The sequence below is a fragment of the Streptopelia decaocto genome (assembly GCF_964273445.1).
Source record: "Streptopelia decaocto genome assembly, chromosome: 2".
In the NCBI taxonomy this organism is placed as follows: Eukaryota; Metazoa; Chordata; class Aves; order Columbiformes; family Columbidae; genus Streptopelia; species Streptopelia decaocto.
The window spans coordinates 90,916,127-90,988,215 of NC_138655.1; the positions used below are offsets into that span (position 1 = coordinate 90,916,127).

The 72,089-nt window shown below is 41.3% G+C and overlaps 1 protein-coding gene across 3 annotated transcripts; it reads left to right on the plus strand.

The window, feature by feature from the left end:
* Window positions 1-6,965: 6,965 nt before the first annotated feature.
* Window positions 6,966-46,178, plus strand: DSP (desmoplakin; the record flags this gene model as incomplete). 3 transcript variants are annotated; one of them, XM_082045768.1, is made up of 24 exons in its annotated part: window positions 6,966-7,153; window positions 15,468-15,570; window positions 17,263-17,411; window positions 17,772-17,946; window positions 20,532-20,660; window positions 22,405-22,455; window positions 23,005-23,166; window positions 24,085-24,189; window positions 25,413-25,508; window positions 25,755-25,880; window positions 26,844-26,996; window positions 28,936-29,090; window positions 29,482-29,608; window positions 30,120-30,346; window positions 30,869-31,049; window positions 31,856-32,022; window positions 32,308-32,446; window positions 33,816-34,009; window positions 34,852-35,014; window positions 36,035-36,118; window positions 36,982-37,089; window positions 37,706-37,804; window positions 38,633-40,924; window positions 42,475-46,178. In XM_082045768.1, 24 exons carry the CDS (start codon window positions 6,966-6,968, stop codon window positions 45,667-45,669), a joined length of 8,568 nt encoding a protein of 2,855 aa, XP_081901894.1. In that variant the 3' UTR covers window positions 45,670-46,178. The 3 variants fall into 3 exon arrangements, with proteins under 3 accessions (XP_081901894.1, XP_081901895.1, XP_081901893.1); XM_082045769.1 differs by having other exon boundaries at window positions 30,120-30,328; XM_082045767.1 differs by having other exon boundaries at window positions 30,120-30,324; window positions 30,832-31,049.
* Between the last annotated feature and the right edge of the window lie 25,911 nt (window positions 46,179-72,089).

The window sequence follows — 72,089 nt, forward strand, 5'->3', positions numbered from 1 at the left end:
GAATGCAAAGTAGCCTCTTTAGCATCTCATATCTTATTAGGGCTCTAGTCCTCTGGTCTCTTTGTCAGACTTCCATAATTACACAGAGCAGAGATTGAGAAGGCGGAAAACTAAATGCAATTGATTCTGCTATTTGAACTACAAGGTTTGTGTAGGTGTTTGGGGGAAGGAAGCAAAGCAAACCAGCTCTTGAATGCTGAGCAGCAACACTAGAGAAATAGTTGAGGACTAAGGAGGAGGAGAACATTCCATTGAAAGTCTGAGTGAAACTTAGGCAGCACTGGAATTTGGTCTAGACAGGAGAACTCTTCCACATTTACATCGTAACATCTTGAAAGCTGCGGTAGTCACAGATGTTTCATGATCCCCAGTGGCTGCCTCGTAATATTTTGGTCCCACTGGTGACAACTACTCAAGATTTAAGTGAGTTATAGTGATGATTGTGCTTTTGTAACAGAGGAGAATACAGTTGTGATAAAAGAGCTCCCATTTCTGTTCAACATGAACAGAAATGGAGGGAGAAGAAAGGCTAAATTCAACTTCTCACTTTTGAATTTGCCTTTGGAGAGCTATGGAATGTATGTGAGAGGGGAGGCTGCCTTTTTTTGTTTTTTTCTTTCCCCCATACTTGTACTGTAAAATTCCCCATTAAATGATGGGAATAAAAAAGACTCTTAGCTAATTTTCTTAAGTTAAGTTTTACACATTTGGAAAGGCGCTTTTTTTTTTTTTTTTTTTTTTTTTTTCCAGCAGAAAGCAATACTTAATGCTGTCTTTATCAAGTAGCCTGATGTCCCTTTGGTGTGGGCAGCTCTTGCTGGCTGGGCATACGAGCAAGCACAGCTGGAGCACACAATGTGGTGATAACATCTGGAGTTTGTAAAGAGGGTATCTTGGTAAGGAGGTTTCCAGTTCTACCAGGAGATAAATTGCCCTCCATAGCCTTGGGGTTTTGGAGAAAAAATATTCCTTTTAGGATGTCACCTCCCCTCCTCAGCTGTCAGAAGCAGAACATCTGGCACAGTAAAGAACTGCATATTTATCTTCCCTGGTTGTTATCAAAATAGTTGTGGTATAACCCAGAAATTGAACATGAAACGACAGGTCTGCTTGCAAAAACTAATGCAAAGTGAGTTAACTGGTATTCCTTTCTATATATTAGATTCAACTTTGTCCTTCACACCCTGGAGCCACTATAGACTGTAAAAGTTCGGCATCAGGGAGACGTACATGAAGATCTGTTTTAAAAGTCTTACTCTTCTCCATTAAGTTGGTAAAGATATTGGGACCTTTGTAACTGCTCTCATCTGGTATTCCCTCTTACAAGTTACGAAGTATTTTTAATTATGGTGGTAACATTTTAATAAGGCTATCAGTGCCCCGGGGCCAATGCTATAACCCAGTTATTTGACATGTTGGGTTGACGAGCACCTGTTACAAAGTGCAACCTTGTTAATGGAAGATTCATACTAATGAGGAGGAACCCTGGGTGTCTACAGGGCTACTGCAGCAGCTCTCATTTGACCCTTCACTTCCATTTCCAAGAACGAGGGCACAAGCAGAGGAAAGAGATGGCTGTCAAGAAAATAATTGTGCTCCTTATCCCCTTGGGCTCGCAGATACCTGGGTGTAAATTAGAGCAGCCCCAGTGTGGAGCAAGTGTAAAGATCCCTTGAGAACTTCCACTGTTCCATTTATTGTCTTGTACCACACGTGGCCAAGCTGCACTGTGGTATTAGATACCAATTATCAAGCTATCTGAATAATGTGAGGGAGATGCACCTTGCCAGAAGTTTATGTTTTATTAAAATAATTCATCCTCACAAATGAATGTATTTTGCATGCATGTTGTGGTTGAAAAGATTTTTGCCCCACTACTAGAGAATAACTAGTCAAAAATAGCCTTGTAGTGGTCTCAGCACTACTAAGTATCTTTCTGTACGTTAACTTCTCAAGCTCTGGCAAATGTCACCAGGTGTTGATGAAACAGAATTGTGAAGCTGCTTTTGAAGGAATAGGAATAGTGTGACATTAAGTAATTGACCTTGTACAGTCATTGTTGGGGCGCTCTGCTTGCAGCAACACAAAGAGCTGTGTAGAAATATTGTGTACATGCTCTGCCGGTCATTGTGGCACCATGGTGGGAAAAGGTTGTCACATTTTGGCCTCCTCCACCTGAAGCAAAACAGCCAGGCATCCAGCAACTTTTTGTCTGAGTAGTCAGTCGGGTTTGACAAGGCTGACACATCCTTCACCACACCCTCTACTTTTGCATGGTATAGAAGGAATTGTGCAGTCCTAAGATGCATTACCTACCGCTGAATTCAAAGACATTTTTTTTAACCCTACCAGAAACTGGTAGCATAATATTGTAGGGACTGTCTAGAAGGAGGACACTGAGTGTTCAGGGACCTGGGAATGACCGCTCTTGGCAGGCAGTCCCAGGCTTGACTAGTCACAGGCTCACACTGAGCGCCTTGTGTCAGTCACTCCCTGCCCTCCACATCCCCTCCAAATAGTGGCTGAGGCATATCTACATTTTAAAATGGATTGTGCTGCAGGGCACAGTAAATCTGCCCACAATTCAGCACAAGTTAAGTGCATTTATCTTCCCCATGACAGGGATATCTTTGGGTAAAATGTCTGAACCCTCTTGGTTTGTTATTAATGGCATTTGAGACCACCTCTGCAGTCACTATAGATGTGTGGCAGCAGCTGGTGAGCCTCTCTTCCTGTGCAGGGAAGAGCTCAGGCTGCGGACTCGAGAGTGTTAACTGTGAATTTTCTGGGGAGAGTTCAGCCTGAGTGAAGTGAGGAAGTGGAAATTCCCAGGGCTGACCTTCATGTTGTAATAAACACAGACTTTGTGAATGCTGCCACTCAGCCCAAGCTGTGGCTTCCCAGGCAGCCCTTGCACAGACAGGAGTGGTGGTGTACGGCAGTCGCCTTACAAAGACATGTAGCCAGATCAGTGGCTTGCACGTGTAAACTTGTCCTTACTGCCCAAAACTGTAGAAGTTAGGAACACAGGAGTCAGATGCTGTTTTACCTGCATGATTCGATACTTGTTTGGAATGCCAGACCTGGATTTTTGCAGGCTACAATAATGGAAATCAGTTACCAAGTCATATTCAGATTTGTGCTTTGAATGTCAGATATCCCTAGTTATCAATGTGTTTCAGCTATTTTAAATTTACTTGGTTCCTCTCCACCCAAGGAGGGCATTAAAAAGAGGACATCATTAAATAAGCTCAGAAGATGGCATGCGAAATGGGACGGAACAGCAGCTACTGTTAAAAGTTGCTAAAGACAAGCCGTTGAGGAGAATTTCAGTGTGCCCTTGGGAATTCAGATGTTAAGATAAAATAAAGATGTCTTCCTGGTATAGAGGGGGACAAAACAGATTATGTTCACCTCAGGTAGTGTCCTGAATAATTAAAGATCAACTATCCAGCAGCCTAAGCCTAAACTAGAGCTTTGGGGTACCCCATTTGGGGTTGGGAAGGAGCCTTTTATGAAACCTAAAGAGACAGACTATGCCTAGCCCTAGTATTATGTATAAAGGAGCTTCCCTCTGTTTGCTGAAGCAGTGTTCAGCTATAGTCCCTTTGTCTCCTTTGGAACTGTTTTCTCTCAATATCCTCATGGTGTTGGCAGCTCCAAAGGAGGTGAGTTAGGATACAGGGCTGCAGGACAGCCCTTGGTTCTAGCTTGCTTTAAGGCACTCAGAGGGAATATTACATCTCCTTAAGACTAACTTGCTTAAAGAGGGCCTCCTAAACCCCAGTTTTTATGCATCCATGTCTTAAGAGGCAGAACTCCACCTTCTGCTAAGGGAGATGAGCAAGAAACTCCGAATTACTGCATTTTATTCTTTCCTGCATGGTGTTTTCCTCAGGAGGAAAATGAGATCCTGCAGCTTGCAGAGTTTACTGGACATTTGCTCTCAAAAACCCTTTGAAATCAAAGAAAGTCAAGGAGCTTAGGATGTAGCCTTAGGTACCTCAGGACCAGGCCTTTCCAGAAGTAGTGGAGGAAGGTTTAAGCAAGGATGACCAGTTATGACACTGACATTTTCCTGTAGTGGGTAGAATTTTAATCAATACCCATGAGACTTAATTCTGCTTCAAGATAATCAAGTCCACCTAGGGTAAACACCCAAGTAAAATTGATGGTTTGAGCAAGTAAAAATATTTGTATTTACTTCTTCTATTTGTCTATGTATGAAAACAGTTCAGATAGAAACACTGAGCTGTTTTGAATATTGGTTCAGTCTTGTCCTCTGCTCCCCATTTCAGTGGGGCTAAATGTGCAAGCAGGACCAGCAGAATCCACTTGCTATTGAAGTACATTTTTCTGCATGTCCAGGTAACAGTGACTCATCCAGGCCTCTGGGTGTATCACACACATGCTGTCTCCATCACAGATAATGCAGTGTCTCACTCAGCTGGCACACCAGTCCACGCTGAGAGGTGGGGCTGATTTGAGGTGGTGCTAAAACTCAGCAAGAACCTCAAATCAGTGTAATACTTTTGGATTTCTAAATACGCACACATATAAATGGACAGCTCTCAAAGGGACTCACTGAAAAAAATGCTTTGTGTTCATGTGTTTAAATACAAGGGCCTGGTTTGATGCATCACCACTCAAAAAAATCTGACTTTTAGGTATGCTGGTGGTACTAATGCAGTGATCTGTATTTATGTTTCAAAAAGTTTGGACTGAAGTATAAAGGCACAAAGTTCAAATTTCCCTCATTCTGCTTTTTCCTCCTATTCTACATCTGTTTTCTACCTTTTTACTTCCTTCTTTACTTTTACTTACTTTTACTTCCTTCCTTCTTTGTTTTTCTTACTTATCCTGACTGCTTTTGTATTCTGCTCCCTAATGACTTTGGAATGTAATGTCAAATCATCAAATCGTGCAGAGGTAATCTGTATTCAAAAAAGCACCCCAAATCCACATATATGTATGTATGTATGTAAGTATGTGTGCATGTATACGTATACATAAATGCACTGATATATAATGATTCACATTATATATAATATGGCATATATATTACAATATGGAAGTCACTGTATGACTTCATAGATAATAGGCAACTTGTATTCTGCCTCTTTGTAGCGCTCCGTACAGCTCCGAGCGGTGCCGTCAGGATGCCTTTCGAGATCAAGCAACCCCACATTTGCTTGGAGGAGCTTTTATGCCTCTGGTACGCTGTGCCCACCATCACCTCCAGCAGCAAGCCAGGTTCTAGCATAACCTGTACTGTGGTGCTCCCACAAACACCCAGCAGTTTCAGTGGCATGGAGGAGAATTGCTCTTATTTCGTTTTCTCTTGAATAGTTCAGAAAAATCTTGTCCTTTGGTATGTTTGTGTAGTTGTTACTGTCCTGTGGCCTGTCACTTGGATTTAAAATACCAGGAAAATGATCAGTGCAGGGACAACAGAAACGGGCCCAAGAGTCTATGCATGGTGTGGGCTGCTGGTGATTTCCCACAAGCTTAAAAAGCTTACAGAACATGCGCTGTCACGGAGCATCAGATGACTGACATGGCTGGCTCCCATACTGCACTTTAGGATGAAAGCCTCAGGATTATTTCAGAAAAGCTTGGCAGGGTTATTCATGAGTGACTGTTGCTTCTTAAGATCTGGCCATTTTCCCTTTGTCTTCTACCATCATGGACAACTGGCCAGACCAGCTGAGGCACTGCCACTGAGCGTAGCTAAGAAATTGTTCCCAATTGACCACTGAGACTGACCCAGTGGTCAATGGCTGATAATGGAGGCACTGCTGGGCAATCAATGACAAACACCTTTGCCAACACCCTGCATGTATATATTAAAATGTTTTTTAACTCTAGGATCTGGCTTATTTTTTTTTTACTTTTAGGAGTAACGCTTACTCCTGAAGTCAAGAAAAACTAAGCAAAAATGTCAGTTTAAACACCCGTTTCTGGATATCATCTTTTGCACACACACAGGTGCCATCAGGGCATGACACAATTCAAACAATTCATGTGCTGGTGCACAAGTTTTGGGGCTGTTTCAGAAGCAAACTGGGTTTGGAGTATTGACAGCCTTCCCAAATGTGGGATCTGATGTATTTCCCAGTTGATGGAAAAACATTGATGCCACTTTCCTAACAAGCACACTGGCCCTGTGATGTGCAGGGGGAGAGGTCCAGTGAACAGGACCCATCCTTGAAGTAATGGCACTGATTTAGCTGGCACTGCCTTTTTCGGCTGCTGGTTGCTTTCTGGAGCTGTACCAGGGTATCAGGCGTCCTGGGCTGCCCTGGCCCGGGCACCCCACGCCCAGGGGCTCTGCGACAGCGACGGGGAAAGCGCTGGCGGGTAGAGCCGATATGGCTCACGACTAAGTTTTTAATGGGCAACTTAGGAGTGCAGTACGGTCATCAAGGGAGGTGGAAACACCGGTGAGAAGCTCCGAGACGTCTTGCGGTGCCCGGGCGGCCACCGGGGAGCGACACCACCGTCACCGCGGGGCGGGGGCCGGGGCCGCGGAGAAACCCGAGGCGGCCGCCGAGGAGGAGCGGAGGGAGCAGGCGAGGCGGCAGCGGCGGCTCCACGCCCAGGGGCGCCGCTTAAAACCGCCGCCGAAAGGTGTGGCCTTGCTTTTCCTCTGCCGGCGGGGAGGGGACGGGACCTTCACTCTTGCCGCCGCCGCAGCCTCCGCCGCCCGCCCGCCCGCCACCGCGCAGCGCTCCGCGGCGCCGCTGCCCTCCCCACACCTGCGGGGCAGCGCAAGATCCCCGGCGCTCGGCCCTTCCCCGGCCCTCGGCGGGCTGCTAGGGAGAGGCGGCAGCATCGCGGCGGGCCTTCCCGGGGTAGGGGTGAATGAGTTTCCCCCCGTCGGGTCTGGGTCAGTCTCCTCGTCGCTTCCCCCGTCGTCCCCTCTCTTCCCCCCGGGCGGCGGCCCCCGGCGCTCCCCCGCCGCCATGAGCATCAACGGCGGCTCCCACCCGCGGATCAACACCCTGGGCCGGTTGGCGCGGGCCGACTCGGGCACCGACCTGCGCTACGAGATGAGCTCCCATGTGGTGGGGGGCGGCGGCGGCACCCACACCCACAAGACCTACTACTACCAGAAGACCTACGGGGGGGACTACGCCTCCGATGGATACGGGTAGGTGCGGGTCGGGCCGGGGAAGGAGCGACTCCCGTCGGTCCCGCTCCCTCGGACCCGCCTCGGGAGAGCTGCCGGCATCCTGCTCGCTGGTTAATTTCCTAGGTGTGCCAGCTTGCAAGCCTATTTTTGTTTGTTTGTTTGGTTGGTTTTTTTAACTTTCGGTGAGGACTCTGTGAAGAGAGTAACAGGATAAAAAAGCAGAATGGTCACCTCGCTGTCTCCCCTTTGCAATCTGGGGTGCAGATGTGTCTGTGCTGGCTGTACTGAGCCAACAGTTCTCTGCGGATAAAACCCTGCGTTGCTCTGTGATACAAAACAAGCTGTACTGAGGTGAAGTGCTTTATACATCGTACACCCTTGCTGTCCTCACCAGCACTTGCATTACTCATGCTATAGCACAATTTTAACTAGTGGGAATTGTTCTCATATTCATTTTCGAGTTTGTTTCTAACTTGTGTAAGGCCATGATCTTTTACGTAGGGATCCCTGGCTGGGGAGCAAATATATGGTCTGCTTTCCCCCCACTCTGCCTTCTTTCTGCTTGCTGTGTTGCTGTGAGCACAAGAGGAGGTCTTGCAGATGGGGTACAGGCTGTGGGTCCGGATTTGGAGAATGCGTGGTGTCATGGAGGCAGCTATACCAGCAATCTATGCAGATCAGTTCCAGCAAAATCAGTGCAGTGGTCATGAAGGCTTCTCCATTAATCCCCTTGGCTTGGAGTTCGTGGGACTGAAATGCAGGCAGCAGTTACGGTCACTGAAGGAAAACAGCACTGGTGTATGATAAGGTGCTTATACAATACACTGCTGGAGATTACTCATTTGTACATGTGGAACGGCTCTATTAAGTCTGTTTGTCTAAGTATTGATGCCACTGATTTAGGAATTGATTCAGAAGTGCTGTTGTGTAATTTGTGTTTAGGTATGTGAGACCTGTTGCTAGAGGACCACTGAATGAAAGTCAAAACTTGCATTTTACCTATTTTTTTGTTTATGACTTTGCCCAGTTCTTAGTTTTAGTTCTTCATTTTACTTTCGGTTTGGTGCGTGCACAGGTAAGTTAGTTAATGATGAATTGCAGTTGTAATGTGTTACTTACTGTTACAGTGGTATGAGGATACCTTTTATTGCTATATCATTAGAACAATTCAATACTTTATGGGGGAGAGTGCACAAATGGGGACTCCAAAATGCCGTAATTGTGTTGCATTTGTGAGGATCTCTTTTTGCTCAGTGGCACTCCACTGCAAATACCTTTACTGTTTACAAGAGGCAGACAAGAAAAATTAAGGGCAGAACATGCTACTTCCAGGCTCTTATCTTTTTTTTCCCAGGGTTAGTCTGATGCAACTATGTTTGATTCACTAAAGTCACTCCCCTATTATTCCTGACTTTCACTGGAGGAGAAATACCTTCCTTTAATTTAGCACTCTTTGGGTTTTGTTACATATTTTAAACCAGTCTGTAGTTTGTTAGGCTCTTCTTTCTGTAATATTCAGTGGTGGCGTAGCAAGAATGGAAAGGACAGACGTGATCAAGAGGTTAACAACCTCATATCAACATCCTTTCACTTATTGTCTATAACGTGATATTCGTATGTCATTTTTCGGAAGGCATATCTGGCAAGGAGGTTGCAATGAAACTTCTTGTTCACTTTATTGTGAAGTTTCTACATGGAACTAAAGACCTCTGTTAGTGAGATCAAAATACATGTATATGTGTATATATAGAACATATTTTTTTGTATATGAAAACATCTGAGCATACAAAATACTGTACGTAATTATTTGCGAAACAATATATGTGTGTTATATTTTTTTAATTAGTTCTGATTTGAATTAAGGTGTCCACAAAATGCAAAATGAGGGTTTTGTTGTCAGTTAATTAAAAAAAGCACTAATGCCTGATTTTGCAGATGCACCGCTAGCAGAAAATACACTAAATCCTCTGCATGTTGTGCTTGCAGGATCAGGACCATCATCTGTGGAAGTGGTTTTAATAATTAAATTCAGCCTGACCTCTTCAGTGCCAAAGTTTAGTGGCAGTTACTGAACTTACAGAACCAAGGCTTCTTTTTCTAAGGGGGAAGGTTACTGCACCTGAATTCTAAATGCAGTAGCATTTGACATAGGGTCTAGTCTTGTAAGTTTTGGGGCGTATTCTGCCGAACAAGTCTGTGCTGAGTATTACATTACTCACAGAGCAATATAAGACGCTCCCTACCCTTAGGGCTCAGCAAGGTGCTTTTACAACATTCCCGGTTTCTTCTGGCTTGGGAACTCAGGATGAGCTTGGCCCTGAGTACAGAGACTCAGCTTGACAGTGAGTCACACACTCCTAAGCTGCCAATTCATCAGTCAAATATTTGTCAATGTCTTTGCTATGGAGAGATAAAATCTGATATGCTGTGAGAAAAGGAAAAAAAAAATGGCAAATTGTGCAGTTTTGTCATTGCTGAGATTAGGGAAAAAAATAGCCTGGGGTTCATGGTTACTGTGTGATAGGAAAATAAATTAATTTACACAATTCTGCTTAAAAATGAATGGGACTTCTGTGCTTTAAGTTAGAAAAGGAATTAGAGATTCACATCCTGTGCTCTGACATTACTTTCATGGACTGACAAACAAAGTAAACTTGGAGAAAACAGATTCAGAGCCGTGTTTTTGCCCTTCCCAGCAGTCTCTCAGGATCTGCAGGGTCCTGGCTAAGCGGAGCGGTGGTGGGGCTTTGGCTTTTCTGCCACAGCCTTGCACCAAGGGAAGAACTGCCCTGGTGACAAGCAGAACCCTGGGCAGACAGCGGGAGGAATGTGTCAGAATTGCCAAATGCCTGCCACACCGGCAGAGCCTGCACTGTTGTGCTCGAGCTGGCCGAGACATGAGTCTCAGCAGCAGCTGGTGATGCTGCCACGCCATGAGAAGAAAGCCAGGTTGTACCCATCCCAACTCAACTTTCTGTAGGTACGTGTGTGAGATTTCAAGCTAGGTACCTTTGCAGATGTGAAAGCCTGTCAAGCGAGGGGTTTGCTGGTGTTTCGAGTAGTAGGGGCGTAATTCTGTGGTCCAGGCAGAACCTAGTATTTGGCACCTCCCTCTCACACAGCCAGAGGTGGGAGAGGCAGCAAGTCTGCATCCCGCTGCAGCAAGCAACTATGGCCTTTAGAAACAGTGCTGTTGCTCGTGATGATTAATGCCAGTGGGGAAAAAGTGCAAGGATTTTCTGCATATACATATGATGGGGTCCTTTGTGAAACCCTGCTTTCTCTAAAGGTGCTTGGCCTCAGGTGTCTTAAGATTTCAGCACCAACTCTTAAATTTTTGCACGTTTCTAATGGTATTTAGAGCCTGATTGTGTAAGACGCAGACATCTTTTGAAGTTTCCTGTCATTGTGCCTTAGTGTATGTGCATACTCAGCAGATGGGACTAGTTTGGCAAGGCCAGGGTGTGCCAAAACTGATCCTAGTAAAACCAGAGATGTACAGGGAGAACCCAGTTATGAAATTCTTGATAATTTCTGACACTTCCATTCACCTTCTTCGAGGGGGGTGGGGAAAGCTGGTTTATAGTATTTTAATTTCTGGTTATATTCTTATGGATACTGTGATTCGTCACCTTTTGCCAGCATACACCCGTGCGTTTTCAGGGGCGCGCACACACCCAACTGGCAGATGGGCTGGGGTTTAGTCCTGTGGGGTGTGCAGGCTGTGTGCTCGGAATGGAGATTCCAGGTCAGGTTTTTCTTCTGACTCGCCTACCCTGGGCATACCAGGTAATCCCTTGATGAATCTATTGCTTGTTCAAACAAGTTTGTGTGGATAGGGAGGAAGAAAAAAAAGGTTAAGTGCTATTGTTTTGCTCTCATTGTTGAGTTAAGGGAGTCGCTTGATACTTTCGATCTGCAGACCTTTTTTAAAAGCTTCCTTTATTTTTTGAATGAAAACAAGCACTTCAGATTTTTAAAAGGCAAAATGTTCGTTGGAGCAGTCAGAAAATTTAACAAAGATTATTCTAATTTGGTTTAAATCAGATCTTCTGGGCCAAGAGTGTCTCATTCGTGTTTCCAAAGCTTTAAGGAGCTGTGGAGCTGCTGGATGTGCTTCTGCCTGTCTCCTTGCCCCTGCTGGGGCTCTTGTGAGGATCGTTGGTACTGCTTAACAGTTAAATGCAATCCTAGTTCAGAAATTGAGTGTTCAGCAGTAATGTAAGGGCTGAGTTTAGCTCAGGCGGGGTGTATTGCACCATCCTACACAAAGCCCAGTGGCAGCAGGGGCCGGGCTGTCCTCTGGTTTCTCTGGGAGACTAAGGGAGTGATGTGTTCTGCCTTGACATGCAGCAAGCAGGGTGGCTCCTGTACAGAATGACGACAGTGTGAAGATGCTGTGCCTTTCCTAGGGCTCCTCTGGCTGGAGAGAGATACAGGGCTACATTTTAAGATCCCAGATGAAAGTGATTCTTCTGGGATTCTTCTGTGTTCTGAAGTATTCTCATAATTTTTAAAAAAGATGCTACCCACCATTGTTTTCCTTTGTTCCTTTAATGGCTAATGATTATTAAAACTAAGTCATTTTAATAAAAAACTCGGTTCAGTAGTATCTTTTTGAAATTCGTGAGTTGCCCTCAAAATAAGTGTTGGTCTAAAATTTTTAGTTGTAGGGAGAATTGGGTGGTTAAGGTCTGAAGCAGTTCAGGCTGTTTCACTCAGCAGTGTTTACAAAACCAAAGCACTACAGCAAATAGATTCTTGCAAATGTGTGTGTTCGTTAGTAGGATTCCCTGCACTCTTATGTTACAAGCCCTGTTAAAAGATCGAACTCCATTTCTTTTCTGCTGGAATGGTTGAAAATATGTGCTGTTTTTATGCTCTGCAGTAAAATAAGTGCAAAACTTGTCCCTATTTTCACTGTTTGGCATTCCTACAGTGTTTGGCACAGCAGGTTCCTATTCACAGGTTTGAGCTTTAGATGCTGCCAGAGGTTAAAAATCAAACAAAATTGTCATCATAGCAGCAGTAGTTGTAACAGCTATCAAACATTACTTTAAACTAGTGCAGTTTCATGTAAACAAAGTCAGATTAAGCAAGAGAGACATTAAGTGGATTGCTACAGATGATATTTTTGTCAATCTGTATCCTGTGAGGATTGTTGGGGTCCTACATCTTTCTGAGGGACATAAATGTATTTTTATATATGACCTAGGTTACATAGTTGTACTTCGAAAATTCAGCTGTGTTCTTGCCTCCATGTAGTATGTTCAGGGCTCAGGGTTTGCCTCAGTTTCTTTACTCCAGTATTTTTTTTTTTCCTTATGCCATTGTGTTGGATATGGTTTTCTTTTGGCTGGCTGTTTCCTTCTGCCTCAAGGTTGGATGTCTGCTTACTCTGCATTGGGGTTTCTGCTTTGATCTGTTCATTCCCATTGAAGGACTGTTGGTTCCAGTAAGAGAAATATTTCACTGAGGGCCTTTGAAACTGCTTACGAAATACTCTCCTGTTACATGGGTGAAAAGTACTGAAGATATGTCCGTTTGAGATTGGGCTAGTGCCATCTGATGTATAAACCAATATATGTTGAGGTATTGTCTTGCTAAGTATTTTCTAAACTCAGAGATTGGTTTATGCCTTTCTTGAGTATGTTTGTACAGCTAAATCCTCTTTGGATGTGAAGTCATTGAGTGCTGTTGACTTGGTGGAGCTATGCCATCAAACATCAGCTCCTGTACTGGTACCTGCTGTCCCTGGGGATGCCCCATGACCCAGTGTAGCTCCGTTTGGTCGCCTGATGGATTTGAAAGCCATGAGCTCACCCAGTGTTATCAGATGCCTTTAACAAGCCACTACGTTTTCACCCATCATCCTAGTATTGGTCTCAGTATTTTGACTAGAAAAATAGTTAGTTGTTTATTAAGAAAATGGACATCCATGGCCAGAGCCATGATTAAATATTGTGTGCTTCTCTGGTTTCAGTTTATATTGCTCCAGCTTCAGCCATTATTTTGATTATGTCTCTATCTACTAGATTGGAGAGCCTTAAACATGTGCTGCTTTCTTCTTGTGAAGGTCTCTGTGAACTGTAAACAACCTACTTGTAGATCTCTGTTTGAAGATCTAAATAGGGTGCACTTAAGCCTCCTACTTCAAGGCATCTGCTCCTTCCTTTGAAACAGTTTTGTGCATCTGTATTAAACCATCTTCAGTTTTCCTTTTTTTTTTGTTATTTGGACAGTAATTCTGGATGTGGTATTCTAACATCATTGGGATGAACACAAAATACCTGCAATTATTTTTTTCCCTGTCTTTTAAATTGTTTTTTATTTATTTGAAAAAAAGCTTTTCGTCACAATTTCTTAGCATGTTAACTATAACAGCTCTTGTTTAGACCTTCTCTCAGTGTGAAGTAATGCCTTTGAGATCAGTGAAGTTACACTGAGGCCAGTGGAGATATGCTGATTTGTTACAGTAGAAGTCTGGTCCCCATCTATAGTTCTTTTGGCTTTAATGGATATCCAGCATTTATAGCTGTCAGGAGATGACTGAAAAAGTGATTGAAGAAAAAAATACACTTCTGATGTTCTGAAAAGAGAAAATTGCTTGGAAGGTTCCTTTCTCTTCTTTATTATGTTTCATTCATGAGAATAATTGTGGGTATATTTAAATGTAAGTTTTAGATGCAGTCAGATACTTCTAGATCCAAACACAACAGTGATGCCTAAGGAGAAGGAATGATTTAGAAAAGGAAGCTGATGGGAAGCCTGGCACAAAATCAGACCCATATGTTATTTTTCACAATTGCTTTCTTTAAGCTCTTTCCAAGATATACAGGGATGCATAGCACAGCAGGGTGCAGCGTTTGTGCAGCCCAGGGATCACAGTGCCAGCCAGAAGTTGCACACGTACAGCTGGTTTTAAGTCACACGGTGATTCTCCAGTCCTGTCTCTCTGTCTTTGAGGGTCTGCTCTCTCGTATTGAGGGAAGCTGGTGATGAGTTGCTCAAAGTTTTTCCACTTGTTCAAGAGGAGCTGATAGGAGAATAGCAGGCTGCCGAAGCACCAACTGCATGCACTGCAGAAGAGCTCTTAAAAATACACCATTGACCATTTCTCACCATTGACCATTTCTCTTAGTGATTTTCCCAAGGACATCTCTGCCAAGCTTTTTACGTTGTCACAATTCCTTTTGTGAAGGATGGTTAGAGTCTGTTGAAGTCAGTGGAAAGGTTTCCATCGAATCCGTATGACTTGCTGCCTCTGAGCTGCACAGATTTGCACCAATTGTCTTTTTGATGTTAGTATTGTATGAAAGGTTTGGGCCTCAGTGATTTGTAATGGAAAAGGTTACCTACTGTGAGCACAGGAGTTAGAAAAGCAAGCTTTGAAGCATCTCTCTTTCTTATTGTCTCTTAGTTGTCGTTTATTTTAGTTTTACTGGCAAGTGCTTCAATTTGGGAGCTGCCTGGGCTTGCTTGGGAGCTCTGATTCTATCAGAGGAATGGTTCCTTGCTTGAAGCACCTCACCCGCATTTGACTAGCAGTGACTTGCTTTGGTGGCTCAATCCCAAATGCTGGAAAATCAGCCTTCTCGTGGTATGGATGCAGTAGGCTATGTCCAAGACAATAATAGCAAGTCCTTTTTCTATCTTGGCTTTTTCCCCTAATAGTGTTTTTGGTCCTGGAATTTTACTTGGAACCCCCAAAATACCACTTTATTTATTTGTAGGAAAGCATGTCCTCTAACTCCATGCCCTACATCTATTTTTGTGCGCAATGCAGTTCCTTCTTAAGACACTGCACTAGCTTAATGAATTTCTACTGATAAAAAGGCGCTTTGTACACTTGTATGGACTTGTGTGCTCATACGCTTGTGTAGCTTTCCTTTTATGCTCTGACATTCGATGGCTGGTGTGGTAGCGTATTGGAACATCATACAAAGGCTATGTTCTAAAGATTGTGAGTAATTCATTATCACTGTAGTACTGCCAAAGTTTTACCTATCAGAGCTGCAAACTCCTGTACTGGAAGAAAAACTTTCTCCTTATGGCCTGCCACTTTCCACCTTCTGCTCTATCCTGTGGCAAAGCCAGTTCCATGCTTGCTGTTACAGATTATAAAGTGATTCTACCATTGTGGAATTGTCATTAAAACTTCACAGTGCAGTTATGCAGGAACGCCAGATAAAGTATGTGTGTCTCTGTGAAGCTAAATGAAATGGGCTATTCCATGTAACTTCCCTTAGCCGTTCTGAATTTGTGTTTCTTGTGTCTCCTCAAAATGTGTGATCACTCTGTACTTACTTCATCTTCTTCTTCTCCACAACAGTCAGAATGGAACTTGTACAGTGTCCAGACGCCAAAACACCATCCAGGAGCTGTTGCAAAACTGTTCGGATTGCCTGATGCGCGCTGAGCTCATAGTACAACCCGTGAGTGCTTCTTGTTCTTCTTATCAAAAGTGATTACGAATATTACAGGGAATTAATAATGTGTTGTATCTGGACTCACAGGCTCTGCTTCTTCATCTCTTCTCCCCTTTCAGCTGTTTGTGTGAGGCAACTGGGAGTGCAATAGCACACCTCCTTCCTAGGTCTCTCTCTTCCTCCTGCAGTCAGTGTTCAGTAAAACTGAGTGAAATGCATGCAGTTAAGAAAAGGGGGACTTCTTCATTAAAAAGAAAAAAAAAATCCACCTTTCAAACAGATTATGCTGCATTTTATTTTTCAGTTTTGGATCAATGTAAATGTAAACAGCTGTTCATAATGTTATGACCGCTTATACACTCTTAGTATGTCCTATAGAATATTGTCATAATTTTCTGGGCCATAATGAACCAGAACTGCTGTAGGAAAGACCTTCATTATTTTTCCACATGATTCCTAAAGAAGTATATGAAACCAGATTAAAGTCTTCTTGACTGTTTCATCTCAAATGCATACAGGTGATCTTTGCTGTATGCTACACTGATATAAACCCATAGTGCCTGGGGGTAGGTTACTCACTGGTGTGGGATTCAGGCCTGGAAAAATGTGGCATGTCCTCTGTTCCTGTTGAAGTTAGAGGAGGTGCAGGGTGGTGAGTGCATCCTGCTGTTGAGGCCTCTGAGATGCAAAACCCATTCACAGTTCTGGCAGTAGATGTGATTTAATGCACACTTTTGGACCCTCTGTGGACAGAAAGATCTTTCAGGAATGAACTCTGTGGTTAGCAGTTCATTTCCTTTTCGGAGACACAGTATGTTTGAGCATGTTTGTATAAAAATCAATGCCAGGGTAAATACTGCCTCTTGTTAAGGATTAATATTATTCCAGTGAACTTAAAAGAAAGTGATGTTGAGTTCCAGCTTGGTGCCACAGCATGCATTACTTTGGGTTTTTTTCCTTTTCTTTCCGAGGGACAAAGTAATGAGGTCCATCAACATTTTATTTGCAAAGTCAAATCACAGTTGGGTTGTGTTTTTTTCAGCATGTCAGTGTGGGATGAGATAAAAAAGCTGTGTCTTCCTGCTTGAAGCACCATGACCACGCTGGTCCACTGCACTTAGAAGGTGCATGGAGAATTTGCCTAGACTCTGGGTGATAAGGTGGGACGCAAATATGGTGGGGCATGGAGCTAGTCCTGGGCAGACAGGGTGCCGTCTGTGTTTTTGCAGGGAGTGGAAGTCTTAGAACCTTAGGGAAACTTCTGAAAAATGAGGAGCAATATCCACCAGCTCCTACTTTGACAGTGTTTTTCTTCTTGTCCTCTAAACACGAAAGCATAAAGTCTTAAAAACTTAGCGTGCTGTGTGAAGCCTTGGATCTGCTGAAGTAAACATCAGTCAGGATATGCTGTTCTTTATGGGAAGGTTTGGTTGGTATTATGTTTTAATAATTTTATTTCATATTTTATTTGTAATAAGGACCTTCCAATGTCTGTGGATCCTCTGTCAACTGACTGTCTGCCAGTTAAAACTGTCAGTCAGAAATCTAGCAGTTGAAACCTGTCATGCTTCTTAAAACTGATCAGTCCTCATAACATCTCTTTTAAAACAGCCAAGCTGACACTTATGTGATGAATATTTAATTTAGTCTTCCATCTCTTTCTTTTTTGTGTGTTTTTTTTTGTTTTGTTTGTTTTAGGAACTGAAATATGGGGATGGAGTCCAGATTAGAGGGAACAGAGATCTGGAAGACTGTTTTGCACAGGCAAATGACCAAATGGATATGCTGGATGGGCTGATCAGAGAGATGAGGCAGATGGGCCAACCCTGTGAGATGTATCAGAAAAGGTATTGCCAGGGAAGAGTTGGGAGAGGGAATGTGGCTGATAGAAGTTTGTGTTGTCTCAAGTGCTCACCTTCCCTGGTGTTGTAGGATGTGACAGAAGCGAATAAGGGGAAACTAAATAAACCATGATTCTATAGATTTGGGGCAGGCTAACATGGAGAAGGGCCTTGCAGTAATATATTTCTTACAGAATTTCACACCTTGCTTGTCTCTATGAAATCTTAGTATATTTTTTTCCACAGCCTTTGCTTTCAGTACTGTGTTTTGAATAATTGGTGGTCCAGTAGGAGAGATGAATTGCATTGTTTCCATGTTTTCTGCGTGTTTTCCTCGTGGATGCTAAGTGGTTCCTTCCCTTTCAGGCTGCTTCAACTTCAAGAGCAAATGCGTGCCCTGTACAAAGCCATCAGTGTTCCCCGTGCCAGGAGGGCCAGCTCCAAAGGTGGTGGTTGCTACTCCTCTCAGAGTGGCTCAGGCTGGGATGAGTACACGAAACGTGTCACAACTGAATGTTTAGGCTGGATGAGGCAACAGAAGGTAAATCCAGAGACAATGCTAAGATATTTATAAAAGTAGTGAAGTTTCGGTGCCAGTAGAAGATAAAAAGTACATATGAATACTTGTTGTATGTTACTCCAAATTACTATTTTTTTTTTTCCTCTTTTCAGTATTGTACATATAGTGACTTTCCACTGAAATATGAACATGCATTTGGGGTCTTCTTTTGCAGAGGAATAATTGTGGAAGTTAGTTTTGAAAGCTAAATGTGACATGGCTGCTAAAATAACAAAAAGCATTGCCATGTTTGCGTTAGAGATTATTAGGCTTGATATTTCCTTCCTTTAACAGATTTCCTTTATGATTCATATTTGTTTTAACCCTTTACGCAGGACCAGCTTCACGGATTTAAGCATTATCCAGTATTTTACAGTTGTTCTCCCCTTCTAATCTGTCCTTATCACAGTGGGAGCCAGAGGGTAGAGCTGACTGCCACAGGAGTAGGCTTTCAGAAGTCACTGCCTGAAGTTGCCATCTGTTGCATTTGCAGAGTAAATTTGCTTGTGCACAGCTGTCAATGGTGTAACCTGGAACAGAAAACACACATTGAGAACACATAGTCTGTTTTTTTTTTTTTGTGCTGCTGAAGTGAAAGCTGCGTGTTTATGGTTGGACAACCCTTTCTGAGAGATGCGTAGGGAGGGTGGAACAAGGTGGCTGAAGTTATACTCTGCAGACTCCTTGTAAACTGAAATTGCAGTATTTTTCTCTCTATTAGGTTGTTGCTTAGTGATCCTGTCATTGTTATCTGCATGTGGTGTTTGCCAGGTGGCTGCTATGCAAACCAGATGAGGAGGGGAAAGCTCTGTATGGTTCCCATACTTTTCTGTGAGTGCTAGTCATGGTCTAGCCTTCCAGTGCCCTCCCAGAGCATGGCGTGTTTTAGAGGCAGAAGGGGAAGTGGAGATGCGCTCATTGAGTGGTAATGTTTACAAGCACTGTGCCCAGACAGCAACAGCAGATATGATTGCACTACACACTGTGGGAGAGCAGGCTGATCATCAGACCTGCCACGATTTGAGGAGTGATGTTGGACAGACACTAGGCACGCTACCAGCGATGAAAAACTGAACATGCTGCCCCTTCCAAAGGCGCCACGTGACACCCTGCTGAGACACCCCTTGCTAAGCACAGGGAGCATAAGCAGGCGCTGTATAGCTGTGTCCCTACACAAAACCTCCTGTGAAAGTATAAGGCGCTCTCTGTCTCCCTTCTTCAGTCCCTAAGGCAAAGCCAAGGTGGGGCCAGTAAGCACTTAGCTCCCCGTTGGGCTATTGGGGTTTTTTAGGGAGAATTTGTTTTGAACCTTCCATTGTGCCTTGCTCTGTCCCATTACCTGCTCATAGTGGGGGCAGGATAATGTTTCCCCTGGCAACATGGTGAGACATGGGAAAAAGGTCTGGGCAGCTGTGCTTTTCTGTGAGATGGTTTGCTGACAGGAGAATCAGGTGGTAGGAGGGTTGGTCAAATTTCCAGTGCAGAATGAGGGAAAGCGCAGTGAAATCCAGACAGCCTTTGTTCGCGTACTGGCTGCCAGCCGGGACTGCTTCTGTTGCTACAAACTCTTTAGACTGTTTAAATATAATGAGAAGGGTCAAAGTCCTGTAACTTTCAGATGGCTGAATGCAAAATGGTTTTGCTTCTTGGATCATATTCAACACTGCCTTTGAACCCCTACGCTTGAATGTGGTTCGGGCTTTATTGTCTTCTGTTGACTCATAGAGATTTGGCTCCAGGCTGGTAATTACCAAATTCGGTCCCAACCCAAGATTAAGATTCCTGTTTCTTTACTGTGCACATGCGCAGACAGGCATTCAGACAGAGATGGAGTGTGTTTTTACAGTACAAAAGACAATTTGGAGTTTGAGGAGCTGAATTGTGAATGCAGTGGCTTTTAATATTTGAAAATAATGAAACAAAGAACTGCAGTCAGATAGTTTTTGAGTTAGTAATTATGCAGGTGTATTACTGTTTTTCAAAGGCTGTTCCTAGTGATTTTCACTTGGCATCCTACAATAAATGTTGCCAAAATGCAAGACAAACAACACTTCCTATAATAATTTTAGTTTATCTTCCGTTTTTTCATTTAGTTGGACTGCATTTTACTGAAGTTATTGGAGTTTCATGAGTGTAATTAAATTGGAAATGTGGTGTACTGGGCTACAGAACTTGACTCTGGGTATTTTCACATGAATTGCATGAATAGCATTGTTTGATAAAGTCATAATTTGTTTTTGGAGCGATAAGAATGTAACTGTACTGTAGAACATAAAGAACAGTTTGGTCCGAAGAACACAGATTAAAATACACTACTGAATGTGCTTCATCTAGTCTAATTCTAAGCAACTTAAATATTTTCCCTACTTTTTCTTCTACTTTGGTAAACTGTTACACAGTTTAAGTGATTACAGTTTTAAGAAATTGTCAACCCTTATTCTGAACTTCCCTTTGTTCAGTCTTACTTTCTACTGCATAGTCATGTTTCCTTCAGTCCGATTCCTTTATGCTCTCGTTTAGATAACAATGTTGGAAATGAAAGTACAATTACTGTCTCTTTCTGCCAGGCTGAAATGGAGCTAGTGAAATGGGGGTTTGATGCAGCATCCATCGAGCAACAAATTAGTGACCATAGGAGAACTCACAATGCCATTGGAGACTATCGCTGGCACCTGGACAAAGTCAAAACAGATCTGGTAATTACTGTCTTCCTTTACACATTGCTTAGTCTAGATTTATATAATTGGCTCGTGGGTGTTCCACTACAAAAAGGAATGCTGAATAGCTCAGCTTCTCTTCAGAAAGCACTGGTGTCATGATAGGATCCACTTTCAACCCTAATATTTATTGTTTCATGATTACTTTGTGATACACTTCATTCCCCAGCATTTTAAAATTAAAATCTAGTAGCTATTTAACATCTTGTTGTTGTGTACCAAGGCTGGCAAATAAATATTGCAACGTTTTTTTTTTGTGAGAAGAATGGCTAAGAATTGATTTTTCTCAGTTTCTGCCTAGGCATATTAAAACAAGAAAGTGAAAGGAGGTGCTTAGAGACAGGCTTGAGTAATGAGGGAATTTCTGTGAGAAATGCCCAAATTCTGGGCTAAGCTTAGAGCTTTTCTTAGGTGTGGTGTTGCATTTCCACCCCCCCCTGCCGCTTTTGAGGCTTCTGTTCCCCTCTGGATCTTGTGATTGTAATAAAAGTGTCACTGAAAACGCAATGGTTAACTTCCTCTCCTATCAGCCCAGCTAGGTATAGGAGAGAGGAGGCTGACTTAATTCCTATTCTTCTTTTCTTTTGATTGTTCATATAGACAGGAAGAAAGAGCTGGATCTGAGGAAAAGGCACTCCATTCTGGAGCTCCTATCTCTCAGCCAGGCGGAAGAGTGAAAGGAGTGTTACTCCCTTTTCCCTTCTGCTCCCAATAGGAAAGGAGATAGTGTGGGCCTATGAAATACGAGTTCCAAGGTTATGAGATTCCTACTGATAGAAATAGGCATCATGGAGCCTCCTGTTCACATCATAATTTATGATACTTCACAATCTCTGAAGCTAGCTGTAGGATTACCTGGTTCCCCACAGCTGTGCAGGAGTTTGATACAGAAAGAAATCCAGTTTTGGGAGCTCTTTTGGTATTACGGGGGTTATGTGCAACCTTGCTTATGTACTAAGTATCCCTGAGGGAAGTAAGTTTGTCCAAGCCTTGGTTTTATACTTCTTGTGGTCCTCCAGTGGTGCAGACAAGCTGCTCACCTATGTCTCTTACAGACATTTGCAGGTTACCACCTGTAGTTATAATGTTATCACAGAATCACAGAATGTTAGGGATTGGAAGGGACCTTGAAGGATCACTTAGTCCAATCCCCCCACTGGAGCAGGAACACCTAGATGAGGTTACACAGGAATGTGTCCAGGCGGGTTTTGAATGTCTCCAGAGAAGGAGACTCCACAACCTCCCTGGGCAGCCTGTTCCAGGGCTCTGTCACCCTCACCATGAAGAAGTTTCTTCTCAAATTTAAATGGAACCTCCTGTGTTCCAGTTTATACCCATTTCCCCTTGTCCTATCACTGGTTGTCATTGAGAAGAGCCTGGCTCCATCCTCGTGACACCTTTTACATATTTATAAACATTAATGAGGCCACCCCTCAGTCTCCTCCAAGCTAAAGAGACCCAGCTCCCTCAGCCTTTCCTCATAAGGGAGATGCTCCACTCCTTTAATCATCTTCATTGCCCTGTGCTGGACTCTCTCCAGCAGTTCCCTGTCCTTCTTGAACTGAGGGGCCCAGAACTGGACACAATATTCAAGATGCGGTCTCAGCAGAGCAGAGAGGGAGGAGAACCACTCTCGACCCTGTGATACTGACACTGTAAAGAAAATATCAGCAAATAGGCAACTTGTAAAAGGCTCACAAAATATTTACTTTCTCTGTTTCAGCGAGAGAAGGCTGCAGTTCATCAGCTGGAGGAAGAATATGAAGGACTGCTGGTGAGCATGAGATGTGTTCATTTTTGCTACCTTCTATGATGGATGCTCTTTTTGCTTTATTAACACCAATATGACAGTCAAGGGACACTTCAGGTTTCAACGGAGTGACAGATGCATATTTAAATAATTGTATTCAGTAGCAAACTGGCAGTGCTTCGTAGTTTCTATAAGGTTCAGTTTGCATCATGAATTTGAGATTAATTCATTACCTGGTATAGTGAATTACCCTTACAAGGAAGTTTCTAGTTCGCACCTGGAGAAAGGAGTTGGTCACTTAGCAGGGTAAGAGTAGAACTCTACCTCCATAATGGGAGTAAATGTAGCAGTCAGATGTGAGATTAGAACCAAATTCTGTGTAGGTCTGTGCATCTTCCCTGCTTGTCTGCAGCACTTGTGTTTGAAATCACTTTCAGAAGCTGCTGACTTCAGGTTCCCATTGTTTCATAAATCCAGACATGTTGCCCACTCTCTATGCTCTTGGCTTCCTCTTCTCCACCCAGCACGGGCATTTCTGTGTTTATGGCTTCTCATTTCTGGAATTCCTTGCAGAAATACTCCTTTGAGAGAATGGATCAGCTCCGTCAATTCCAGAACCTCATCCAAGCCACCAGCAGAGAGATCATGTGGATCAATGACTGTGAGGAAGAAGAGCTTCTCTATGACTGGAGTGACAGGAACACTGACATTGCCAGGAAGCAGGAGGCCTTCTCTGTAAGACAGCTCAACCTCCTCATGCTTCTCTTTTGGGATAGGGAGGGCGGAAGAGCCTGGCTCGGGGGGACTGATTACAGGATGGGCATTTCTTCACTCTTAAGAAGTTCCTGGGGACTTCTATCAACATTTTTGGATTAAGTACTGTGTGACAACCTTTGGCATCAAGACTGGACATCTATGGGAAGATGGTGCTCTCATTCAACCAGTTGTTTCTTTTGATCTTGGAAGCTGACCTTGTCAGTACAGTCCACTGTAGTCAAGTATAGTTTGTGCACACAGTCATTATGTTGGCATGCTAAACTAAGGGACTTGAATCAAGCAGTTTAATTCTCTCTGTTAGGACTATGTAGGGGTTATGAGGTCCCTGTATTTGGCCCTGATTGTCTGTCATCAGAAAGCAGAGCTATACCAGAAGGAGCTGCTCTCTTTCTTTGATGGTTTTGCCAGCAATGCGTTGAACGCACAGTCAGAGGTAGTTTGTGCTGCTCCTTGTCCTTTGTGAGTACACCAGGAAATTGAGCATGTGCGTTTCTTTGACCAATATCGGTGCTGATCACCGAATTGAAAAAGGACTGAAAGCTCACACTGTTTAGGAGGTACTTTTATTTATTTATTTAAGTTCGGTTGTCCTGGATGTTGTAAGATGCTGTCCTTTTTGCTTCCATCATTCCTAGGAAAGACAGAACTTCGGGTGCTTTGCTCTGTGAAGTGGCAAGCCTAGAGACTACGTCTGAGATGATTGTACTTTTTTAATTTTACTGCCTTCATAATTAACTTCAATACACTGAATAGAATTACTACATAGTGTTATCAGGGATAATTTTACATTATCACAACTATCTGGAAATTTTAAGTAAATCATCCTATGCATCTTAAGTTTGGGGGCTTGTTTAATGCTGTGCTTTGGTTGTTTAGAAACGCATGAGTGAACTGGAGCTTAAAGAAAAAGAACTCAACAAGCTAAAGCAAGAAAGTGACCAGCTAGTGCTCAACCAGCACCCTGCTTCAGACAAAATCGAGGTGAGTTAGACTTTGCGTGATTTCTCTTGCTCCTTTAGTTGCTACATGGGAAAAATTCTCAGTGAAAGTCTGCAAATGAAATACTGCATTTGGACCTGGGAAGGGTTTGCAAGCCAAAAAATGTCCATTTTTATCCCACTTTATCAGCTGCTCTCATAAATGTTACTACCTTCCTCTACAAACCTGGCCACAATGGCTGCAGGCTTCTTAAGAGCTATGGGGAGAGCTCTCATTGCTATCAAATTTGATGATAGATGCATGTAAAAATTAATCTGAGGCTTAGGGAGTTGTCTGAGTATGTCGAAATTGCTGTATCTCATTTGCGTTGACTACAGTGCAGTGGTATTTATGGTAGGAAGGCATTTGTTGTCGTTGTTCTTCTGCTATCTTAGTTGGCATGTTTTGAAGAAAGCCACACCCTTTGAGGGTTTATATTTAATCCAGGTGCAAATACTTTCTGCAGCTGAAATTCATAGTGTGTTTCTACAGGTTAGCCAAGACATTTTTGCTTTCACATTGTGGCGTACACTTACCTTTAAATTACAAAGGCTGCCACAATTTAGAAAACCTAATTTCATTAAGAAATGCTGTAGCTGTTATAGTTTTAAGAGTGCATAAGAACCTGAAACCGAAATAAGCTAATGGGAAAAAAAAGAGTCCTTTCTGCTTTTCAGAAAGACTGTTATTGTGTTGTGTAGAATCAGCATGCATATTTCTTCTGTGGTCAGTTTCTGCCTTAAAGGAAAGATCCTTGTAAGCTCCAGTACAAGTTGTATGTAATTTTCTAAAGAATATACATGAGGACTACTTAGGAAGTTTGAATTTAAAAATAGCCATAATAAAAAGTCATGTTTGACAGTGTTTCTTGGGAGGAGGAGAACATAACGATTTGCAATTGAAATATTTTATTTGCACTACTGTTTGTGCATTTCACCCTTTTTTGTTCATGCACTTCAGGCTTTATGCTGATCAAACAAAATTCAAGTCATGAACAAATTTCTCTCTGTATCCCACAAGCAGGTATTTAACTCATTTTCAGTTAGGCAGATGCTTAGAAGTTGGGGAACTATTTGCATGAGTTACATTATTCTGATGTGCATGAATTTGTTTTAGCAGGTTTTTCATTTGCATTTATGTGGAGCATAAATAGTTTTGCTTGAGTCTAGGTATGGGACAGAGATAAGTATGGTGGTTCGAGTTCTGTATGTTACTATTTTTGTTAGGCCTACATGGATACATTACAAACTCAGTGGAGCTGGATTCTTCAGATCACGAAATGCATTGATGTTCATCTGAAAGAGAATGCAGCTTACTTTCAGGTGAGTAGTGACGTGGAGAACTCACACTACTTTTGTTATAAATGTGAATCCCATCACAGATATTTTTTTCTGTGCCAAAATCTTTCTAAATCCGTGCACAATTATGCATAACACACTGTTACCGTGTTGTAAATGCTACCATTCTGCCAGATGTGAACTGGGATTTCTCATTAAAGAAATCCATTTATTTTTAGCAGACATTTTTAAGAGCTGTGTACAACTGAAATCACAACTTTTCTCCTGTAGTTCTTTGAAGAGGCCCAATCCACGGAGAGCTACCTGAAAAACTTACAAGACTCCATCAGAAAGAAGTTCATCTGTGATAAGAGCATGTCACTGCCAACTTTGCTGGAGCAGATCAAAGAGCTGGAGGTACTGCCACAGCCATCTGACAGGCTGCGTTCTGCTTTCCTTGGAAGTCAGTTGCCCTCTTCAAATACCAAAAGTAAACCCAGGTGTATTGTGATGTTCAAATACAGAACTGTATGAACTTGAAACCGTGAGGGTATATTCCTGCCCATTTCTTAGGAGAGCCTACAGATGGATCAGTGTTGTTTTAACCTGTGTAATACTGTTTGGGAACTCTGATTTCTTTTTAAATTTGGAATGAGCCCAACAAATTACAAAGTTCCTGACATGATAACACATTATAAAAAGGGAAGATTTTCATTCATAAGTGGCAGAATAGATTTTGCCTTGAAGGATAAGTACATTTAATAAATGATTCATCATGTCATTATATCACTGTAGTCTCTTTGAAAGGACTTAACTCAGCTTTTTAGCTAACTAGTTACTCATCATGAATTAGGTACTACAATTCCAAAGTGAATATAGTGCAGAAAAAATGCCCGGTGATGTGAAAGGGCAATTGATGAAGTCAGGTTCAAGAGTGTAGCTATTACTTTTTTTTGTTAGAATTCATGTTGTAATAGATTCTATTTATTATTGTGTTTCTTACAAGCCACTTTAGCCACATTGCAGATCTGTATGAAAAGCCTGCTCTGCGAGTTTTGTAAAATTTTCAGCTTGCCAGAGCTGCAAAGATACTTAGTTTGGTGCTTCTGTTTTTTGGTGTTTTTTTTTTTTTTTTTTTTTTTTTGTGTGTGTGTGTGTGTGGTTTTTTTTTGGTTTTTTGTTTTTGTTTTTTTTTTTTAACTGCAGTTTTACATTATAGTCCATTTACATTATAGTGCATTTACATTATAGTCCAAAGATTCATCCCACTGGAGCTAAGGGAAGTTTGCCTATCGCAAGCTCCCACTCTTAAGAAAGCAGTGGGAAGTAGAAGTGGTTTCTTCTTAGAATTAATTTTTAACATGCAATTGATTGTTGCAGAATGAACGAGAGAGAATTCTTGAATACAAGAGACAAGTGCAGAGTTTGGTGAATAAATCCAAGAAGATTGTACAGCTGAAGCCACGCAACCCAGACTACCGAAGTAACAAGCCCATTATCCTGAAGGCTTTGTGTGACTACAAACAGGATCTGGTATTGTATTCCTTTTTGGCTAAGAATGAACATCATGTAAACTAGGACATGGCAAATAATTCAGTAAACAAACTGCTGAGATGATAGGTGTAACCCCTTTGTCTGCTTTTGGTCAACATTTAAATTTCTTGGACAAAAAAGTCCTGACTTTCTTGCGATTATGAATAAAGCTAGGTTCTAGTTGGCTAATAAGTCTAGTCAAAATTGTTAGTCCATTAGACAGTATTACTACTCATAGTTCAAATTAGCATGGGAAAGTCTCTTTGATAATAGGGTTAAAGTTCTACAGATGCTTCACTGCATCTACACCTTTTTTTGTGTGTGTGATTACTCATTTTTTCAGTGTCCCTCTGTGTCCTTAGGTCAACACTTCATCTAACAAAAAGTGAGAAGTATACAGTGCGTCATTGGTATCCCCAGTTTTTTGCTGGATAGAGTATGACATTGATGATGATGTTTCTTCTTCCTCATCAGTACTGGGGCTGCTTGGGTTTATTTCTGTATTTTTTCTTAACAGTAGGCTTAGAAGTGTTTTTAGCCTGTGTGCTCTTCTTCTTCAATGGTTCCAAACTACCCAGTTTTTCTGTTCTGTTATCTGTAACACTTGTTTTACCTGATTCACTAGGTTGCACTCCTATTGTGACCAGTAATTGACCACTGTGATTTGTGTTTATGATCTGAGGTTTCTGCTATCCACTCTGTCTGCACTTTTCCATACCACATTTTATTCCAGAGTCACAGAAGTTCAGCCCACACAGAGTAACTGTTTCTTGTTACTATAAGCAAAACTAAACAAATTTAGGCAATGGTTAGCTGACTGCTTGGCAATTGCTCTTACTTTAAGCAAGCTAAATTCTGCTCAGATGAAGCAGACAATTCTGGAGCCACTTCATGCAAAGCCCATGGCCTTTTACTAGTTAAGGCAAAAATCCTACTTGCTGGCTGTAGAGGTGTGATGCAGGTAGAGTCCTGTCAAGATAAATGACAGGAGCCTCCCACTCTTGGATGTGAGTGGGTTGTAACCTGCACTGTGGCTGCTCATTGTTAGGATTTCTGGCAGATGGGGCTGCTGGATCTAGCTCTGCCACACTCACTCCCAGTCCCATCACTGAGCATCCTTATGCCTCCAGCTCACTGGCTTACAGCCATGTGTGATTGCACAGTTTACTGTGGTCATGTGTCCACATTGAGTCTTTGATGTTTGTCATGATAAGCCTCAAGTCTGATGATCAGCCAGACTGGCTCAGAGTGTTCTGTGGCTCTCACTTGTTTTTCCTGTGTTTTCTTCACATGGAAACCATATTCAGGCAGAAGGGGTTGATCTGTACTGGTCTTCCCCCAGTATGAAGCCAAGATGCACATCCAGACCTGGCAGCTGGGGAGCACTCCCACTTCTGTGATCTAGCCACTGTTCCTCAGGCAAGGCGCTTGGCCTGGTGCCTTTGGGTTAGGGGTCAAGAGCAAAACACATCTGCTCACCTCACTTGTGAGGAAAAGTTGAGAGAACTGGGTTTGTTCAGGCTTGAGAAAAGAAGGCTTAGGGAAGACCTTATCACCATGTTCCCATATTTAAAGAGTGGCTGCAAAGATGGAGACTCCCTTTTTACAAGCAGTCACAGGGAAAATATGAGTGGTAATAGGTACAAGTTACACCTGGGGAGATTCCGATTGGACACGAGGGAAAGTTTTCACAATGAGAACAATCAGCCATTGGAATAATCTCCCTAGGGAAGTGGTGGATTCCCCAACATAGGACACTTAAGATTCAGGTGGACAGGGTGCTGGGCTATCTTGTCTAGACTGTGGTTTTGCCAAGAAAGGTTGGACCAGGTGATCCTTGAGGTCCCTTCTAGCCTGGTATTCTGTGATTCCTTGTGTGTCTCTCCTACAAACTCCATCTTACTTAACTAAAGAAAAAAATGTTTTGCATTCCTTACAGAAAACGGTGCGCAAAGGAGATGAATGTATCCTGAAGGACAATAATGAGCGCAGCAAGTGGCTGGTGACCGGCCCTGGAGGAGTGGATATGCTGGTGCCATCTGTTAGTCTTATCATTCCACCCCCCAATCCATTAGCCGTGGATCTTGCTACCAAGTGAGTTGCTGCCTGGGTTTGGACACCTACCACTGGGAGCAGATAGAGTTTGCTCAAAATAGCAATGAGCCACAAAATCTGGTCTGTGCCTTGATTGGACTGTCCACTCACCCTGTAAGGATGGGGCATTAGAGACTAGACACTTGACTTGAGGAAATTCACTTCAGTGAAGCTTCCTAGGATTTAGGTTGGGATCTAAAAATATTTGAAACTTAACTTTTACAAGGTTTTTCTCATCTCTAATAATGGAAGTCATAGAAAAATAGACTTTCAAGATGTAGAGAACAAGTCTTAACACAGTCCACATCTGGTGGAGGTTTCTTGGGATGTTCTGTAGCTATATTACAAGGACAGACATGTTTTGACCATGGAATTTCTTTTCTCATTTCAGAATTGAGCAGTACTATGAAGCTATTTTAGCTTTGTGGAACCAGCTGTATATCAACATGAAGAGCCTGGTATCTTGGCATTATTGCATGATTGACATTGAGAAAATCAGAGCGATGACTATTGCCAAGGTAAGACTCCAGCTGGCCTTACCTGTAGACCAGGGACATCCATGACCTGGCCTCTGCTGTCCCAAACAGTGCTTTCTGTGTCTTGTGCAGATTCATGTTCTGCAAAACTATGGGCCTTCCTTTTGCTGGGTTGCACAGTTAGTTATAGAAGAAAGTTGTTGTCTTATTAAAGGAGAAGCAAAGCGCTTTCCCATTCAAACATGTGGGTAAACAGGAAGATTAGCTAAGGGGATTTATTACATACTTGCTGTACTTGTTCCCACTATGCAAAGTTATGGATAGACAGACTAATCTTAAGTTATTAAATTATTATACCAAGAATACTTTAACTCAAAGGGCACTATTAGCACCATACCTTTAGAGGCAGCCCAGGTAGGTTTTATTCTAAACCACAATTCCTTTTTTTTTTTTTTTTTTAATATAGGTGTATTAGCTTGTTCCTTAATAATTAACTAGTCATAAAGCTTCCAAATTGCTCCTTTTTTCAAAATTATTTTCTTCCCCATTTCAGCTGAAAACAATGCGTAAGGAAGATTACCAGAAAATAATAACTGACCTAGAGATCCATTATCAAGAATTCCTCAGAAACAGCCAAGGCTCAGAGATGTTTGGCGATGAAGACAAACGAAAGATCCAGACTCAGTTCACTGATGCTCAGAAGCACTACCAAACCTTGATTATACAACTGCCCAATCAACCACGGCAGCCACAAACAGGTTTGTCATCCTCCTGCTTTTTGTAGAGATTGAACTGCTTTGGTTTCTTTGTTCAGAGGGTGGATGGTGATGCATTCTTTTTCTGTGAAAATATTCTTGTAAACATATGAATGGAAACATGTTCAAGAATTGGACTGCTGTCTCCCAGCATAACAAAACTGGCCATGCACAGGGAAGAGTATGTTTTATTCTTCCTTCCTTTGGTGTGAATCTGGAAATAGTCCTCCAAAGTTCATGGAACTTGCTGTGGAAAAAGGAGGAATTTAGTTCATCTGTCTTCATTTATTAGGAAGCAAAATCTCACTGCTGCCTTTCAGGAAGTAAGTTTGTGGTTTTATGAAGGAGTGATTTCATTTCTTGAAACAGTTGCGTAAGGGCCCAGATCCTCAACCTGTTCTCAGTTCTACAGATCAACTCAGTGCTTTGTTCACTTGGGCAGTACATTGATTTTCTGTATGTCAGTGCCCAGTTCTCTGGCAGTTGACATTTACTCAATTCATTTTACAGTGGTCCCAACTGAGTGCTGTCCTGTGAATTCCTCAAGCACCATTATTGTTAACGAGAGAAACCGAGAACATGAGAAGCAGGAGGCCTGGCTGCTGATGGAGCTTCAGAAACTGCGGCGTCAGATTGAAGCTTCTGAGATTCGGATGGTTCAAAAAACTCCTCTTGGAGTGGATCAAGGGGCTGTGCATGACTTTTCAGTCAGAATAAAGGATTTAGAGGTAACTGTGAATGTTTTTCTTTGAGCATCTCAAGCTCAGCATGACTCTGTGCCACAGAGCATACTGCATTTGTGTTTCTGGTCAGCTGGGAAGGACACACATCCTGTGCAGAAAATTCTCAGTTGGAAGCTAATAATGATTATTTGGATTGGAGTTTAGCTCCTAAGTAGAAAAAGTTGACTCTTGGATTTTAGAAGTCAAATTCTGTCAAGCAAAGAATACAGAAAGCCTGATGTCAAGTGGACCTGAGCTCGTGTTAAGCCTCATCCAGGTTAATGCACTATTAAAATCCTTTTGCACAGACCTCTTTTACCATCTGCCTCTGAACTGCTGTCTGTGGGATGCAGAGTGATTACATGAGGCTTACAGACCTGCTCCCGCTCTCATTTCTTAAGATCTGAAGGGAGACTGGAGGGAGGAGATTAGTAAGAAAAGAGAACAGGTTCAGCATATGAGAAATTCCCCTGAGGCAATGATGAAGTTGCAAAGGTCTTAGGAGCAGAAGGACCTTGGCAAGTCTACTAAGTGCAGTAGGCAGCTGGCAGTAAAGTGCTCTGCTTTTGGCAAAGCTGAGTTTTGGAGTGGATGAAGTGCTCAAAAAGAAGTATTACCTGTTGTGGACTGTGTGCAGAAAAGAAACTGCCCAGTGTTACTTACATTGAAGAAAGCAAGCTCAGGCACCACTTCAGTCCTCAATCAAGCTGGTTAGATAAAAGCAGACTGGATAAGGAGACCAATTGCATATGTGCTGTAGGATGATCATTCAGCCATCAAAAATGTGTAAATTGGGCATTCTCTTTCCTTAGGGTGTGCAGAATGACTCTCAAATAATGGCTGAAACCCTCAATAAGCATAAGGACTTGCTGCCTAACTTCAGAGGCTCTGAGAAGTATGTGTACTTGCAGTCAGAGATAAGTGCCCTATTTCAAAAACTGGAAAATATTAATGGTGTTTCTGCTGGCTACTTAGACAGGTAAGAAAATTGAGGTTATAGCAATAAATCATGCACTTTCTTCCATAATTCTTAGTCCAGAAACATTATTTTCTGCAAATGATGTACGTGTGGATAGGAACAGACACTTATGTGAATTTCTTCTCTTTTCCGAAATACTTAAAAAAAAAGAAGTGAAAATAATGGGTATCACTGAAATTTCTTCTTTATTGTCTATTCTCTTTAACTAATGATCTGCGATTAATTAGAGATAGAAACTTTCCTGCCTCAGTCCATAACGGATTTGTTTTGTATTTTTTATTTTAGCTTGAATGCACTGAGGTGTCTGCTCCAGATTATTCTACAAACAGAAGATGTGATCAGAGTTTTTGAAGTCAGACTGTCTGAAGAGGAGACTGTTCCTTTGGATCTTGATAAAGTGGAGGCTTATCGGGCTTGTCTGAAGGTGAGAGGCCAAGACCCAAGGACACAGCAAGGCAAAATTCATAGCTGCCAGCACTGGTCTATTGAGCTGGGTGAAACCCTTCCGAAACCACAGGAGACTGAAATGCTGATCTTGTTGTATTTTATGACGTAGACATACAGTGCTTTTGCAAATTATTGGAAGGAATGTACATGTTACTACTTCCTCCATCCCCTGGTTGTTGCTGCCTCCACAGCAAAGCCAGTGATGTAGAATGTCTCCATGATGCATTGCGGTACAAAATTATCTGTATTTACTTGTATAACTTATGAAATGGGATTTGAAGGCAATACCTCCTTTCTTGCAAAAAGGCTTGTTAGTTGCCCTTGTTGTCATCTAGTTGTAACAAGTAAATTTGAGTATTACTGTGTGTCCCAGTTTTCACATAGAGTCCATTTCAAATCTTACAGTGTGAGCTATCCATCCTGTACAAGGGGAGCAGGCAAAGAAGAACTGCTATGCTGAGCACAAAGTTGGCTTGCAGAACAAGTCTTTATCAGGTGTTGAGCTGGTCCTTTTGAGCACTGAATGCCTTTGGGAGAATAGGGACTCTTTCATTCTTTCCTGTTCTCAGTCATAGTAGGGAAAACGTATGCAGAAGTGGAACACCACCAGGTTACCTTTTTATCATGTTAAATGAGAGCTGCAGTTCGGTTGCTGGGAATTGCTCTTAGCTGGTGTAAATCTGAGCTACGCACACACAAAAAAAGCTTGAGTGTATGATCAAAGGATCCAGTCATCCCCGTGCAAAGCAGACCACCCCCTGCACTGTGTATGCCATTTGGTGATACCCCACAGTATGCAAGCATGTGCATACAAACAAGTGTGTGTGTAAAGAAACATCTCCATGGAAGATGTTTATAAAAATGTAAACAGGAAAAAAAAAAAAAAGCTGTGCAAATGTTTTAGATAACATTTAAAAACTGGATCTGTCAATCTTGAGGCTTCATTCCACAGCTGTTGCAAGTGCAGGAGTCTCTTATACTTCAGTGAAATTTTCTAGTCAATTGTTTCAGGAACAAGCAAGGCAGGCTCTTCCCTGTTTTTTTGGTAACTGCTCTACATAGTTTTGAGAAATTAAAATGTTACCTAAGAATATGAGAGCAGAGGGCTTCGGTTTAGCAAATTGTTTAAGAGTGAGTCTAAGTTTTAACACATTCTTGTCAAACTCTGTTTACCAAAGTAGGTGTTTCACTTTAACTATATTAAGTCCAGCTGACATCAGTGCACGTACCTTACTGAATTAGAATAAAAATCTTTAGATACCAACACACTGTGCACACTGTTGATGGTTAAATTTGAGTACTCTCTGAAGAACAAAATATATGACAGCATTTTGTTTTTTCTCCAGAAAATGAAAGCAGACCTAAACATGAAAAAGTCACTACTGAATGCCCTGGAAAATGAGCTGCAGAAAACACTTCAGATTCACTCACAGTCTTGCCAGTCATATACCCTGTATGACATGGACCTTGGAAAATTCAGTGACAAAGTTACCCAGCTAATAGACCGCTGGCAGAGAGCTGAAAAGCAGATAGATAACAGGTTTGCTCGTATTTCCTAACAGCTTCTTCCTTATTGCTATTGCTAAGACCATCCTAACAGTGAGTCTGAAAGAACTGATGTGCATGAATCATTACTTTCAGAGGACAAATGATGACTTTAGGGCAGTAAGAGTAGAACAACTGTGAGTAGGTTGAACACGCTTTAAAAGGTATTGTGTAAGACCAAGCAGGAAAATGTAGTTAGTCCTGTAAATGTATAACCTAAGTGCTAAGGAGTTGTTCTAATTTTTTTTAATTCTTGCTAAAGTTCTTGTATTAAGTACTTCCAGTCAGGATTTCCCCCCTCAAACAAAGCAACCATGCTGAATACCCTGTACCTGAGGGTTAAAAAAGTAACACTGACAATTAAGTAAAAAAATCACAATTATTTTTCTAATTCTTCATTGAACTGAAGGCATGTTCTGATTGCTTGTGGGTTTTTTTGGAGTGTTTGTTTATTTCGTTTTTACTTCAAGTCAAACTTTAGTCCCATTAATAAAAATTTACTGGTTGCTGCTTGTTTTGGTGTAAATTTAAAACGAGAACTGAAGTCAGTGAACTTGGTTCTTACCACTGCAGAGTTTTATCCATCCCTTGCTTAGTTGACAGGAAGTGCCAGCCTCTGTATATTGCGGACTTACTCAGAAGTGAGGCACTAAAAACACATGTTGGGTGACTAATAACCAGTACAATTCTCATATATTTGAAATTTTTGTTCAGAATCTCCTTTTAGAGCTTCCCATAGTTTTACCTAGTTTATTACTGTCTTATTTCTGAAAAATATTTAAAGAGTGAGAAAGAGAATGCACTTTCAATTTTGACAGTTTTCCCTCTGTTTTCTAGATCATGGGATTTAGAAAGGCAAATCAAACAGCTGAAAACTTACAGAGATCTCTACCAGGCTCTGTGCAAATGGATCGGTGATGCCAAGCGCAGGCAAGATTCTATTGAGTCCATGAAGCTGTGTGATTGCAACACAATCATGAGATATCTACATGATCAGAAGGTATGCAGCACCTGAATGAGTTGTCTTCGGTTATCTGGATTTTAAATTGTTTTGCTGTTCAGAAAATATCTGTATCAATGCAGTCATAGAATCATAGAATGCTAGGGATTGGAAGGGACCTCAAAAGATCATCTAGTCCAATCCCCCTGCCGGAGCAGGAACACCCAGATGAGGCTACACAGGAATGTGTCCAGGCGGGTTTTGAATGTCTCCAGAGAAGGAGACTCCACAACCTCCCTGGGCAGCCTGTTCCAGTGTTCTGGCACCCTCACTGAGAAGAAGTTTCTTCTCAAGTTTAAGTGGAACCTCTTATGTTCCAGTTTAAACCCATTACCCCTTGTCCTACCATTGTTTGTCACCGAGAAGAGCCTGGCTCCATCCTCATGACACTCACCCTTTGTATATTTGTAAACATTAATAAGGTCACCCCTCAGTCTCCTCTTCTACAAACTAAAGAGACCCAGCTCCCTCAGTCTTTCCTCATAAGGGAGGTGCTCCACTGCAATACAGTGGCCTGTTTTGAATTATGAAGTACACAAGCTACCAAAAACCACCAGATGTCTAAAACGCAGGAGAGAGGAAATATTATTATCCTCATTTTCTGTCAGCACTGCTACAGATTATGAGCAAGACCAGTTTTGACTCCTACACAATCACTGACACTTTTACACATCAGCTTTGAATTAAATCAAGGGACTGTATGGTGGTGTAACTCATGTGGCAAATAGTAGCACAAAAATAAAAAGCGAGGAAATACATCTAAGCTAAAGTCAATGAACTCTCCCTCCCCAGCTCTGAGGCTTGCTCAGTTGCTAGGTGTTCTTTCTGAGAATAACCTTCTCATGCACAGAGAGCTTGCCATTATGAAAACTGCACGGCTACAGGTCATTTCAGGTCTCAGCCTGTGGGATGGCAGTGGTCTCATCCTGCAGGTGCCTTCTGCTGGAGGCAGCATGTACAGGAGGAAATACTGGGAAATCCCGAGGGACTGCTTCACAGCTCACTTTTTTTTCTTGACAGAACTTGCACAGTGAAATCTGTGGGAAGCGAGACAAAGTTGAGGAGCTTCTCAAGCATGCAGATCAGTGCTCAGCTGCAATTAAGGTACTTGGATTTCAGCATTTTTATGGGGTGTGGTTTTTCATGGTCAGGCGCATCCCATTGTGTCTACTCTGCTGGCAGGTGAAATGTCAGCTCCCTGATGTGTGTGTGTGTGCAGAAATTCCTGGGCTGAAGCACTTGTGTGTACAAAATATAATAAAAGCAATTTGAGTACTTGCTACCTGAAGACCACAGGATGATGCAGGAGATACCAGTGAGAGCTTCTATTCAGGAGAATCAAAGCCTTCTTCTGGCCAGGCCAAACGTTCCAGTTCACATGTTAAAAAAATAAGGGAGTAGAGAACAGATTGTTAGCTTAAGAATTAGGTCTAAATAGGATCTGGTCTGGGAGGCAAGACAAATGCTGATTAGCAGGAGGAATGGTGTGCAATAGCCATGAAAGCCAATAAAATATACAGGGATGCGGTCTTTTCATTTTTATGTCACCTTTATATCCGAGCTTTCTCCAGCTCAATCTTACTTTCTGTGACAATGATCTTACTATATGCATGATATGGCATATGTGACATGAAAGAGGTGCAGAGATAGTTATTTCTGGTGAAGTTTTGTTTGATAACAGTACCTAGAGCAGTTGCTCCCGTGAATCTTTTTCAGCTCTGGGTAGCCCTCAACTAACAGAAACACATATGTTCCCATTTTTTGTAAAATGTTTTTTTTCTTTTTCCCTTTGTCGTTCTCCTCTGTGAGTCTCGACATAGCCAGAGTTATAAACAAGGGAAAATGTAGCTTTTTATTAAAAAAAAAAACAAACCCCAAAGTTTAATTTGCATTTTGGGAAATCCAGATTCCCAGAGAGATCCTTGGCAGTTGCTAAATGGGTCTTGCCTCTCCCTGTTGTTTTACAGGATTATGAACTACAGGTTGCTTCCTACAGTTCTGGATTAGAAACATTGCTCAACATACCTATCAAGAAGAGTGTGGTTCAGTCTCCTGCAGTGCTGATTCTACAAGAGGTATTGCTCTTTTCTCCCCATCAGTCTTTTGAATACATTTGTTTTTCCGTGTGAGCCATTGTGAGTCATGTCCAGGTGTATTTGAATAATTAGCACTGTCATTGGTAATGTGTGCTAAGCACATAAACACAAGGAATTAGTGCAGAATAGTCACTGTGCTGTAAAATCATACTTGGGCTCAGTAGATTAGCCCTTAAAAATTTGCCTCATTCCTATTCAATGTCCATTGTATACATACTGTGAGAAAGTAGGATTCATGCCCGAAGTGGTTTAGGTACTTTCAACCTGGGAACTAACCACTATTAAAAGTTTAACTTAGATTACTTGTGACTGTCAGACAGGAAGAGCATGATGAACCAGGGGATGAAGACTTGGATTTAATATCACATCAGCCATGGGGGAAAATAATCTTGAAAAAGAAGGTGTGGGTTTATCAGAAGGGAGAATTTATACATCTAGGGTCCCCAGAAAGTTATCTGAATTTGTAAGGAGGATAACTCACTTTTTACTTGGTAAAGTGATGTTTTTCTCAAGTGCATTGAAATCCTTTCAGTGACCTGAGACAGGTATGTTCACTCTATAGTGCAAGCTGCTAACAATTCTCTTTCTTTTCAAGGCTAACGAGGCTCAGTCTCGTTACATAGAGCTTCTTACAAGATCAGGAGATTATTACAGATTCTTAAGTGAAATGTTAAAGAGCATGGAGGACTTGAAGGTAATCTTTTATTTTCTTTACCTTCTATTTTTATCACATGTTAGCAAGCTGTCGCTGCTCGAAGACTTTCTGCTTTATTACAGTGCAAAACAGCCCACCAAACAAAATCCCGAGATCAGGGGTGTCCCATGAAGGAAGCATATAAGCAGTTTCATGAACCATTTTTCAAAGAGTACAATATCTTGCCAAGTTACCTCTAAGGTCATATGTGAGGTGGAGAACACTGGACTTCTTGGCAAACAAGAGGTGCTCATCAAAGCATGGAGGAGGTCCTTCTCTGCCAATCACGGCCTTGACCTCAGTGAAAGCAGAGTTATCTCACTGCTGAAAACTTGCTCCTCATGGTTCAGGGGCCACACTTCATTTCAAACCATATCTGAAGTGTTTCAAATGGAGTAACTTCTGATTTGATACCATTCAGTGGAAACAGGTGCATTTAGGATGTCACATATATGGAATGTGAATCACCTGTTTGAATATTGTGGAGGTTCTAAAGAAGGCTATTTAGTACTTTTCTAGTGAACTCTTGTTACATCAGATTTTACTATCTGTACTGTATGTCCCTCCCCCCATCAAGTACCATTTCTCCTCCGAAAGTCATTATGCTGATTTCTGAATAACATTTGACTCTGAATAAATAAGGATTCAAGAATTTGTGTTGATGACATTAAGTAGGAAAGGATTTTGAGCTCTTATTGAAGCAGAGAAAAATAACCTTGAGTTGTCATTGTTACAAATGTGTGCTGTATTGCATGTGATGATTTTGAAACAGTTATCACAAGTGTTCAAGTGGGTTTTTTTGTTTGTTTTTCTACTATCATTTTGCAGATGAAAAACACAAAAATTGAACTTCTGGAAGAAGAACTTAGGCTTGCCAGGGATTCCAATTCAGAGACAAGCAACAAACATAAATTCCTGGAGCAAAATCTGCAGAAATACCAGATGGACGTTTCTCAACTCAAGGCGAAGCTGATGAGTTTGGAGGAGATGAAAAGACAAGCTGAAATGGATGGAAATTCTGCTAAGCAAAACCTGGACAAATGCTATGCCCAAATAAAGGATCTAAATGATAGAATAACCAGGCTGACTTATGAGATTGAAGATGAGAAAAGGAAAAGGAAGTTGCTGGAGGATAGATATGAGCAGCAGAAGAATGACTATGACCAGCTGCAGAAAACAAGACAAAATGAGAAAGACAGCCTTGGTTGGCAAAAGTTAGAGTCTGAGAAGGTCATCAAGGAGAAGGAGTACGAGATAGAAAGATTAAGAGTTCTTCTTCAGGACGAAGGCACACGGAAGAGGGAGTATGAAAATGAGCTGGCTAAGGTAAGAAACCAGTTTAGCGAGGAGATGAGTAATTTAAAGAACAAGTATGAAACAGAAATTAATATTAAGAAGACCACGATCCAGCAGATAGCTGCACAGAAAGATGATGATGCAAAAGGCCTCAGAGCCCAGGTTGACAGACTGACGAGAGAAAACAGAGACCTTAAGGATGAGATTGTGAGGCTGAACGATGCCATTCTGCAAACCACAGATCAACGAAGGAGAGCAGAAGAAGATGCTCTTCAGCAGAAGGCTTGCAGTTCTGAAGTGTCACAGCAGAAGCATCAGTTAGAGCTGGAGCTGAAACAGATCATTCAGCTTCGTGGCGAAGACAACTCAAGATACAAGCAGGCTCTCGAGGAGGCTGCCTCAACTATTCAGGATAAAACTAAGGAGCTGGAAAGGCTAAAGATTCAGCTTCAGGAAGAGGCTAAAAGCCGATGGGAACTTGAGAATGAATTGGCTAAGGTAAGGAACAGTTATGATGAGGAAATTATTAGTTTAAAAAACAAATATGAAACTGAGATTAATATCACAAAGACCACAATTCACCAGGTCACCATGCAAAAGGAAGAGGACACAAATAATTACAGAACACAGCTTGATAATGCCATGAGAGAAAACAGGAATTTATGTGAGGAAATTAGGAGACTGAAGAATACAATAAGTCAGACAACTGATAATCTGCGGAAAATAGAAGAGAATGCTCAACAGCAAAAGGCAGCTGGCTCAGAGCTGTCTCAGAAGAAACAGCAGCTGGAGATTGAGCTAAAACAAGTTATTCAGAGGCACTCTGATGAAAGCATGCGGTACAAACAGTCGCTTGATGATGCTTCTAAGACCATTAAGGAAAGAAACAAAGAGATTGAAAGGCTGAGAAAGTTGTTGGATGTAGAAACAAGTCAGAGAAAAGAAATAGAGGATGAGAACAGTCAGTTAAAACGAGTCCAGTTTGACCTGCAGAAAGCGAACACGAGTGCTACTGAGACAATTAACAAGCTGAGGATCCAGGAGCAGGAACTGACCAGACTGAAAATTGACTATGAAAGAGTCTCGCAAGAGAAAAAAGGCAGGGATCAAGAAAGTGCAAAGTTCCAGAGTACCGTAAAAGACTTGCAGATCCAGAAACATAAGCTGGAGGAGGAACTTTGCAGGCAGAATAAAAATTTAATGGAGGAGACATCCAGGAGGAAGAAACTGGAGGAGGAAATTGAAAGCATGAGGAGATCTCTCAGAGAGCAATCGGTTAAAATAACTAATCTCACACAGCAGATAGAGGAAGTGTCTATTGTAAAGAAGAGGAATGAAGATGACCTTAGACACCAAAGAGAAGTATTAGATGGTCATGTGAGAGAGAAGCAGAGATACATGGAGGAGATAAGAAAATGCACATCTGATATTGAGACTTTACGCCGTCAGTTGGTCCAAGAACAGGAGCAATTAAAACAGGCTCACCTACGAAATGAGCACTTACAGAAAACCTCTGAGGAAAAAAGCAAAAACTTGAATGAGTGCAAAATAGAAATTGAAAGGCTTCAGTCTCTCACTGAGAACCTAACCAAGGAACACTTGTTACTGGAGGAGGAGCTGCGAAATGTTAGATTGGAGTATGATGACCTCAGAATGGTCAGAAGTGAAGTTGATGAGAAAAATTCTGCCATTGCTGAACTAAAGAATCAGCTTCAGACGAGCAGCAAGCAAACCCTGGAACTTCAGGGCTTGATTAATGATTTACACAAAGAAAGGGAAAAATTGAGACAGGAAATTGAAAAATTCCAAAAGCAAGCTTTAGAGGTATTCACTCATATTTTGATCCCAGCTTTACTGTCTCTCACATATATAATTAATTACAGTGTCCATTTGAATCAACTTAATTCACACTTTGCTGTTTAAGTTCACTGTACTTGTGACTAATATCTCCTTTATGGCACTTGCCCTTGCTCATTTTTTTAAACAAAAATGGCAGGATTTGGCCACTTTCTTATCCTCTTTACTCCCTGGCAGCTGTACTAGGGAGCCATAAGCTGTCTTACCATCTAGCTGAGCCTTGCCCTCAGCCCTCGCCCCAGGAGAAACCCTGGGCCTGTGCCAGTCTCCACCAAACCGTGCTGGGGAAGAGGAGAGTACATGGAGTACCGCTGTGCTTTAGCTGTACCCTGCTGGCTGTGTGCTTCCTCAGGCTGTTTCAGCCAGGATGGGTAACGCAGTCCTTTGGGACTGACCCGAGTGCTATCACAGACTAAACCAGCTAAAAACCCCAGAACCAACAAGCTGTCAAAGTGCTGCTTAGCTGGGTAAGGTGTCGGCTACAGGTGAGGATTAAAGATGATGTTGTCAGCTGTACCCAAGGTACTGAAAGCCTGCATTTCATTGACTGTTTGGGGGATTTTTGTTCATAAGTCAGTAAGGGCATTTGCAAATTTTACCATTGGGCCTTATTTCTCAAACTTGAGGCGACAGCATAAACAAGTTAAAGAAAACATTTTTTCGTATTTAATTCTTCTGTCTGCCACTCTTTGAATATATACAAGTGAGCACTTGTAAAGATGTTTCTTTGCTTTCTCCTGTACTTGCCCTTTATATTTCTTTTCTCATTCCTATTCTCAGCTATTTTTCCTTCATTCAGTTTTTCTTTCCTTTATTTGAAAAACTTTAGTACTGATTTTTTAAAAAATTAACATTTAGGATTGTCTGACATCTGTGCATATATATATATATGCATGTATTACAAATATAACCTTATATTCTGTTTAATATGGACTACATACCAATGTGCATGCTTGTAGGTGTTTGTATATGTGTGTAGATATATGAAGACATCTAGTTAATTAAAATGTAAAGCAACACAGGTAAAATTGTTTGGAGTAACATGTGAAACTAATAGTAAACTGAAAACTGAGTAATATATTTCCTTTTTATCCAAGTATGACCAGTCCTTAGCTGACACAAATTCAGCCAGGTTAGTAGTACTGTGCCATGATACATCTGCTGAGCATCAGACTCTTAATGAGTCTTGAATGCTCTGTGTGTGCACAGATGTGCTGTGAGAAGTATTAAAAAGTTATAAAGAACTAACTAAGTCAGCAGAAAATCAAGGCTATGGGTAACAGAATGGAGTCTCCAGAGGTGCTAAAGACACTGTCAGTGAAGGGACAATGTACCTTCACTGGTTTATGCATATCCATTGTTTTGGGTAAGGCACTGCTACGACTAGAGTGTTTTCCAGTGGCAGCTTGCTGCAGGTTAAATGACAGGCTGAAGAGCATTTTAAGTGGAGAGCATAACTCTAAAGAGCTTAAACTCTAACCATCCTCTCTTGGTTTATTTCTTCTTTAAAACTGTAGGCATCCAATAGGATTCAAGAATCCAAAAATCAATATACTCACCTTATGCAAGAAAGAGAAACTTTGCTGATAAAAATGAGTGCTTTGGAGCAAGACAAAGCCAGGCTGCAGAGATTAGAAGAGGAGCTGAACCGCTTGAAAGTTACCCTGGAATCAGAGTCTCGTTTGAAGCAACGTCTGGAAAGTGAGAAGCAACAAATCCTGAATGACCTCAATCAGTGGAAGAGCCAGCACTCCCGAACAGAAGAATCCATGAGGAAGATCCAGTGTGAGAGAGAGAAGAGTGAGAGGGAGAAGAACAGCCTGAGGAGTGAGATTGAAAGGCTGCAGATGGAGATCAAACGGATTGAGGAGAGATACCGGTGCAAACTGGAAGAGACTGCTGTCAAAAGCCAGTCAGAATTGGAGTCTGAGCGTCTCAGGCTGCAAAGAGAGATTGAGAAACTCAAGCAACGCCCGTATGGGTCCCACAGATCTACGCAGACTGAAGAAGACTTTTGTATTGATGCCTCCAAGTTGCTGTTCAGTGGGCTGCGGAAGAAGATTACAGCGATGCAGCTGTATGAGTGTCAACTGATAGACAAACTCACACTGGATAAATTGCTGAAGGGGCAGAGGTCAGTGGAAGAAGTTGCGGCTGACATTGAACCCTACCTCAAAGGGGCAGGTGCTATTGCAGGAGTGTCTCTTTCGCCCAGGCAGAAGTACTCCTTCGTCGAGGCCAAACGGAATCAGTTGCTTACAGCAGAAAATGCAGTCCTGCTCTTAGAAGCCCAGGCAGCAACAGGAGGTGTGATAGACCCACACAGAAATGAGATACTAACAGTGGACAGTGCTATCGCCAGAGATCTGATCGACTTTGATGACAGAGAGCAAATCTATACAGCAGAAAAGGCTATTACAGGCTTTAAAGATCCTTTCTCCGGCAAAACCGTGCCAGTATCTGAAGCCATCAAGAAAAACTTGGTTGACAGAGAAACTGGGATTCGTCTGCTTGAAGCCCAGCTGGCTGTAGGAGGGATCGTTGATCCTGTCAACAGTGTTTTCCTACCCAAAGATATAGCATTATCTCGTGGCTTGATTGACAAAGACCTGTACAGGATCCTAAACAACTGCCAAGGCACTACAAAGAACTTCATTGATCCCACCACTAAAAAAGCAGTCACTTACATGCAGTTGAAGGAAAAATGTAGGATTGAAGCACACACTGGTCTGCTTCTCCTCCCAGTGCAGAAGAGGAGTATGTCATTCCAAGGGATCAGGCAGCCCGTCTCAGCAGATGCACTCCTCGAGGCTGGAATTATTAAGGAATCAACAAGGAATGACTTGGAAAGAGGTGCAATTACAGTGGAAGAAGTGAGTGAGAGAATTATTGATTTCCTTCAGGGCTCCAGCTGTATTGCTGGTATCTACAATGAGGCTACCAAAGAGAAACTTGGCATTTACCAGGCTATGAAAATCGGTTTGGTTAGACCGGGGACAGCCCTTGAACTCCTAGAAGCTCAGGCAGCCACAGGGTTCATTGTGGATCCTGTCAGCAATGTGAGGCTGACCGTTGAAGAAGCTTACAAAAGAGGCCTTGTTGGAATTGAATTTAAAGAGAAACTTCTCTCTGCAGAAAGAGCTGTCACTGGGTACAAAGACCCAGAAACTGGAAACATCATTTCTCTGTTTCAGGCAATGAACAAAGAGCTCATAGAGAGAGGCCATGGCATTCGTTTGCTGGAGGCCCAGATTGCTACCGGAGGAATCATTGACCCAAAAGAGAGCTACCGCTTGCCAGTAGAGACAGCCTACAAGCGTGGCTACTTCAATGAAGAGCTCAACCAGATCCTTAGTGATCCAAGTGATGACACCAAAGGGTTCTTTGATCCCAACACAGAGGAGAACTTGACCTACTTGCAGCTGAAAGAAAGATGCATAAAGGATGAGGAAACAGGGCTCTGCCTTCTGCCCCTGAGAGAGAAGAAGAAGGTGGTGCACACCTCGCAGAAGAACACCCTTAGGAAGCGCCGGGTTGTCATTGTAGATCCAGAAACAAACAGGGAAATGTCCGTGCAGGAAGCGTACAGCAAAGGCCTCATAGATTATGACACGTATACAGAACTAGCTGAACAAGAGTGTGAGTGGGAAGAAATAACTATTACAGGATCAGATGGTAGCAGTAGAGTAGTACTTGTTGACAGAAAAACAGGTAGCCAGTATGACATCCAAGATGCTATTGATAAAGGTCTGGTTGAGAGGAAATTTTTTGACCAGTACCGTTCCGGCAGTTTAAGCCTGACGCAGTTTGCAGACATGATTTCCTGCCGTAACGGCACTGACGAGGTGTTTCGGCATGAGTCGGTGACTCGATCTCCCACAGTGCTGAGTGTCAGGAGCTCCTCCTCGCTGATCAGGAGCGGTTCTTTCTCAGAGACCCCAGAAGAGTGCAGTCCTATTGCAGCCATATTTGACACAGAAAACTTGGAGAAAATCTCAATTTCGGAAGCTATACAGCGGGGCATCGTGGATAGCATCACTGGGCAACGCTTACTTGAAGCCCAGGCCTGCACAGGGGGCATAATATGTCCTACCACAGGCCAGAGGCTTTCGCTTCAGGAAGCTGCTGGTCAAGGCATCATTGATCAGGATATGGCCACGCGTCTCAAACCAGCCCAGAAGGCCTTCATAGGGTTTGAAGGCATAAAGGGTGGACGCAAGAGGATGTCAGCAGCTGAAGCAGTGAAGGAAAAATGGTTGCCTTATGAGGCTGGGCAGCGGTTCCTTGAATTCCAGTACCTCACTGGAGGTCTTGTGGACCCAGAAGTGCGTGGAAGAATAAGTACTGAAGAAGCCATTAGGAACGGATTGATTGATGGTCGTGCTGCCCAGAAACTGCAAGACACAAACAGCTATCCCAAAATTCTGACCTGCCCCAAGACCAAACTGAAAATATCCTACAAAGATGCAATGAATCGGTCAATGGTTGAAGACATCACCGGGCTTAAACTCTTGGAAGCAGCCTCCGTTTCATCTAAAGGCATATCCAGTCCTTACAATGTCTCCTCAGCACCTGGCTCGCGCTCTGGCTCTCGCTCTGGCTCACGTTCAGGCTCACGCAGTGGATCCAGGAGGGGAAGTTTTGATGCATCAGCAAGCTCTTCATATTCTTACTCATACTCAACCTTCAGCAGCGGGTCTATTGGGCGCTAATAACAAGTGAGGGAATGTGTCTGCATTTTAATATCATTTAGATTTTTCTATATCCCCTTTCCTAAAAAAAAAAAAAAATCCCAATAACAACAAAGAAACCCAAAGCAAAACCCTTAAGTCTTTTCTGGGTGTGTTCAATTTCTCTTCTGAAAAAGCTGTAAAATGCTTGAATGCACTTATGAAATACAGATTAGGGGACGCAAAAAGTCATGTTGTGAATTTTGAGTTTTGATTCCCATTTCCTTTTAGTGTTTGGATTTTAATTGATCTCTGTATATTTTAAATACTCTGTCATGTGCCTTCTTCTGTTATCTGTAACTGTCAACCCATAAGCTGATAACTGAGGTTTTAAAGTCTTGCGGTAGTTAATTTTTTCCATATAGACCCTTTTCAATTTGCTATTATGAAGAAAAGAGCTTAAAAATATGGACAGAAAATGCCTTTAATGTTGGTTTAGTATCTATACTATAACACAAAAAGCTCTGTCTTACATATGCTCTACTTCTCTGTTTGGCTAGCCATTTTCTTAAGTATAACTTGATGGCTATAAAGGGCTATTATTAGGCTGGGCTTTTGTTTTGCTGTTACTCATATATATTTTCTACTGTTTTGCTTGATTTCCATGTAACAAAAAAAAAAAAATCTAACTGCACCAACTGAGCTATTCTGAGCAATAAACTTTTCAAGTTTTAAAGTATTTGTTGTGTGCTTATTAAATTTAGCTGTGGACATTCTGGGTGGTACAGATGAGAGAACCATTTTAAAAAGTAGCAACAAGTGGCTTTATCATAAAAATAGTGTACAGACCCTTTATTTGTAATGATGCTGATCCATCAGTTTTATGAATGTGGACTTCTGATTTTGCATTTTCAGTAGGAAAATGAAGATAGCATCAATAATAGAAGCGGTGCTCTTAGGAGCAGAAAGCCTGTTTCTGCAGCTGGTTATAGGCCTGATGATGACCAAAACCATATTTCTTCTGCTTGTACTCCAGCCCATTGTCTCTGCAGCTACAAGGGACTGAGTCAGATTCTTCCTTACGCATCAGTGTAACTTTGGACAATGAGCAGAACAAAGATACAGTGATGGGGCTTAGCCAACCCATGTGGTAGCACAGGAGGATCTTTCAAAGTCTGAACAATCACCTCCTGTAATGTCTTGCCTTTTCTGTGGGCTCTTGAAAGCCTAAGCTGAGAAAATAGCAGGAGTATATCAGTGTTTACATGATGTCTTGCTGTCATACGTTCTACACAGGCTGTTGGCAGCCTGCTGGCTCCTTTTATCTGAGCTGGGCAAGCTCCTGAGATGAGAAACCAGAGTGCAGGACTAAAGGACCGCAGGATTAGAGGAGAAAAAAGTGGCCTGAAGGCATTTGAGCTACCATGAGCAGAAAATTATTTGTGTACTTCAAGATTTTCCTTTTCTAGTTGCCACACAGTGCAGATACCTCTGGGTAGGTACTATGTTCTTAGCCAGGTGATCACTTAAAAGAATTCAGTATGGTTTTAGACTGGTACTATAGAGCTTTAATGACAAACTATTAGCATAATTTGCTACTGCCTGAAATGAATTCTTTCTGTAAGTAGTTGAAAGTATTGCCTGAAATGCATACCTGCTTTTAGCCATGTTCTGTGTAGGAGCTCAGTCTGTCTATGAATTTTATCGGTTGCTATAGATAGAAGAAACTTAGCACAAACACTTATCACTGTTAATGATACTGCCTAATTTTTGTAGCATGTTCCTTTTCTATGGTAAGGAATGACATGGGTTTTGATACTGTTGTCTCTAGCTTCTAGCCTGAAAAGCATTTCCAGTGTTTTCTGTGTATAAAATCTCTGCCATACATAAAGCATCCTTAGTTATTGAACTAGGAAATTAAATGGGTTGGTACAAGTCCTTAGTTACTGGACTAGGAAATTAAGTTGGCTGGTATGAGACAGTGGAGACCTCTATACAGTAGGTGAGAAAGTGCAGCCCATTTCCTAGGAAACTCCACAGCTTCAGAGGTTTCTCTCTACAGCTGAAGTTCATTAGCTGTACCCTAGAGAAAGAGCAGTGTCTGAATGGCATTTGACTATTAGGGAGAAAGACCCCTGAAAAAAAAAATAAAAATCACTGCTTTATTTAATCCCAAGCTGTTTCTGCAGTTTTAAATGAGTCGGAGATTCCTGGGCTCTACAGTAAAACCGGTCATTACCAAAGGAAAGTCTGCTATTGGATGCATGCACCCCTGCAATTTTCATGGGCTGAGAAATCCCACACACTCATCGTGGGACTGGACTTATTAATACATTTTTTGCACAAGGTATTCCTGGCATCTCAGTAAGTGGTTCAAAACTCTGTCTTTACATACTATTTTTATTGCTCAGTCAAACTTTTGTGGTATTACAGTGGCCTAAATATAAGGTAATCTCACAGAAATGATGGCAATACTACTTTGTCCTTGCATACACTCTGGTGTGGTGTTAGTCAGTGGTGGCCTTACAGGGCCAGAGGTGTTTGGTGCAGGAGATGCAGCCTGAGTAGCAGCTGAACCAGTACAGGCAGCAGGTGAGGCAAGATACCAATAATGTGGGGTGCTAAAGAGATAAGTGGAGAATTTTCCTCCACCATAAAAAGGTGCTGAGGAAGGAGCTGAAGAACCTCCAGAGCTGGAGTTTGGTAGTTGCTGTGTGGAGGTCCACTAGCAGAGAGAAGCATAGCAGGTGAGTGTATCCAGAGGGGCAGGGTGTCCTGAAGCTGTAAGAGTGGTTTTTGTGGCAGTGCCTGGTGTTTGTGAGATAGGAGAGCTATGCCTGGGATCTGAAGAGTGGGCAGACTGAGGGGGTTTTTATGGTGTGATGTGCTGGGGGCACAGAGATGAGTGTAGGGCAGCTGCTGTGGATGTGGGGCAGGGTGTTTGTAGGGTTTGTAGCTCTTTTGCACTAAAGGTGAAGTGAACCTTTTTATACACTTTAAAAGAAAGACTGGTAACTTTGGATAATCTCTGGTGCTGAGGCAGGAACTCCTTAGTATTGAAAAGCTGGAACAGACTTGTTGGTCCAGCCTGTGGCTATAAGCACTTCCCTGTGAAGGAGGAGTGCAGGGCTGGGTTTACCCCTTCTAATTCATAGTCAGTCCTCTGAATTTGCTGTCTCCTGCTTCTTCCCTATGCCTTGGTGTAGGTGATGCTCACCCTGTTCAATGGCGAATGGGTGCCCAGTATGCTGACTTGACTACTATGGCTGGGGAGGGTTCAGTCATTAGCAGCATCAGCTCCCTAGAGAATTCAGCTTTGCTCTGAACAGGTTTAGAATTTGAGAGTTTTATTGACTGAGTTAATGGTCTTGATGTGAACTTGCTGTCCTTCAGCTTGCGGCTGGGAAATGATTGCTGCTTAGGATCTGAAGTATGTAAGTCGCCATGTGGATTGTGCAGCAGTGCTCAAGCCAGAGTTTTGTCTGTCTTATGCTATTTGGAAATGTGCACATGCCAGGGTTAATTAACAGCCTTATGAATATGAAAGAGGGGTAGGGAGACTTACAGAATAGCAACCATGTGACTTAGTGTAAAATTGTCTGAATTATTAAATTATAAGTATTGATGTGGAGGGTAGATTTCACTTGTGGTTTGGTGGGGAGTTTTTTGTGTGTTGTGTTTGTGGTGTTGTTTGTTTTTGTTTTTTATTCTAATTTCATGAGTTAGTCTATGAATTGCTATTTGGCCAAGTGTACATGAAGAACAGTCACTGAAGCCATGTGCTACCACAGCTCACTTGGGTGAGGCTGTAGAGAAAGGCTTTTGATCAGATCAATGTCATAGCTGCGGGAGGGAAGAGGGAGCTGGCTGTTGCTACCTTGTACTTGTTTATGGCTCTTGAATGTAAGGAAGGATAAACAACCAGTGGTAGAAACTGGCAGGCAGCTGCCTTTGTGTATGCCAGCTCTTGGCAACCATATGTGGGTGAGGTGTGTCCTAACTATTCCCCTTCCCTTCAGAGACTGCAAATAATAAATAAGGGTGGGTAGATCGATGGTGCAGAGGTACTGTCACTGAAGTGAGAATTCCCTGTCTTTTACTGAGCCAGTACTGTACGTTTTGGCCTTTTATTCCTGTGAGGTTTAGCTTACCAGGTGCACAAGGATCTCCCACCTCACCTCTGGTGCCCTCCATGGAGAAGAGAAATTAGCCATTGAGAGAATTCAGAAAGATTTTCGTAGATCTAATTACTCTGGCTTTACTTGGTCTCTTTTCACTTTGTGTTCTGTAATGGTGGCAGAAGAGGCTGTGGGAAGTGTTATTGTGCTTTCAAAGACTCAGTCAGTACAAGAGAAATAAAAAAATCAAGATAAAACCAGATCAGTTCGGAGATAGCAAGTTTAGTGCGTAACTAGTTACTATACATCCATGGTGATGTGGAATGGGGGTCGTGTGTTCCTTGTCTTCCACAAATAAAAAGTGACTTAAATAATCCCTCTTTCGTAACCGGTAAAGTAGTTGAATTATCTTGCCTTTGTTGTGGTCTGAAAGCATTTGCTTAAGGCTCAGAATACTTGTTAGACTCTGCCAACCTGGTTGTGCATCTGAGTCCCAAATTATTAAGAATCAAGACTTGTTCTAGAGGATACAAAACAGCAGACTGTATCTAGACTTCTTCACTAATGTGCACAGAAGCTATTACACATCTGCTTGATGATATGTTTTTTTAACTTTAATGTGTTACCTTAGGTTATTTTTTTGCATATATTTAGTGAGAGATTTGCAAGTTTTACTTTTCTTGTGGAAGATTTGACTTATCTGTCTTCTAAATGTAGGTTTTGGGCAGATTTTTCTCTTTTATGAGTTCACCTGCTTTACAGTCCTCCAATTTCAATATTTGAAATATTTTTAAGTCAAATTCAGATTGGATCTTGAGCAGGTCTCCAGAAATATTCAAGAAGGCGATTTCTGCCCCCAACACCTCCTCCACCCCTCTCTGGAAACAAAAGAAGCTCCTACAAACAAGGCTTTTCCCTCCTGCTGGCAGCCTTGGAAACACCTTCATGTAGCCATTTTTATCATGCTTTGTTGAGCTGCTGCACAGTGCCATGCGCATCTGTCCCAGGGTTCAGTAGCACTCTGCTTATAGAAAGGAGGTGAAACTGCCTGTAGTCCCAGCTGCACCCCACGTATCCACACTATTCACAAGAAGTTTGTAGTTGTGTTTGCCTAAGAAGGTACAGTTAGATTTTAGCACCATGGTATCCCCTGGCCATCCGCCAGATTCCATATGGATTGCTGTCTTTCCTGCTTGGGCTTTGCAGCAGCCTAGAAATGGTATTTGGAGCAGAGGGAAAACAAACAAACAAAAAACCAACAAACAACAGAAAAGCCCCAAACCAAACAACAACAGAAACCCCAGCCAACCAAAAATCACAAACAGACAAAACCCAGCAAGAAACCCCCCATGCACTACTTCCTACTGAGCTGGCACATGGATAGGTACATGCTCCCACATCTGTATTTGCATGACATTGTGTCCTAAAACTGGTACCCCAGCTCAAGCACTGAAGTGGGTTGTTCTGTGTGGCACAATAAAGCCTGGTTTTCCTGTGGAGCATCCTTGACCTTGCTCACCCTTAGTTCCTGCCAAGGCAGTTGAAAACATCTGGGATCATTCACTTCTGCAAAATGGCAGTTAATGGTAATAGACTTTGATGCAACTCACTATGCAGTTAAGGTGAATCTTAAGGGACTTATTAAGTTTGGCTCATATTGGCTTATGCAACTTTTATTTATTTTTTAGTTCTGGAGGAATGATAAAATCTCTATTTCTAGCTCTTTTTTATGGTAACCCTGGCTGACAGGAAAAGAGAAGCTAAGAAGGCAGTGGCAATAGCCAAGGATATTATTGGCAAACCTCTTGGTGTACTCATAGGAAAAATTAGGCTGTAGGAATAATGTGGAGTTCTTTAGCCACTCTTAGATTTTTGGCAAGGCTTTTAGCAGTAAAGTCAGTCCTATACTGTTGGAAGGTAAAGCCTTGGAAGATGCTACTTCCTGCTATTGTTTATTTTTGTGTCCCAGTTACTGTGAATGCTAAAACTGATTTCGTGCACTAGCTTCATTGTTTTTTGGTGCCAGGGATCCTGTCTTGCCCCCTAGCCCTGCAATCCCTAAGGGACCCTGAGGAAGCAATGAAATCTGTCGTGGTATGCTCTTCATCTCTGAAAACTGGCTTTGGGATCATTTTGAAGTAAACTCCAACTTGCATGCTTTCCTGGACTGCCGTCCACTCCTGAGATCCCACACACCCTTTATCACCCTGGAAATAACAAAGGACTCCAAATAAAGCTCCCTATCATGCTCAGTGTTGCGGAGAATCTCTTTAGTTTTGTTTGTATATCCAAGTGAATTTAATGCTCTCCAATAATCTGCTCTGATATCGCTAAACAATTATTTCCAACATAGAACAGGAACTGCTTCAAAACTGGAAGTTTAGGCATCATGTTCCACTTACATGCTTTTAGTTAGCCATCTTCAGGCATAAGAGAATAACTTTGATTTTTAGGCCAACTGAATAACATATGGAAGAGTTTGTTCTTTTCTGTTCTCTAGCTCTCCTCCCAAGAGAAAATCCTATTAGCCTTTCAGCAAACCAGGGAAATGGCATTTTCTGCACATTAATATGCAGTGAAGCTGAAATATTGTAGTGAAGTCCTACTAGGAGTAAGAATAAGGTGCTATTTCACAGCAAGGATGCTGTCAGTTTTCAGAAAGGGAAAAGGTAGGGTAAAAGGTTTTCATTACAGATTCCTAAAAATCCCTTTTTAAAAATTACATTTGTTTTACAGAAATTTCTGGCACCACTGGTATAAATGACAGGGGACCAAACTCAAAATAGACCTTGTTTTATAACATACACTCACCGCCTCCAGTCCCTCCCATACCTCCTGTATAACCTTAGGTAAAGCAAAATTAAAGGAATGGTGCTGTAATTGAGTTACCTGAAACTGTGTGGTAGACAGTGTGCAACATCAAGACAATTTTGATATTTTGAATAACAACCATCAGAAAATCACCCTTGATAGGCTTCTATCAGTCTTGAATCTCAGAATGGTTGTTTTGCAAAGATCACAGAACTAATCACCCTGTATAGTAATAATTTCCTTATTTTTTACACTAATTAGTATCTCCTTAAAGCTACAGCGTGTCTGTCTACTATGTAGCTTTATCTTTGAATCCTGTTCTTTGGCTGGTGGAGTGGAATTTCCGAAGTGCTTTGTGCCCTTAAGTAATTTGTATAGAAAACATAGAATAGTTTGGGTTGGAAAGGACCTTCAAAGGTCATCTAGTCCAACCCCCCTGCAATGAGCAGGGACATACATAGCAATCTTAAAGAGCAGACAGCTCTTGGTAGTCCTGTTATTTCAATTAAACCATCTGAAAATCACTGAATCCTTCCTCAACTCTGATTTTTGCCATTCTTCTTGGTCTTTGACTGTTCTGTCCTGCTGGAGTCATGAGGGCTCTTTCTGGGGAAATGTATTTCCGTGAATGAGCAGGAATAGTGACATGGTCCCTGTAAAGGTGGTTTTGTTACAGTGGTAGGGGATAGGACCTGTCTGGACCTCTTGGGAGCATGAGCATTTGCTTCACTAATGACTACTTGAGTGAGCACACTCCAGAGCAAATAATAGTTCTTCAAGTAGGGCTATAGCACCTAAATCTGCTCCAGTATACAGTGACTTAAATCTGTGAGATTTCTCTGAACTTTTTTGACTGTAAAAACACAAATGATTTACATCTTCAGGATGTCCATTCTCAGCTTTGACTAAGACACAATTCATGGTTTGTCCTGCTGTAGACTTACTATCTCTCCAGGTAGACAGTTGGGTTCATTAGCACCAGGAAAGCCCTGTTATTCCAACATAATGGTTTACTCCTCACTAAATTATACTCCTTTAGCCTCCACAGCCAGCCCTTTCTGAGTTTATTACAAATTCTGTGCCATGATAAATCCTCAAAACAGTATCAGATTGAATATGATCAAGGAATAGGGCAAGTTCAGTTCAAATTGGGCTCTCTCCTTGCCCTGTTTCACTTTGGAGTTATCTGAAGCCATGCTTTAGCTGGTGCTCTCAGGCACTTGATGTCTCTGAGCAAAGTGATGGCTTTTCAACTAATGGTTTTTCTGCATGCTCCCTGACATTATCCAAGGATGTAGTTTCACAAGCAAATTATGCTGTTCTATGTGTGGACTGTGATTGAAAGGGGAATCCTGCATTCCTCCTTGTTTTTCTGACTTTTCTTATATAGCCTCAGCAGAGAACAGGTGCAACTGCAAATCATTGCATTGGGGGGAAAAAAAGGCATGGAAAAGGCATAGCTGCTCAGAAATGGTGTCAATTTAGGCCTGGCTTCTGCTGACTGTTAAGCCACACTTCAAGAGAAAAACTAGGAGCTGTCGTGGGCCCCAGGGGCCATTTCAGCTACTTCATGACTGGTGATGTGTCTCAGTGCACTAAATTGGTGGGAGCTGGTAAACATGAAGAGTCTGTCATTTGCACAGAGGAGAAGACACACTGATGTTTGAACTGAAATTTATCTTAAGGATAATATCGCCAAAAAGTATCATGATTAAATGACTACTTGGAGTGAAATATTACTATTGAGAACACTTGTGGTTTTTTTGGACCTCTGTTTCCAATGAACACAGCAACAAGATAAAATTTCATAAATGCAAGTTGTAATTGGGCTGGTATTTCATACCTTCTGCACACGAACAACCATCTCACTCCTATCAATATAATCCTGGGATACAAAACCAGCTAACACTTTTGGATTTTGAATGAGCAGTATGATTACAGTGATTCTTACCTATCTGCTTTCAGCAAGCAATGTAGAAATGTAAAGTATTAGTTGTGTATCCTGTATTCTTTTGATTTAGATATGCCCTATGGAACTGGCAAACTAAGATTTCTCTGTAACGGAGAATTAGAACAGTTAAACAAATTGAATCAATTGTTTCTTCATTTCTCAGCATCACAATACACACAGTTAGATGAGTTACTGAGTATAAATTCATCAAAACTGGCTTTGGAAAAGTTCAGTGAGCCAGAGCCCTGTGCTGCTTGTCTTCATCAAAGCAACTAGTAAAGATAGTCTAGGACTGGGAAATACTGCAGTCTAAATATAGGAAAGGATGTAAGTGAACAAGACAGGTAAACAAAGGTGATGTGGTTATGCACTAATTAAATAACTGAAGATTAGTGTTAAAGGTGAGATATGAGGTAATGTAAAATATTGCTTCCCCACCTTGAGAGCCAGTTATTCAGATGATTTTTATACAGGTAAGAAGTTTCAAACCCACGTATTGTGTGCTAAAACATCTCTCTTTGGAAACACACAAAACCAAACTCAGTGAAGTCCCACTAACAGATTTGCCTAATCCCTGGTACCTGGCATCTGATAATGGAAAAAGATATTACTAATGAAGGAAAAGAACACAGCAACTGGTATGTTTTGAAACTACATGGATTGTAATTATATGTTGTTTAAGGTTTTTGATCATTTACTATAGTTCTCAGTAGCCACAGGATCTTTCATAGAATCATTTTGGTTGGAAAAGACCCTGCAGATCATTGAATCCAATCTAAACCTACCTTGACACAACTTGAGGCTGTTTCCTCTCCTGTCACTTGCTACTTGGGAGAAGAGACCAACCCCATCCATGCTACAACCTCCTTTCAGGTAGCTGTAGACAGCGATCAGGTCTCCCCTCAGCCTCCTTTTCTCCAGGCTGAACAGCCCCAGTTCCCTCAGCTGTTCCTCATCAGACTTGTGCTCCAGACCCCTCACCAGCTTTGTTGCCCTTCTCTGTTTTCTCTCCAGCACCTCAATGTCTTTCCTGTAACAAGGGGCCCAAAACTGAACACAGGTTTTGAGGTGTGGCCTCACTAGCACTGAGTACAGGGGGATGATCACTTCCCTAGTCCTGCTGCCCACACTATTCCTGATACAAGCTAGTTTGCTGTTGGCTTTTTTGGTGTCATGGGCACAGTGCTGGCTTCAGACCCTACTAGGTCTGAGTTGACCTTTCAACTATAAAGCAAGTACTAACTGTTAACTTGGGAGAAGGGACATCACAGATGAGAGGAAATCATTTTCAAGCTGACATTCTGGTACAATGAATAGATCTGAAAGATGGGGAAAGGATCAAAGTGCTTCTGTAAAATGGCGCTCAATGGTGATATGCTCTGCAATAACTCATACATACTATATGCCTTATGATTTTATGTATATGCATGTATTAGGCTAGTCTAAAAGCAGGTTCCTGGGGAGGGAAATAAATAGGAAAATAAAGCATCCAACTTAAACTGTAATGATCCTGTAGTATTTCACTGAGAGGCTGTGTAAGAATCATTCCTGATGCATTAGTTGTGGAAGTTCTTGGTGCTCAGCCATACTACCAGACTTTCCTTTTTAGTACTGCTGGCCAGAAGATAAGGATTGTAATCAGATAAAGACAGCATTTGGTACCTTAACACAGAAGGAATTTTGAATGAAAAGCTGTCCAGATAAAAATCAATGCAGGTGTTGGAGTGACTTGTGGGTTGGAGAAGTAGGCAGCAGTGTCAAAAATGCAATCACTGATTTCTTGTAATTTCTGTTCTTCTTATGGCAATTTGTGGCATTTCATATTATTAATGAAACCTATCACTTTTTTTTAGCTGCAGTTCAAATGCAAGATACTGGCTTTCATAGTGGGAATGAAGTTAGAGCATGGAAAAAAAATTACTTCATTGTTAAGCATCTTATGTGTAAGTATTATTTGCCATTCCTAGGTGTGACTATATGGTTGTCCTCCCTATGGTCACAGAATAGTTGAGGTGGGAAGTGACCTCTGGATGTCATCTGGTCCAACCCTCTTGCTCAAACAGGGCTACCTAGAGATGGTTGCCCAGGACTATGTCTGGACAGGGTTTTGAGTATCTCCAAGGATGGAGATTTGCCCACATCTCTGGGCAACCTGTGCCAGTGCTTGATCATCCTCACAGTGAAGAAGCCCTCTCCTGAGATTTAGAGGAAACCTCCTGTGTTTCAGTTTGTGCCCATTGCCTCTGATCCTGTCTCTGAGCACCACTGAAAAACTGTGGTTCTGTCTTCAGATGTTGTTTGTACAAACTGATGAGGTTCCCCTGAACCTACTCTTCTCTCCGATGAACAGTCCCAGCTCTCTGTCAGCTGCTCTGATTTCCTTACAGTATCTAGATGTCCTTCATTTTCATCCCTTGGGTGGAGACCATGAAAATATTCCTGAAGGGTAAGACACGATTGTGAGAACACTTGATCAGTCTTCACTTCTACTGGCTTCCCTTGGACATGATACACTCCAGAATATGCTGTATGAGTCCCATGTCAAGGAATGGTTTCAGAGTCAGACTTTTAAGGACTAATAATATATATCAGTAATGTACTGGGATACTATACATCATGCACCATACATCACAGACAGGAGAGTGGGGTCAAGACTTCAGGCCAGAAATACCTAAGGGTGTTCTGTGAACAGGCAGAAACTTACTAATATTTTACTGCCTTTGATATTTATGAATCCTTCCCTCAATGCAGTGTGCATTGTTATTGGTAAAAGTTAAAGTGCCTGTAAAGAGGTAAAGAAAAATATTCAGAGACAGGAAAAAGCCTCTCTTCTACAAAACTTAAATTTGCAGTGGCCCTAGAGCTGAAGTTTACATTCAGATTCAAATACAGGTCCCAGAGTAACCACACCTGCTTACAATTTTAGGTAAATTAAGGGGAATTAAAAGTACTTTGATTTGCAGCTATAATGAGGGAAGATTTACCTCCTGGAGATCAAGGGTTAAGTTCTGGCTCTACCAAAAGAACAGAGAACCAACTACTGATTCAAGTGGGACTAGTTTTTCACCTTTGTCCTCTAATATTTTCAAAGTCAATCTTAAAAGCAAGCAAGTAAATTTTTTTTTTTTTGCAACTGCTTAGTGCTTCATGTGCTGTTAGAGGCTTGTTCTACTTTAATCTGCAAATGTCTGTCCTTCTTGCCAGGTGGACTGGCATGACCTGGCTCTCCAAGAACAGTGCTGCAATCTGTTGGAGTTTCCATGTATTGCAAATGAATACCCTTGTAGGGAAGGGAAGAAACATGCAACGAGAAAAGCAAATCAGCAGAGCATAGCTAGGCTAAACTTGGCATATTTAAGCAGTGCTTGACACACACTTCTTGTGTGTTCCAAGCGGGAGAAAATACCTTTGTCCAATTTCCATATTTAAAAATCCATAAAGTAAGAAACTTGCCTGCTCATCTTCCTGTAGGGAAGTCAGGGAAAGAACAACAGTGAAAACTAGGCAAATAAATTTAATTAAAATCTCAGGGAAAAGAAATCAGAAGGATGTGTTATTTGTAGTCAGTCAGCTTACCACCCAAGGAGCTTCGCAGCAGTTTTCGTATGTGGCCAGGTTATGAACTACATGAATGTCAAGCTGTTGCACATCAACCTATGGGACAACTCAACAGGAAAACAGGCTTTAAAATTCCTGAACAGGTGCAATCTAGCTTCTGTCTGTCTATCCATATAGACACTTTCATTAGTGTATGTGAGTATTGCTCAAATATAGGACTAAGTGTAATAATTAATTCCCAGTTTTTGGGAGAAGGAGCTTGGTACTTTTGTGGATTTGTCTGTGTGGAATGGAGATGATTTCTGGTGCTATGGTGCATACATCTGAAGAACTGATTGTGGAAATATTACACCTCAAGGAAATATCTTATGCATTTAGTTTGGAGACTAAGATCTGCAGTGATCATAGCTAGGACTGAGTTTCTAGAATTTGTCTATGAAATCCTGTGTTACTTCTCCCAGGATGGATGGCCCAGTGTTGTTCCAGTGGTGGCTTTCTGCAGCAAGTCAGGGCCACAGAGGGAAGGCAAATGCTATGACTACTGTTTTGAGTCTCCAGGGTGGTTTTGGCTATGGGACAGACACTTGTTCTGTATTTTAGAGGGATCAAAGCAAAGGGTAGAGCACAGTCATCACTCCCTTTTGTTAAACAGAAGGGTTGAAGAATTTTGAGAGAGTTGCTTCTAGTTACCGTGGAGCACATCCTTTGCACCTGAAATAAAGCAAACGCTGTTCCCAGACTGTAAATTCAAATTGCTAACTGCAGATCTGCTTCTAGTGGACAGTAATCCCAAAGGTAAACAGTAATGAAGTAATAAATTCCTGATATTACAATACACAGATGAATTTGTGCATAGGGTAACTCTTGGCAGCCGAGGTCAAGTGGAGCTCTACATACACAATAAGGCCCTGATGATCACCCAGGGAGCAACATTGTTCTCAGCTCATCTTGCCAGGGCACTGTCTCCATCTGCCCTCCTTGCTCTGTAGTGACTGACAGGGCATCCGACTGATCTTGGAAGCATCCTCTGCCATTCTGAAAGGTGGAGACAATGGAGTATTCCTCAGGAAGAACAGATCTAGAGACATACCACAAGTATTTATTTTTTGTCACTACACCAATATGAAGCCCCCTTGAAATATGTTTTTTAATTTGTTTTTGTGGGTTTTTTGGTGTTTTTTTTGGTTTTTCAAATAATGATAACTGACATAGGGAATTATAATGTGATTGTCAGTAGAAGGGGAATAAATGTACCAAATAGGGCTTTAAATGTATTGTAATGCTCTTGAGGAAGAAGAAATACGCAGGCAAATGAGTAAAATAAAATATTATTATTCTCATATTATCATAATATATTTTAAATCTGAATCGGAAGGAACTGGAGCTGATTTTCAGGAGATATGGATAAGGTGCATTGTTTTTAGTACATAGTTCGGCAGTCAGCTATGCTCAGGTTCACTGCTGACGAAGTTCATGGTAGGAGAAAGGGCTTATATAATGTCAGTATAAAAGCAGTATAAAAGCCCAAGTGTTTACCAATGTCACTTTGTGTATCTGATCTTATTTTATTTTTCTTCTGACTTGCACGCTTGGCTCAGGCTGATATGCTGTCAGGTCACTCTGCTACATCTACATTGAATTGTTCCAACAGGTCAATGGCTGAAGTAGATTGTAAAAATAAATGGAGGTTTAAAAATAAAAGTACTCTCCATTTATTTTTACCTTTAACCAAGCTAGTTGGTTTAATATCATGTACCTGAACTGTGTGCAGACAGCTTTTTGCCTTGATGTGGAATGACTCCACATCAAGGTAGACTAGAGTCCCAGTCCCCACAGTTATCCATGTCACAGAGGAATCCTGACTGTCTTTGGCTGTACCAGCAGGTTATGTGTGATTAGAAAGACGAACTTTTCCAGCTCAGAGTAAAACTGCAGTGTCTTTGTAGACTCTTCAGAAGTTTTACAGTTCTGAGTTCATCCTGTTGCCTTGCATTTGATCAGGTGATTGGGCTAGATGACCTTCTGAGGTCCCCTCCAACCTGAATGGTCCCATGATCTTATGATGAAACATTAAGCTAAGGCAACAATGTAATAACCTGCATAGTGAAAGAAAATAGTGAAGTTACACTTCAGTGAGATTGACCACCTCCATTAATGTATATTGTTTGGTATTTGTTGCTAAGTAAAATAAAAGACTGCAATATTTTTAGTATGTAGATGCAATACAATGCTGCATTGCAGGATAAAGAAAAAGCATTTTAATAAACCAAGTAGATTATTTTCTTGGCAAGTGTCAATGGCTTCTGGCAAATACTGGAAGTGTGGTGTTTCTCAGAGAAACCATGCAAAACTCTTTTTATAAAAGTAAATTCTGGGCAATCAGAATTCAGATACTGAACAACAGTTCCCCTAATAAGAAATTTAACTGGCACTTGTGTGTGTTTACAGTGACCTGTTACATACCAACAGAAGTTGACATGGGATGTATTTTTAGAGGAGAGAAACAGAAATGTCTATGATAACTCAAAAATGAATTTGTACTAGAGGTGTGACATACCTCTACCTTGGCTGTTATGGCACACAGGCTTATTAGCTGAAATCAATGTCAGCTCTTTGCCAGGAATAATTTAGGAGCCATATGTTTCTTGTAGGTGTTTCATTCTCAGAATTGGTGGTGCAGTGCTGAGCACATAACCTTTTCAGGTAGCTTTTTTTCCAGGAAGGACTTAGGTGTTTGCTCTTTTATAAAAACACCTCTAGCAGCTTGAATTGCAGCCACAAGGAAGAGCTTAAAATGCTCACACATAATATAAGAATGTTTCCCCCAGAGAGGGAAAGATTTTTGGTATCCTAGTTATAAAATCTGGAATATGCAGAGCTTGGGTGTGTGCTTAGTGGTAAGTACTAGGCTTAGGTACTTACCTGAATTGCAATTCATTTTAAAATCAGTGGTAAAACTTGAGGATTGCTTACAGAAAGCATAATAGTTCAGTAAACTACTGTGAGGTGTTTTTTTTGGTTTGTTTTTTGTTTTTTTTTTTTAAATCCCTCAGACTGGGATTTTCTATAACTGAATAAACTTAGGAAAAATTGTTACCTCTCTTAGATTTTTTTTTTTTAACAAGGTATCTAATAATAAAGTTTTGGGTTTGCCATGTGGTGGTTGGTGGTTGTTGTTTTGTGTTGTTTGTTTTTCCTAAGATAGGCTTAATTTTAATAAAGAAAAACATGTTAGCGTGGTTTTCTTCATGACTGGCTTTTGTGCTTTCCTATCTGTTTTTTGGTCACTTACTAAAAAATAACATCATTGAAGATACTCCTTAAAGGGTAAGTAGAAAGAAAGAGTTGAGTTACAATTTTCCCCAGTTTTTAGGAATTATTACTCAGGAATGTGAGTAATTAAGATCAACTGTTGGCAAGAATAGACTTTCTTCTCCAGAGGAGAATGTTACACAGAGCCTTTTATGAACTCAGAGGAAGAGCTACTGATTTTGAACACTGCTGAGATATATCGGTACTTTGTGAAATCAACAGGCAAATGCAAAATCTTGGTATTAATTTTGCTTTTGATCCAACATCTTTACTGAGTAGAGTGCTTTTATCTATATACAGAGATAGAGATGAAGGTTGAACTTAACATAATTTGAGCATTTAAAAAATGCCAAGTGTAACAAAGTGATTTCAGCTAAAATATTGTCTCTGATACATGGTAATTTTCACTGCCTGCCTTTTCTGTCTAGTGGTTTGTCACTTCGCTAATGCACCTAGAAATTTCCATGAAAATCCCTTTAACTGTAGTATTTACAAATGAGTGCAGGTTAAAATCAGTCACTAGCATTCATTTCATAGAAAGTCCCAAGTTGGAAGGGATCCACAAGGATCATCAAGTCCAACTCCTGTACCTGCATAGGATAACCCTGAAATTCACAACATATGTCTGAGAGTGTTGCCCAATCCTTAAATACTGTTGGGCTTGGGGCTGTGACACCTCCCTGGGGAGCCTGTTCCAGTGCTCCACCACCCTCTGGGTGAAGAACCTTTTCCTCATGTCCAACCTAAACCTCCCCTGGCGCATCTTCCTGCTATTCCCTCAGGTTCTGTCCTTGGTCACCAGAGAGAAGAGTTCAGCGCCTGTCCCTCCCCCTCCCTTTGCGAGGAAGCTGTAGCCCCATGAGGTCTCCCCTCAGTCTCCTCTTCTCCAGGCTGAACAAACCCAGTGACTTTAGCTGCTCCTCATATGGCTTCCTCTGCAAACCCTTCAACTTCATAGCCCTCTTTTGGACACTCTCCAGTAGCTTAATATCTTTTTTTTAATCCTGTGTTGCCCAGAACTGCACCCAGTGCTCCAGGTGAGGCTGCACCAGTGCAGAGCAGAGCGGGACATTCACCTCCCTTGTCCAGCTGGCAATGCTGTGCTTGATGCACATCTTGTCCATGTGAGGATACTGTGACAGGCAGTGTCAAAGGCTTTACTGAAATCCAAAAAGATCACATTAACTGGCTTTCCTTGGTCAACTAGGTGGGTAATCTTGTCATAGAAAGAAATTAAGTTTATTAAGCAAGACTTTCCCCTCGTGAACCTGTGCTGGCTGGGACCAGTGACTGTGTCTTTCAGGTGTTTATTTAATGACATAGAGTCACAAAATAGTTGAGGTTAGAAGTGACCTCTGATCCAAACCCCCTGCTCAAGCAGAGTCACCTAGAGCAGACTGCCAAGAACTGTTTTTGAGTATCTCCAAGGAGGGAGATTCCACAGCCTCTCTGGGCAACATGTACCAGTGCTTAGTTACCCTCACAGTGAAAAAGTGTTTCCTGATGTTCAGAGCGAACCTTCTGTGTTTCCATTTGTGCCCATTTACGCTGGTACTGTCACTGGACACAACTGGAAAGAGCCTGGCTGTGTCTTCTTTGTCCCCTCCCTTCAGGTATTTATATAGCTTGATGGGAGCCCCCTAATCCTTCTCTTCTCTGAGCTGAACACTCTCTGCTCTCCCAGCCTTTCCTCCTAAGAGTAATATTTCAATCCTCTCTTCATCTTAGTAGCTCTTTACTAAACTCTCTCCAGTAGCTCCATATCTCTCTGAATAGGGGAGCCCAGGATGGGACACTGGAGGCACTAAACATCACAACTTCCAGTGGTCTATGAGACAAAACTCTATGCAAAAATACTTGGTAATATATAATTTAAAAATCAATTTTAATGTGATTTCAGTGGAAACTAGACTTGTGTGAATGAGCACCTCTTTCTCCAGATGGCTACAGGTGCCTACCAATTACTGCATGCTATTTCTTCTGATCTGCCTTATCTCACACTTCATCAACACTGAATTATAACAGCTCTGGCACCTTCTGATCTTTAAAAATGACCCCTGAAATTTCCATGATACTCTCTAATTCTCATTGCTCTAAATAATTTTGTGTCATCTGGATATTCTGCCTCTTTGTTAATTCCAGTCTTCTGCAAAATCAGTCCTCCTTTTTTGGATTCTGGGATTCCTTTCTGCTGTTTCATTAAGTTGCAACTGCCTTTCTTTGCTTGGTGGCTTTCTTAACTGTAGTACTATTTTGCTCCTTATTGGATGGTCACTTGAATATCCTTATGTGGTACAAGAAGGGTGACCTTGTTTTCTTAAAAGGTTAGGAGGGAGAAAGGAGTTATCACTTATTGAAAGCACTAATTCAGTGCACCCCTTCCAGATTTAATTTTTAATTAAGACACTATGAAGCTTGAAGACATATTTAAAATTATGTACATGGTTAAGTGCTTAGTTGCTTGTGAGCATGAATGAATACAGATCAACAGAGTGATGAAAACAGGTAACTTTGGTTCAGTGGTTCTCTGAAACAATTTTCTTTAAAAGTGGAATGGAACTTACAATGACAAATTATTTCAGTCACAGTGGCTTAAAATTCTGAAATGGTGACAACTTATTCAACCTTCCTGTTACCTTGATGTGCCCAGAAAATCAGGGGTTTGTTACAATTTTAAGCAGCAACTTTCTGTCTTGCAGTTTTTGTTTCAGACCAGAATTGGTTTTGATGCTGTAGCTCTTTGGTAACATGTTACTCTTTTAGGTTAGAAGTTCTTGAAGCCAACTTTACAGCTCTTTACAGAAGTTACTTGATTTATACAATCTGTTATTGAGATTTAGAAAAGTAAAATATATTTTTTTCATTGTAATATATGTAATAATTAGAGATACATATGTGAGTATGTATATAACATAAAAAGACATATATATATATGTATGTACATATATGCTTTTGTAATACATGAGGAACAACTGCTTATCCAAGTAGGCCACCCAAGTTAGCAGTATGTAGTAATCTGCAGTGTGTCTCAGATGTGTGTGTCACTGCAATAACTTCTAAGGTACAATTTTGCCTTGCAGATTATCAATCTGTCTGAACGTTCTCCTTTGGGACATGAAAATATTTCCATTTCATTGCCATTTAATTTTTTAATAGGATGTTTGGTAGGTTATTCAAATTGGCTGTTAAACTTGGGAGTTTACACTGATGTGGGAACTGCTGACATGAAAGTTAAAGGAGCTAATATTGAGTGAGCAGAAGGGAATCCAGTGCAGTGGCTCCAGAGGAAAGTGTGAGTGAATTAGGTTTTAGTTTATTTCTTGCCCAGAGTGAAGAGTTAAACAGAGGACTGAAATACTGAGATAGCATTACTGGAATAACTTCTTTGAGGAAACAACACTTTGATGCAGCAGTTTTGTTTCATGGATCACATCATTGCCCAACTCACAAAGCAGAAAACCATACTGAGCATGACCCTGATGGTAGCGAACATATTATTGATCAACCTGGATGTCAATCTAGGTGCAAATAGCAATCCTGCTATTCTCCTCTCAGCTGCTATCTTGCACCTGCAGCTGGACAGTTAGAAAGTCCTTCATCTCCTTGACAACAGCCAAGGCATCAGTGAGTTCTTACACCAAATTCCAAACATTGGAAAGCTACTAGAAGAAAACATTAACTCCATCCCAGGGTTCTATCTCACTATTCTTGCATTAAATTCAAAACAGAAGACTGTGTGGGCTACTAAGAAAATAACTGCATGGAAAACTACCTCAAGTTCAGCTGACACAGCACACCTTCTATGAAAGGGAAGGAGCCAGAACCATGGTTCCCAATGAGACCAGCTCTTGAACAGTCCAAATATCATCAGCTGGATTGACTTTAAAAAAAAAAAAAAAGCCCTGAATATTCCCAGGTGCAAATATCAGTTAAGCTGCTCACACACTGACAGTTCAGCAGCTTTTCAATATGTTGTTGTACCATTGCCAGAGTGTCTAGAAGGCCAAGATGTGACTGTATCTAGCTTCCACTGGAGTGGAAGGACAAGTGTGTCCTTCATAGGTGATCATGCAGGTAAATCAACCTTTAATTACAGGTGATTACAAGACAGATGAGTGTATTTACATTTTTTTTTTGTTTTTCTTTTTGTAGCCTGAAATTAGAAGAACAGACACATTTGCTCATCTCTTCACATGCAAAATACACTACAATTTTCTCCTTTTCAGTCACATAAAGTGTCTAATTTACTGCCATGCAGTTCTGAAAAGGCAATAACGTTTACCTTAATAAACAGAGAAACAGGACCAGCTTGCATATGACATGGAAATAGATGCCCATAAGAATGCAAGATCTGTCCAAGGTTATATAGCTTAAGTACACTGCAGGAAATCTCTTTTGTAAGATTCTGTCACCAGGATAAATTATTTTAAAAGCCACAGTGTCTTCCCCATTTTGAGAATAATATTTGGAGGCCGAGAAATAAACAGGATTATAATTAGTAAAAAAATCATAAAAAGGGGAAAGAGGTTTTTACTATACCTTTATACTTGAGTCAGACATAATTTCCCATTTACTGGAATCTAAAGGCACTGGCCAGATGCATACCAGTAATTTCACATATAGTAACAATTCTTTTAACAGTTGCCATTCATAGCTGCATTTGTGTATGTTTTCTGTCTTCCTTGGCTGCCCCTTCTCTGGTGAAGTAGTTTTTCAAGGCAGTTTTCAATCAGCAACAGTCTGGCAACTGTTGCATGCTGATCTTTGTGCTCCAGTAATGCCTATGGCAATTCTCAAAATGATGAGAAATGCCTGCTTCTAAAATGCAAATGTGTCTGACTCTCTTAGGTTCTCTGCTAAATTATTGTCTTTTTACTCACCTTGCACCTCAGCCTGATCTGGGATTTAACTAGTACATATGACTCTTGTATTTTTCATTGTTCTTTTCTGTAAGAAGGAAATGTAAAAAAACTAGTATCAGAGGAATATTGACTGTGTTCCACTGAACTGCTGAAATGAGTCAAGCACATTTAACATTCTTAGAATAAAATGAACCCAGTGTTATTTCAAATCTGAAATGTTTCTTTCCTTTCCTGATCTATTTTGCAAATAAGTATATTTATGTGTATATGGACATAATACACAAAAGCTTGTCTGTCACACTCATCACCTCTTAGTATATGTTGCTTCACAGACTCTCATATCCTCTCCTAAAAGTAAAGTCCTGATTCCACCTCTTTCTTTCATTTCAGCTGCCCCTTTCACCTCACTGCCTTGACCTCTCCTTTTCCACTTCTTTCTTAGATCCTTTCCCTACAGATCTTATTTAAAAAAAATAAAATTGCCTTCACAAAGATCTCCTGCTGTCCCTCATGATAAATGCTTATACCTGCTTTCCAGGACTCACTGCAACTATGCCAGTGGTGATTCTTTTGGGGGGGAGGGGGGTGGGGAGGAGGTGGTGTGAGGGTGTTTTGTGTGTGTATCTTGCTGCTTTTCTGCAACTCATGAAGAGAACTGCATCATTACTTGCAGAGTTGAGACATTTGAGTGTACAGTGTATTTAAATGTGCGATATAGCCAATATAGCAGTGATGTAGAACTTTTTTTTTTTCACATACCTGAACTATTTGGAAAAATGATACTATGTGGTCTTTAGACAGAAAAATGCAATTAAATAGAATATTTCAGCAACTTGAGAGGGAAGAAGGTTATCATTAAATGGACAGATCTGTCAACGAACTTCAGGTTTAAAAATGAACAAACCATGCTGTACATTTATTAATTTTCAGTCATCTCATCATCTGTGGTGCTGCATCAGCACCAAATAGATTTTTTTCAGTAATCTCTTTTGGTACGTGATTATATCTTGTGTATTTAATAAGATATGGACAGATGTAAGGGGGGGGGAGACACTAAGCGGGGGGCGGGGAGCCCAGCTGCTACAAGCCCCCCTCTTTAAATGAGCTCGGCGGATTGTCAGAAGCGCTGGAATTCAGTCAGCACAAAAAAACCCCTCTTGTCGTCTTGCTGACGGCTTCGCTGTCCCCTGCGCTGTCGCTGTCCCTGGTGCTGAACCGCGGAGCGTGGCTGCGCCCACGCCGCACGGAGTCGGGAGCTTTGCCTCCTTCCCTTTCCCCACAACTCCCCCCGAAAGGTGCGAGGGCACACGCGGGTCCTGCCAGCGGCAAATTGAGCTCCTCTAATTTGTGGGATGAGATGCTGTTGTCCTCATGATGTACTGTGGACCTCGTTGTGTGCTGTGTATGCGAGGTCTATGCTGGGAACTCCTTGTCTTTGTACATTGCTCACGGGACAACTTGTCCCTTGGAAATGGATGCGGTAATTCCTTTTGTCATGTGTGGAATGAATAAAAGAGGGATATCCAGAGAAGGAACAGGAGATATGCTGAAACATGTAAGCTGCATACTTCAGAGGTTTGTGTCCTCCAACACCCTGATGATACAAAAAAAACCTTGAACTGAAATATCCTGTTCTTTAGCAGATGCAAACTAGTTTCACTGAATTTGCCTTTTGTTTCTCACTCAGGCTCTGATTAGTCAGACTGTGAGTCAGAGCTATTCACTCTTAAGATAATAAGCTTTCATCTACAATGAAACAATTTTGTGCACCAAAGCATTGTCTGTAAGACATACTAATCATATACTTTACGTGCAGTGGTTTGTTCAACTTTTGTGCTTAAATAAGCAGAAATTTTCAGTATGTAGAGTACTGACCACACCACAGTAAGCAGAATTTTAGAGACATTTATTCAGTCTGGAAAACATTTTTAGAACTTGGCCCCTTAATCTAGTGTCTGTCATGTGAGTTCTTTTTTTAAAAAAAAAAACCAAGCAAACACCTAATTTTCACTCTTTCAGAGGAAAATAAAACAAATTTATTATTTGTTTCCTCTTTATAAGAACCATATGACAAGAGAGATAAAAAGTATATTGAATACTGTAATTTGTGTCCTGTATAAAATAGTTCCTTTGTCTCTGCTCCTTAGATGTTTTTCTTTCCTGCATTATTTTGTGTCACCACCTATTCTTGTTAATTATCACAGATCTTATTCACTAGCCAAATTGCACAATAGCTGGCTTGACAGGAATGAGGGTATTAGCAACAATAATGGTAAGAAGATCGTAATGTAGAGTATAAGTGGATGGAATTATTTGGTACTCATTGATCTGAGCTTGACTTCCATTAAGAAAAGCCAAAGAGAATACGGTACTGCTAGTAGCTTTGTATGCAAATGCTGCAGAAGGACAATGTGCATTGATCAAGAGCCCCTCCCCGACTCCCCCCTCCCTCCCCCCCCCATATTAATGATATCTCTTAACACGCCATACTTTCTTTTTGCAGTTAGGTTGTGATTTTTATTTGCTTGTATCATATCCTATTCAGGGATTCGATCAAGAGTAAAGCTACTGAAAGATGCAAAGTGGTAAGATGACTCAAAGGCACCAGGTCACTCCATTTTCAAAGATTCCTCTCCTAAGGTCTCCTTTATACATGAGGACAGTCAAGATAATAGATATAAATTAATGATGAATGTGGATTTCAAGTAAGTTCAGAACACTAAATTAAAGCATCCTTATTCTGATAAAAATAATCTACACATGTAGAATATAGTAATGTTTTAAAAGCTACAATAGACCAACTGTCCCAAGTTACAGGATCTACCTGGCAAATCCTAAACCAATATGTTTCTCTTTTATGCATACACTAGAGGAAAATTTCACCAGAGAAACCCAGGAAAGGGTACACATAAATGCATTACAAAGTTAGAGTTGTTGAGATTGAACAGCCCTGGAGTTTGAGACATAGATTGGGAGTCATTGGCAGGGTAGTAGGAAATAACTTGAATGAAGAAGTAGGAACAGGAAACTTGGGTGTTTTGACAAAGAAACTAGGAAGAGGGATACAAAGCCAACAAGGGAGAGCCTGGCTCAGGCTTGGTGGGGAAAAGGCATGGAGTTTGAAGCCAATATGAAAAGTCAAAAGCAGGCTTAGTAGGTAAGGAGAACAGATTTAAGGAGAAGATGGCAAGAATTAATAAGGACAAGAGCATAATATGGACTGGTGAATGAAACTGGCCCTTATTGAATGGGTAAAGGAACCTGTAGCTGCCACAGTACAGTCTCCTCTTCACCAAAAGGTCATTCCAAAGGTTTGCCATTTTTTAGGCAAAGTACTATGTAGGGCTGATTCACAAAGAAAATGCCAGTTTTGCTACTTTGACACTTTTACTGTTAATGCCATGTAACAAAGACGTTATTTTGTGTCTGGATTTGTCTCTTTTTGTCACACATGTTGGACAATGCACACTAGGAAAATGAGCAGAAAGTTGCAAAAAGAGGAAAGATGTATTATGGTTAAGATGTATATGCTTCTCCATTGAACATGTTTGCTTCTTCTAGTCTTGATGTTAATGAATCACACAGAATTAATGAAAAAAATAGTTTCTATTTCATTTACTGCTTGAGCACCAGTAGCATCCTGCCTGACTTTGTAAACTGACATATGATGGTAAATATGCAAAAAGTCATGTTGTAGGAATTGCCACTGAAGCAGCCAAAATGAATGTTTTTAACCTTAAACTCTCTGCCTCCTTTCCCATCTGTAAGATCACTTGTTGTCTTTCTTACCCTCTCTTTATATGGGTATTATGTAAACAAATTATTTATGAAACATTTAACTATTCAAGAGATGAACACTTTAGAGAAGTTAATGAGCAAATTGATAGAAAGGTTTAAATAATGTGTGGCAAATAAGTATCATATCTTGAATGACAGCATTCAAAATATATCTTGATAACAAAATAATAGGATAATCAGTTATATATTCTCAATAAAACAGGGTTGACTTGGAAAGAAATACTATCAACTTATTATAATGAAATTAATGACTAACAGAATTTGTAGGCTCAAAGGAACCAAATTAATGGTCCATAAGTAACTTTAATTCTGGTGTTTCTTGATTCTGACATGCTCAACTTTGCACCTTAAAGAGGTTATTTTAGGGTTTTTTTTTGTGTGTATGACATATTTTCATAATATGTTTTCGTTTTCATAAAACCTGCCCTTCCTCATGTCTGCACAATGAAATTACACTGTAAAACACTTAAAATACTTCCTTGTTAATAAAAATTCCAAACCCTTGCAAACTAAACAAACTGCCACAGTTAATGAGGTTTCCACATACAATCTGAAATGCTGGCTGAGTGGAACAAAGCCTTGTCTGGTCCATGAACACAGCTACCTTCTGCCCCTTTTCTTGACCATGAAGTCTGAAACTGTGAGAACTTTTCCCCTGGAGCTTTAAGCTTCTGCTATCTGTTGAACAACCAAATATGTGGCACACTACAGATATTCTATGGATTATCCGTTTTACTCCATCTGCAGAAAAACCTTCAAGACTTGGTCATATAGCTTTTATAAGGGCAGACTTCTTACTGCCATGAAAACAAAGACACTTGGAGCAATTAAACGCCAGGTAATTGCACATACTATGCATCCAGAGCTCTAAAAAAATAACAAGATTCAGGGAGTGAAAGTGTCTGCTGACATATTGTTGGCAGGTATTACAGACAGGGGTAGGCAATGAGCAATAAAAGTGAAAATAAAACTAGAAACTTTCAATCAATGGTGATTAATTCTGAATAGCAGAATGCAGGCTTAGTGGTTTCTATATTTCAGGTGTACAAAGTTACATTGATTTAAAAACTGCTTACAAAGAGGTTAAACAGATTTTGTGCCTCTGTAGCACTATCGACGTGTTTCCATCTTTTCTGCCCTGGGGCAAAAGGAGTAGTCATTATACTTCTAATGGCTAATTAGCAACATCTTATGATGTTATATGATAAGATTATTTTAAATGTAATTATCTACACTGCAGGGAAGTTTTGAGACCTCACTCATTGTGCACTGCCACCGAGCTGAGCACTGGAGAAACACAGACAGCCCTGTTCTGAAGAACTTCTTGCCTAAAATTAGACTTCTCATTTTCTTTTTTTAAAACCCAGGTTCCTTCATCAATATTGTCTCTAGCATGAGTAGCTGAGAAGGGATAAAAGAGGAAAGCAGCATACAAAATATACTCAAAATGCAACAGCTTTTCTAGTCTTGTAGCTGAAAAATCTGGTCTCAGATGCTAATAGTTTCTGAAGTAGGAAGGAGAATGCTGCTCTCACTGTTATGAAGTGCTCTCATCCGTCATGAAGTTTCTCTCCTTACAGGTGCGGTAAAGGTTATTAGATGTCATACTCAGCATGCCCATGGTTATATACAGATGGCCTCACATTTCAGAGAGGATGATACTATGGGAGAAGGCAGGAGAAATTCTCTTATTTGTAAAAAGGAGGTTTTGCTTTGTCAGCCTTTTGATGATGACTGTTGTTCAGGGCAATGAGTGTATGTTTCAGGGAGCACAATTTTACACAATAAAATACGCAATAGGTGAACAGGTCCAGATCTGCAGCTAGCTGGGCAGAGCACGCAAACCCGTGTTTTCAAAGTGCCATCTAGTGGCTCCATAGGTTGGTTTCTGTCGAAAGTGACGTTCATATGCCTGAAATTTCGGGGTTGGACAAAAGTCCATGCTGGCTTTGGGGTCAAAGCAGGCAGCAGTGAGACCTCAGCAGCTATTTGCAGCCTGCAATAAGCGGTGCAAATGCTTTAACCTGGCCCGGCTAGAGGACACGATTGGAA